The 72,089-nt window shown below is 44.9% G+C and overlaps 1 protein-coding gene across 1 annotated transcript; it reads right to left on the bottom strand.

Annotated features, from left to right (window-relative positions):
• Nucleotides 1-31,640: 31,640 nt before the first annotated feature.
• LOC125552110 (ankyrin repeat-containing protein ITN1-like) lies at nucleotides 31,641-34,974 on the bottom strand. Its single transcript, XM_048715588.1, has 4 exons — nucleotides 34,705-34,974; nucleotides 33,791-34,615; nucleotides 32,971-33,380; nucleotides 31,641-32,889 (listed from the first exon to the last, which is right to left on the bottom strand). Exons 1-4 carry the CDS (start codon nucleotides 34,724-34,726, stop codon nucleotides 32,059-32,061), a joined length of 2,088 nt encoding a protein of 695 aa, XP_048571545.1. The 5' UTR covers nucleotides 34,727-34,974; the 3' UTR covers nucleotides 31,641-32,058.
• Nucleotides 34,975-72,089: the final 37,115 nt, after the last annotated feature.

Below are 72,089 nucleotides of genomic sequence, written 5' to 3'. Positions count from 1 at the left end.
ACTAGCGAGCAATAATAATAAATCTCGGATGACAACACTTTTTCAAGACAATCATGATATCATATGACAAGATGGTATCTCTCTAGCCCTTTTTGAGACCGCAAAACATAAATGCAGAGCACCCCTGAAGATCAAGGACTAGACATTGTAATTCATGGCAAAAGATATCCAGTCACAGTCATACTCAATATAGGTTAATAGCAAAGCATACAAATGACAGTGGTGCTCTCTTGCTGGTGCTTTTTATACGATGATGATGACTTAGCAATAAAAGTAAATAGATATGCCCTTCATAGAGGGAAGCATGGATTTACAGAGGTGTCAGAGCTCGAGTTTTTGAAGAGATGAATATAATTTTGAGCGGTACGCTTTCATTGTCAACATAACAACCAAGAGATCTTGCTATCTTCCATACTAGATACATTATAGGTGGTTCCCAAACAGAATGGTAAAGTTTATACTCCCCCGTGATGACCCACAAGTGTAGGGGATCTATCGTATCCTTTTCGATAAGTAAGAGTGTCGAAACCAATGAGGAGCAAAAGGAGATGATAAGCGGTTTTCAGCAAGGTAAAATTTAAAAGATGCTTGGTATATAATTTGCAATGCTCAGAATAGATCCACTAGGAAGCAATCCACTTCCGTTCTTCTTCACAATTTTTATGTAGGCATCACCCCTTGGAATAGATATATTCTTGATACCATTACCGGAGGGAATTTCTTGGGTATCCATACTTTTGATTCTTATAATTCTATGATGGATTTGTTTGGGCCACCACCTCTCTTGGTTAATGGAACTATTTTAACTTTGGAACTTGTGATGGAAAGGCTTGAAATTATTGAAAATAAAGTTGCCACTATAGAGTTGATTGAGAATTTGGATAAAAATATTCACAACCAGATTTCCCAATATGGATCTAAGGTAGGAGTTACTCTGAATTTTTTTAAAGAAAAAGAACCCATAGTTAACGAAAAGATAGATCAAGATTCCACAAGAATTGATAAACTTGAGGATATTATTACCAACTTAGGGTCTGCCTTTTCTTCCGTGAAAAATACTCCAAATCCTCCTACTACTAGAGTTGCCAAGTTTATGTATGTGCCTAAAAATAAAAAGGGTGAATCTTCTAGTAAGGAAAATGCGGATCTCAAAGCAATAAAGTGTTCATCCCAACTTCTTCGCTATCATTAAGGAACCTTATGCTACGAATGAATTAATCGATTTCTTGCCTAGAAGTTTGATCATTAATAAAAAGAAGGAAAATCCTAAGGGTTATAAGTGTTTTATTGAAGAATTGCCTCCCAAAGATGACAATACCTAGATTTATTCCTGTTTTTATGCCTAGCTAGGGGCGTTAAATGATAGCGCTTGTTCGGAGGCAACCCAATTTTATTTTTGTTTCTTGTTTTTGTTCCTGTTTAGTAATAAATAATTCATCTAGCTTCTGTTTAGATGTGGTTTTATGCTTTTAATTAGTGTTTGTGCCAAGTAGAACCTTTGGGAAGACTTGGGGGAAGTTTTTGCGATCTTGCTGTAAAAAACAGAAACTTTAGCGCTCATGAGATTTGCTGCCATTTTTTACTGGAGAGTGTGATTAGGTTGATTCTTTTTTTCAGATGATTAATAGAAAAATTCCTCACGTCCACCAATTTATTTCAGAATTTTTGGGGTTACATAAGTATTCGAAACCTACATATTACTACAGACTGTTCTGTTTTTGACAGATTCTGTTTTTCGTGTGTTTTTTGCTTATTTTGATGAATCTATGGCTGGTATCGGGGGGGTATGAACCATAGAGAAGTTGGAATACAGTATTTTTAACACCAATATAAATAAATAATGAGTTCATTACTGTACCTTGAAGTGGTGGTTTGTTTATGCTTGGGGATGCCCCGGAAGGCATCCCCTCTTTCGTCTTCGTCCATCGGTAACTTTACTTGAGGCTATATTTTTATTCACCACATGATATGTGTTTTGCTTGGAGCGTCTTGTATGATTTGAGTCTTTGCTTTTTAGTTTACCACAATCATACTTTATGTACACACCGTTTGGAGAGACACACATGAATCGGAATTTATTAGAATACTCTATGTGCTTCACTTATATCTTTTGAGCTAGAAAATTTTGCTCTAGTGCTTCACTTATATCTTTAGGAGCACGGTGGTGGTTTTATTTTATAGAATTATTGATCTCTCATGCTTCACTGATATCATTTTGAGAGTCTTTTAGAACAGCATGGTAATTTGCTTTGGCCATAAAATTAGTCCTAATATGATAGACATCCATGATGGGTATAATAAAAACTATCATAAAAAGTGCATTGAATACTATGAGAAGTTTGATACTTGATGATTGTTTTGAGATATGAAGATGGTGATATTAGAGTCATGCTAGTTGAGTAGTTATGAATTTGATAAAGACTTGTTCTAAAGTTTGTGATTCCCGTAGCATGCACGTATGGTGAACTGTTATGTGAAGAAGTCGGAGCATGGTTTATTTATTGATTTTCTTCCTTATGAGTGGCGGTCGGGGACGAGCGATGGTATTTTACTACCAATCTACCCCCCTAGGAGCATGTGCGTAGTACTTTGTTTCGATAACTAATAGATTTTTGCAATAAGTATGTGAGTTCTTTATGACTAATGTTGAGTCCATGGATTATACGCACTCTCACCCTTCCACCATTGCTAGCCTCTCTAGTACCGCACAACTTTCGCCGGTACCATACACCCACCATATACCTTCCTCAAAACAGACACCATACCTACCTATTATGGCATTTCCATGGCCATTCCGAGATATATTGCCATGCAACTTACCACCGCTCCATTTGTTATGACACGCTTCATCATTGTCATATTGCTTTGCATGATCATGTAGTTGACATCGTATTTGTGGCAAAGCCACCATTCATAATTCTTTCATACATGTCACTCATGAGTCATTGCACATCCCGGTACACCACCAGAGGCATTCACATAGAGTCATATTTTGTTCTAAGTATCGAGTTGTAATTTTTCAAGTTGTAAGTAAATAAAAGTGTGATGATCATCATTATTAGAGCATTGTCCCAAGTGAGGAAAGGATGATGGACACTATGATTCGCCCACAAATCGGGATGAGACTCCGGACGGGAAAAAAGAAGAAAAAAATGAAAAAAATGAGAAAAAAAGATAGATGGGACAATGTTACTATCCTTTTACCAAACTTGTGCTTCAAAGTAGCACCATGATCTTCATGATAGAGAGTCTCCTATGTTGTCACTTTCATATACTAGTGGGAATTTTACATTATAGAACTTGGCTTGTATATTCCAATGATGAGCTTCCTCAAAATGCCCTAGGTCTTCGTGAGCAAGCAAGTTGGATGCACACCCACTTAGTTCTTTTGTTGAGCTTTCATACACTTATAGCTCTAGTGCATCCATTGCATGGCAATCCCTACTCACAAACATTGTTATCTATTGATAGACATATCCATAGCCCGTTGATACGCCTAGTTGATGTGAGACTATCTTCTCCTTTTTGTCTTCTCCACAACCACCATTCTATTCCACCTATAGTGCTATGTCCATGGCTCACGCTCATGTATTGCGTGAAGATTGAAAAAGTTTGAGAACATAAAAAGTATGAAACAATTGCTTGGCTTGTCATCGGGGTTGTGCATGATTTAAATATTTTGTGTGGTGAAGATGAAGCATAGCCAGACTATATGATTTTGTAGGGATAACTTTCTTTGGCCATGTTATTTTGAGAAGACATGATTGCTTTGTTAGTAAGCTTGAAGTATCATTATTTCTATGTCAATATTGAACTTTTGTCTTGAATCTTTCGGATCTGAACATTCATGCCACAATAAAGAAAATTACATTAAGAATTATGCTAGGTAGCATTCCACATCAAAAATTCTGTTTTTATCATTTACCTACTCGGGGACGAGCAGGAATTAAGCTTGGGGATGCTTGATACGTATCCAATGTATCTATATTTTTTGATTGTTCCATGTTATTATATTATCTATTCGGATGTTTAATGGGCTTTAATATACCTTTTTATATTATTTTTAGGACTAACCTACTAACCAAAGGCCTAGTGCGAATTGCTGTTTTTTTGCCTATTTCAGTGTTTCGAGGAAAAGGAATATCAAACGGAATCCAAACGGAATGAAACCTTCGGGGGAGTAATTTTTGGAACAAACGTGATCCAGGAGACTTGGAGTGGCCATCAAGAAAGAAGCGAGGAGGCCACGAGGCAGGGGGTGCGCCCCCACCCTCGTGGGCCCCTCGCAGCTCCACCAACATACTTCTTCCTCCTATATATACCCATATACCCTGAAAACATCCAGGAGCACCACGAAACCCTATTTCCACCGCCGCAACCTTCTGCTACCTGAGATCCCATCTTGGGGCCTTTTCTGGTGCTCCGCCGGAGGGGGAATCGATCATGGAGGGCTTCTACATCAACACCATAGCCTCTCCGATGATGTATGAGTAGTTTACCATAGACCTTCGGGTCCATAGTTATTAGCTATATGGCTTCTTCTCTCTCTTTGGATCTCAAGACAAAGTTCTCCTAGATTCTCTTGGAGATCTATTCGATGTAATTCTTTTTGCGGTGTGTTTGTCGAGATCCGATGAATTATAGGTTTATGATCAAGATTATCTATGAACAATATTCGATTCTTCTCTGAATTCTTTTATGCATGATTTAATATCTTTGCAAGTCTCTTCGAATTATCAGTTTGGTTTGGCCTACTAGATTGATCTTTCTTGCAATGGGAGAAGTGCTTAGCTTTGGGTTCAATCTTGCGGTGTCCTTTCCCAATGATAGCAGGGGAAGCAAGGCATGTATTGTATTGTTGTCATCGAGGATAAAAACATGGGGTTTATATCATATTGCTTGAGTTTATCCCTCTACATCATGTCATCTTGCCTAATGCTTTACTCTGTTCTTATGAACTTAATACTCTAGATGCATGCTAGATTGTGGTCATTGTGTGGAGTAATAGTAGTAGATGCAGAATCGCGGACGTGATGCCTATATACATGATCATGCCTAGATATTCTCATAACTATGCGCTTTTCTATCAATTTCTCGACAGTAATTTGTTCACCCACCGTAGAATTTGCTATCTTGAGAGAAGCCACTAGTGAAACCTATGGCCCCTAGGTCTATTCTGCATTATATTATTCTCCCGTCAACAAGCAATTTCTATTGCCGTTTATTTTGCAATCTTTATTTTCCAATCTATACCACAAAAATACCAAAAATATTTATCTTATTATCTCTATCAGATCTCACTTTTATAAGTGACAGTGAAGGGATTGACAACCCCTTTATCATGTTGGTTGCGAGGTTCTTGTTTGTTTATGCAGCTACGTTTGACTTGCGTGTAGTCTCCTACTGGATTGATACCTTGGTTCTCAAAACTGAGGGAAATACTTACGCTACTTTGTTGCATCACCCTTTCCTCTTTAAGGGAAAACCAACGCAAGCTCAAGAGGTAGCAGTTAGCTGCATTTAGATGAGAGTACAATTAAGATTTAATTCCTAATCTGTTACATTCACAAGGTGAAAGTGCAACTAATCCTAGGGTTTTGGTAATTCATAACAAACATATAGCTCATTGAGCTAATGCTATTCCAAGATGATTATTTCAGGAAAGCTCAATGATTGGCATGGCATGGATGTGAAAGTGGAACCCTCAAAATGCTAAGGACAAAGGATTGGCTCAAGCTCAAAAGCTCAAGACTCTTCATTTCATATTTTAGTGATCCAAGATCACATTGAGTCTTTAGGAAAAGCCAATACTATCAAGGAGGGATGAGGTGTTGCTTAATGAGCCTCTTGCTTCATGTGCTTAATGATATGCTCCAAAACCCTCAACTACTTTCCCATATCCACATATGACCTAAACCCTAAGCCAAAACTCGGTCCTACCGATTCTTTCTATCCGGCGCCACCGAGTTTCACTTGTCATAAGCCACTGCCAAACCCTAGCAATTCGGTTCTACCGATAGGGATCTCGGTCTCACCGAGATGGGATTGCAAACTCTCTGTTTCCCTTTCGTAACTTTTCGGTCTCACCGAAAGAGCGAATCGGTCCCACCGAGATTGCAATGTAAACTTCTGTTTCCTTTTGTAACTTTTCGGTCTCACCGAAAGAGCAAATCGGTCCCACCGAGTTTACCTGACCAACTCTCTGGTTAGCTTATTACCAAATCGGTCTCACCGAGTTTGTGTAATCGGTCTCACCGAGATTACGTTATGCCTAACCCTAACCATATCGGTCCTACCGAGTTGCATGTCAGTCCCACCGAAAATCTCTAACGGTCACTAGGTTTACCTTTTCGGTCCGACCGAGTTTGTTGATTCGGTCCCACCGAGATTGGAAAACTGTGTGTAACGGTTGGATTTTGTGTGGAGGCTATATATACCCCTCCACCTCCTCTTCATTTGGAGAGAGCCATCAGAACACACTACACAATTCCAACTCATATGTTCTGAGAGAGAACCACCTACTCATGTGTTGAGACCAAGATATTCCATTCCACCATATGAATCTTGATCTCTAGCCTTCCCCAAGTTGCTTTCCACTCAAATATTCTTTCCAACAAATCCAAATCCTGAGAGAGAGTTGAGTGTTGGGGAGACTATCATTTGAAGCACAAGAGCAAGGAGTTCATCATCAACACACCATTTGTTACTTCTTGGAGAGTGGTGTCTCCTAGATTGGCTAGGTGTCACTTGGGAGCCTCCGACAAGATTGTGGAGTTGAACCAAGGAGTTTGTAAGGGCAAGGAGATCGCCTACTTCATGAAGATCTACCGCTAGTGAGGCAAGTCCTTCGTGGGCGATGGCCATGGTGGGATAGACAAGGTTGCTTCTTCGTGGACCCTTCGTGGGTGGAGCCCTCCGTGGACTCGCGCAACCGTTACCCTTCGTGGGTTGAAGTCTCCATCAACGTGGATGTAGGATAGCACCACCTATCCGAACCACGGGAAAAACATCCGTGTCTCCAATTGCGTTTGAATTCTCCAAACCCTTCCCTTTACATTCTTGCAAGTTGCATGCTTTACTTTCCGCTGCCAATATACTCTTTGCATGCTTGCTTGAATTGTGTGATGATTGCTTGACTTGTCCTACAATAGCTAAAATCTGCCAAGAACTAAAATTGGGAAAAGGTTAAGTTTTTATTTGGTCAAGTAGTCTAATCACCCCCCCCCCTCTAGACATACTTTCGATCCTACAAGTGGTATCAGAGCTTTGGTCTCCATTTGCTTTGATCTCCATAGCTTTTGGTGGTCATAGCCTTGGTTTCACAACCTAGGAGAGTATGGCGTCTAGCGAGGGAAATTATCACCGTAGAGGTCCTTACTTTGATGGTACTAATTTTGCTAGTTGGAAGCATAAAATGAAAATGCATATTCTTGGACATAACCCCGCCGTTTGGGCTATTGTGTGTGTTGGTTTGCAAGGTGACTTCTTTGATGGGAGAGAACCAAACCGTGAAGCTACCGCGGATGAAGTTGAAGATGTTGCAATACAATGCTCAAGCTTGTGATATTCTCTTCAACGGATTGTGCCCCGAAGAATTCAACAAATCAGCCGTCTTGAGAATGCAAAGGAAATTTGGGACACTTTGATTGATATGCACGAAGGTACCGACTCCGTCAAGGAATCCAAGTTGGATGTGCTTCAAAGTCAACTTGACAAGTTCAAAATGAAGGATGGTGAAGGTGTCGCTGAAATGTACTCTAGGCTTGCTCTCATCACAAATGAGATTGCCGGCTTAGGAAGTGAAGAGATGGACCGATAGATTCATCATCAAGAAGATTCTAAGAGCCTTGGATGGAAAATATGATACCGTGTGCACATTGATCCAAATGATGCCCAATTACAAAGATCTCAAGCCAACGGAGGTGATTGGAAGAATTGTTGCTCATGAGATGTCACTTAAGGATAAAAGAGGAACTTCACAACAAATCAAGTGGTGCCTACAAAGCCTCATGTGAAGCCCCTACATCATCAAGTGAGAAACAAAACTTCAATGAAGAATTGAGCTTAATGGTGAAGAACTTCAACAAGTTCTACAAGAGTAGAAGCAAAGATAGAAGCTTCAAGTCAAGGTCCTACAATGACAAAAGATCTTCTAGTCGAGAGCGAAACTGCTACAGTTGTGGAAGACCCGGACACTATTCCAATGAGTGTACGACTCCCTACAAGAGAAGAGAAGATTCTCCAAAAAGAAGAAGCAAAGAATCACCACCAAGAGAGAGAAGGAGTAGAGATGATCGTTATGAACGAAGATACTCACGGAGAAGCAAGGATTCGGAAAGGAAGGAAAAATCATCAAGGAGCTACACAAAACGAAGACATCAAGCTCATGTTGGTGAATGGGTATCCGGCTCCGACTCCGACAGCCACTCCGAGAGAAGTTATCACTCCGACTCCGAAGATACTCAAGATGAAGGTGTTGCCGGTCTAGCACTTGTGTCAACCAACTCCTACGACATATTTGACTCACCAAATGAAGGAATTGGAAGATGCTTCATGGCCAAAGGTCCTAAGGTAACACACCCCGAGTATGTTGATTTCAATAGTGATGAAGATGACTTGTTAAGTGATGATTTGCTTGTTGACAACTCTAGTGATGAATACTATGATGGAACGTTAATTAATCATGCTAATCAAGATAAAATGAATGACAATGATAAGGAGAAGATTGAGGCTCTAACTAAAGAACTAAACACTCTTAAGTTAGCTCATGAAACTATCTTCGAAGATCATCGAGAACTTTTAAGAGCTCATGAGAAATTACGCTTTGAAAAGCTCAATCTTGAGCAAGAGCATGAGTTCTTAAAAGCAATCAATGATGATCTCCGCAAGAAAAGTTCTTCTTACATTGCCAAGCGTTTACTCTTATCCACTTACATGCCTCAAGTCAAGTCTAGTAACAAGAACAAGAAAGATTCTTCCTCCAGCAGTAACAATGATCATGCTAAATCCAATATTGTTGCTTCTAGTAGTTCTCTTGATTCCACTAATGATTCTCTTAGCCAAGTTACACTTGAGCAAGAAAATAGCTTCTTGAAGGGAATTATAGAGAAAGGAGTGTACAAAAGCCTTGCCGGGAGTAAGCAATTCGAGGAAATTGTGCGCAAGCAAGGAATGCACCGGAAGAATCAAGGTGTTGGTTTTGAACGAAAGTTCAATGCCAATGGAGTTGAGTGGGAAGAAGATCAATACCCCAAGACAAAGTTTGTTCCTCAACAAGAGAAGTATGATACTTCTTTCAAGGGGACACAAGCTCAAGATGATCTTCCACCACAAGACTACAAGCAAAAAGGCAAGGACAAGCTTCAAGAGGAAATTGATGCATTTGAAGAAGCTCCTAAGACCTTAGTCAAGTGGATTCCCAAGACTACTTCAAGTTCCACTTCATCAAGTACGACTACAACTCCAAGGATTCCCATCAAGATGGTCTGGATACAAAAGAAGAAGAACTAGAGAGTTCTTGAGGGTGACTCCACCAACATACTTCACTCTTATCATTTTGGCAAGAACAAGTGCAATCAACTTCCACATCTTGCACTAGTTCAAGGAGTCACAAACCCTCTTGTTGGTAAGACAAGGGACAAGGTAACCTAAAAGTTTTCATGGACATCATCTTGTGTGTGCATCACTCTATGTCTATGGATATCCTTGTTTGTTCCTTGTGGGACTAACCCATGTAGGTATTGAAAGTGTAATTCACTCAAATGGATAGCTCCAAGTGATCTACATCAACATTGAGCATCCACATCTTCAACATCTACATGAAGTCATCATCGACAAAACCCGAGGTTAGTTCATCCCTCTAAGGGGGGGATATCACATCTAGGGGAGCTTTACTCTAAGACTTGAGCTAAAGCAACTCTAAAGATGTGAACACAACAATGCTTTATGTAAAAGTGGTAACCCCACTTGAGCTTAAACGATGAGTATGACCTATGATCAAGTGTTCTCACTTGACTCCTAAGTCAATATACTCATATATAGATGTCCTTGTCATCGCAAATTGCTTGATAGATGCTAGAATTGGTTGTGCATGCCTTGTCACATATTTCATTTGCCATCTTATTGTGTGAGCATGCTGGTTGCATATTTTACTCATTCGAGGACATCCACTTGTTGTTTTGATTGTTTGGTTTTATTTCCTTTTGCCAAGTGGATGGACAAGAATGCCTAAGAACCTCCTCTAGCTATCTATGCTTTTCTCGTCTCAAACTCTATTCATGCTACATCACAAAATTTGATCAAGTCAGATTCGAACCACTCTGTGTGAGGAGTGCTCGGAGTCCCCGATTCGTCATAGACTTAAACTTCCAAAACCTCTTTATGATTCTCGGTCTGACCGATACCCCACTTTCGGTCCTACCGAGTTCATTAAGTTGATCTAGGTTTTCGATCTCGGTGCAACCGATTTGAACCATTCGGTCACACTGAGTTGCAATAACTGTATACAGTTTGGCATCTCGGTGCCACCGAGTTGTTCCACTCGGTCACACCGACAGGGTCGGGCTATATATAGTCACGGGCAAAAATTTGGAAATTTCTCCGAACCCCTTCGCCCGCGCGATAGCCTGCTCTGCCAACTTGGTCTCCGGATCGTCTCCTCGCCGCCAGCCGCCTCCAGTCGCTGGTCTCCGTCGCCGTCAACGGAAATTCAACCCCGCCGTTGCCGCCGTAGCGAGTCTCCGCCGAACTAGGGTATGGACTCGATCTTTGTGCTGTTCCCCAATCCGATTCTTAGCACATTGTGATCATCATGATTCTTGCCACGTTTGTTAAACTTCTATCCAGTCAATGAACTCGTAGATTAGGTTTAATTCGAAAATTTTAGGGTTAGGTTTCCGCCGAAACCATCTCGGACCCACCGAGTTGAAAAACTCGGTCCCACCGATTTGGCTTATGCCATTGCACAAGTGAGACTCGGTCTGACCAAGAATTACTTATCGGTGTGACCGATTTTGGAACTCTGTGAAACCCTAGCAGTCTCGGTGCCACCGAACTGTGACTCGGTCTGACCGAGTTCACTAGTTTAGGTGCCAAAACTGCTTCGGTATCACCGAGTTTAGAAATCGGTAGATCCGAGATGCTTTCAGTGGGAAACTAAAACTAAGTTTTTGAATTATTCTTTTGCAAAAATCTCTGCATTTTGTGATGCTTATCCACTCTATCTCATCTATAACCTATTCACAGGGTCAGCAGTCAGAGTTTGCATCATGTCAGACCAAAGTGATAGCCAGAACTTGTCAGAGCAGCAAGTGCAGATGAGTGAGGGCACTAGTCCCTCAAGTTCCTCAAATGATGGCAGCAGGAGCACCCCTAGCAATCTGCCTAAAGCTGCCACAAGACAGAGAAAGAAGAGAACCTTAGACTCAGAAGATGAGGATTATGTGGCAGAAGAGGAAGCAACTTCCAAGAGAGTTGAGCCAGCACAGGGCATAAAACCAGGGATGAAGATCAAAAGGCCAACAGGCAGGCAGCCTATGTCAAAGGCCAGAGCTTCAACTGAGAAGCCCACTCCCATTGAGCCAGTTGCTGCTGAAGGCCAAAAGAGGAAAGAAAGGGTGAAGAAAACTGTAGCCAGAGTGCTTGGCAAGGCTTCCATCATGGAAGATGAGGAGGAAGAAAAAGAGGTAGCTGCACCAGCACCTAAGGCACCCAAGCTGATGGGTGATGCCATAAGAACAGGGGCAGCTGCTTCCAAGGCCAAGCCAGCTCCAAAGCCAAAGCCAAAGAGGAACACAAGAAGCATCCCAGCTACTGAGAAGAATAAGGCCGCAGTGCCTGAAGCTGCAGAAGAACAAGAAGAGAATGTTCTTAGAAAGCTCAAGCCCAAGATCCCAGACCACAACGATGCTCATCCTGTGGCTGAGGATATGAAACTCAGGAGAGATTCAGGGCTCCGGAAGTGGAGAGAAGCAGACCCGTATGCTTCAAGGAGAAGGACTGCAGTTGACTACAGGTTTCACACCAAGGAGCAGCAAGACTTTTATGAGACAGTGCTGCTAGACAAGAAGCCAATTGTCTGTGATATGAGATGGGTTGATTGGGAATACATCAAGGACAACGAAGAGTACTACCCTGGAGTGCAGGACAGCTTCAAGGCATGTGGAGTAGAGGACTTTGTTGGGCAGAAGCTCACAAAGTGGAACGAGGAACTCATCATGCAGTTCTACTCGACAGCCCATTTCTATCCAGATGGCAGGATTGTATGGATGTCAGAGGGTACGAGGTACCAGTCTACAGTTGCTGAATGGGCTCAGCTGATTAATGCCCCAGAAGAGCATGACGATGACTTGGACATTTATGCCAAGAAGAAGATGGACCACAATTCAATGTCAAACATGTACAAGGAGATTCCAAATGAAGCACTTGATACATTCAAGTTTGGCTCAGTACACTATCTTCTGTCAGGGCTGCCAACCATCAACTGGATTCTTAGGCACACCCTATTGCCCAAGTCTGAAGATCACAAGATGATCAGGGGCCACGCGATCAACTTGCTTCATATCTTTGACGTGCCACAGAAATTCAAAGTCATGAGCCTTATGATTGAAACAATCAAGAGGACAGCAGCAGACCAGAAGAGGAGTTGTGGATATGCCCCACAGATTCAGGAGCTCATCAACTCTAAGATGGGCACGGGCATATACTTATTGGACAAGGAACACCTGCCCATCCGTCCAGACTTTGAAGATAATCAAGTGGTCATGACTAAGAATGAGCCATCATCTGCCCAAGCACAAGCCAAGAAGGAGAAGGCGAGGAAGGAGAAAGCTGCCAAGATGCCTACTCAAGAGGAGGCATCTGAATATTTCCTGAAAACCAAACAAGAGCAGCTTGGTTACTTGATTGCATCCTCCCTGCAGATTGAGCAAGGACTAGCCACCCTAACTCAGAACCAGGCAAGCTTAGAGAGGATCATGGAACAAAAGTTCTATGACTTGGATGTCAAAGTGACAGAGATTCAGACTGCAGTGGAGCAGCTCCAGGATGACATGCAGGAGAGGAGAGGCAAGACTACAACTGATGCCTTTGCCAGAGTGCCACGAGGTCCGAGGTCGTCTGCAGTGCCAGTTGCTGACCCCAGAGCCACCACGTCTGCACCAGCTACAGCCTCAGTTCCACCAGCTCCAGCGTCCACTTCAGCCTCGACTCCGACCACGTCTACAGAAGGCTTCGTCCTTGGAGTGCTCCGGGCTCCACCAACACCTGAAGATCAAGCCTGAGTGTCGACTTAGCACTCTGCATTTTCTAGGAACTTTTTGGTAACTTGTTGCCAAAGGGGGAGAAAATGTATAGATCATAGGCTTCGAGAGAGAGTGTTGCTTTTATTCTCTCTTGTTTTATTTGGTGGTTTTTCGAACTTTGTTTGCTTTTGTGTGAGATACTATGTCATTGCTCGTGAGACATTGATGATCATGTGTTTGATCATAAGCTACACTTAATGTTTGCTTAATATTATCATCTTATCTATCTTATGTGATCATTCACTATTCTTGGTGATGAGTGCATGTATTTCATTCTTATCATTTTAAGCGCTCCACCAAGATGTATGCGACATGGAAGAGTAACCCATGACTCTAACTCTTTGTGCATTTGCAGTCCAAAGCAAATTTTAAATATGCAAAAATTTAGGGGGAGCTCTTACTTGTCACATACTTCTCAAAGCGACGATATATTTCATGCTTATTATCATTTGTCGAAGCTTTGATCTATATGTTGTCATCAATTACCAAAAAGGGGGAGATTGAAAGTGCAACTATCCCTAGGTGGTTTTGGTAATTCATAACAACATATAGCTCATTGAGCTAATGCTATTCCAAGATAACTATTTCAGGAAAGCTCAATGATTGGCATGGCATGGATGTGAAATTGGAACCCTCAAAATGCTAAGGACAAAGGATTGGCTCAAGCTCAAAAGCTCAAGACTCTTCATTTTATATTTTAGTGATCCAAGATCACATTGAGTCTTTAGTAAAAGCCAATACTATCAAGGAGGGATGAGGTGTTGCTTAATGAGCCTCTTGCTTCATGTGCTTAGTGATATACTCCAAAACCCTCAACTACTTTCCCATATCCACATATGACCTAAACCCTAAGCCAAACTCGGTCCTACCAATTCTTTCTATCCGGCGCCACCGAGTTTCACTTGTCATAAGCCACTGCCAATCCCTAGCAATTCGGTTCTACCGATAGGGATCTCGGTCTCACCGAGATGGGATTGCAAACTCTCTGTTTCCCTTTCGTAACTTTTCGGTCTCACCGAAAGAGCGAATCGGTCCCAACGAGATTGCAATGTAAACTCTCTGTTTCCTTTTTGTAACTTTTCGGTCTCACCGAAAGAGCAAATCGGTCCCACCGAGTTTACCTGACCAACTCTCTGGTTAGCTTATTACCAAACTCGGTCTCACCGAGTTTGTGTAATCGGTCTCACCGAGATTACGTTATGCCTAAACCCTAAACCATATTGGTCCTACCGAGTTGCATGTCAGTCCCACCGAAAATCTCTAACGATCACTAGGTTTACCTTTTCGGTCTGACCGAGTTTGTTGATTCGGTCCCACCGAGATTGGAAAACTGTGTGTAACGGTTGGATTTTGTGTGGAGGCTATATATACCCCTCCACCTCCTCTTCATTTTTGGAGAGAGCCATCAGAACACATACACAATTCCAACTCATATGTTCTGAGAGAGAACCACCTACTCATGTGTTGAGACCAAGATATTCCATTCCTACCATATGAATCTTGATCTCTAGCCTTCCCCAAGTTGCTTTCCACTCAAATATTCTTTCCACAAAATCCAAATCCTATGAGAGAGAGTTGAGTGTTGGGGAGACTATCATTTGAAGCACAAGAGCAAGGAGTTCATCATCAACACACCATTTGTTACTTCTTGGAGAGTGGTGTCTCCTAGATTGGCTAGGTGTCACTTGGGAGCCTCCGACAAGATTGTGGAGTTGAACCAAGGAGTTTGTAAGGGCAAGGAGATCGCCTACTTAGTGAAGATCTACCGCTAGTGAGGCAAGTCCTTCGTGGGCGATGGCCATGGTGGGATAGACAAGGTTGCTACTTCGTGGACCCTTCGTGGGTGGAGCCCTCCGTGGACTCGCGCGACCGTTACCCTTCGTGGGTTGAAGTCTCCATCAACGTGGATGTAGGATAGCACCACCTATCCGAACCACGGGAAAAACATCCGTGTCTCCAATTGCGTTTGAATTCTCGAAACCCTTCCCTTTACATTCTTGCAAGTTGCATGCTTTACTTTCCGCTGCCAATATACTCTTTGCATGCTTGCTTGAATTGTGTGATGATTGCTTGACTTGTCCTACAATAGCTAAAATCTGCCAAGAACTAAAATTGGGAAAAGGTTAAGTTTTTATTTGGTCAAGTAGTCTAATCACCCCCCCTCTAGACATACTTTCGATCCTACACAAGGCTTCAAGATCAAGTTTTCAAGATGTGCACCACGCCTATATAACAGGCTCGCTCCGGACGTGTATGGTGGTTGTATGTTTCTACCGTTTAGACAACATGTGTATCGACTAGTAAGTGACCCTCAAACATTCTAAATACTTCAAGAACTTATTTTTGCGTTCGTTATTATTTACTTTATGTAAATTTTCTGCGTGAAAGTTGCAATTGGCTTGAGGTCTGTCATGTTCGACGGGTTGCGCGCTGGTTACGTCTACTTCGACAGGAGGTTTCTCGTGTCGAGGATTCTCCATTGGTCATCGTTACCCTTGCTTCGTGTTACGCATACTTCTCGTGTGATTGGGAATATTTACTATCGATGGATATCGGAAGTTATTGCATTGTAAAAGATCGGGTCAAATCATCAGCACTTTTGAGGTCATGCCCTCGTCAAATACGGCTGGTGCCAAACGTGGTGTTTGTCGGGACTACTTCGAAGAGAATGAGATGGAGCAAGTAAATCAAATTGATAACAATATAAAGAGGGCATGAAAGGAATGCTTGTTACCTCTTTATTATTCGTTAGAACAATAACTTTTATTGCAAATTTGATTGTGCCTCGCGGCCAAGTGGGAGAGCTTAGTGAGGGCCAAAGGGGGCCATGCACCCCCCACCCTTAAACTAAATTTATTTGTTTACATAAGCACATAATATTTAACATTATTGGACTAAATATAACATAATACACTTGATTAACCCCCTCAACTCTATTTAAGACTCATTATACCCCTCTTAAATCGCGTTGAAGCTCCGCCAACGAGGAAGTGTGTTTTTGCACACATAATTAACATTGAGATGTCTTGATTGATCCATTTTTTGTATATCAAATTGAGATGTCAAATTGATTGATCCATTTTCTGTATCCTATTGCTAAGTATTTGTGATTAAGTAGGCACTAAGTTTTATTATCAATTGGACAGTGAGCATTTGTGTCACTGGTATGTGGAATGTGAGAAAAAGAAACATTGTTCAGTTGATGATTGTGATATAAACATGTGATATCCGTATGCAAGACAATGGAGTTCATAATTGAGTCCTAAATTATAGTCCAAGGGTATTACAGACTATTCACCTGACATATGAGGAAAGCCTTTAGTCCAAAACAAGTTGGGGTAGGCTAGCGGTGAAACCCATAAGATCTCGCAACCAACTCATGGCTCTAGCACATGGATAGCAAGCTTCCACGCACCCCTGTCCATAGCTAGCTCTTTGGTGATACTCAAATCCTTCAGGTCTCTCTTAACGGACTCCTCCCATGTCAAACTCAGTCTACCCCGCCCTCTCTTGACATTCTCCGCACGCTTTAGCCATTCGCTATGCACTGGAGCTTCTGGAGGCCTGCGCTGAATATGCCCAAACCATCTCAGATGATGTTGGACAAGCTTCTCTTCAATTGGTGCTACCCCAACTCTATCTCATATATCATCATTCCGAACTCGATCCTTCCTCGTGTGGCCACACATCCATCTCAACATATGCATCTCCGCCACACCTAACTGTTGAACATGTCACCTTTTTGTCGGCCAACACTCAGCGCCATACAACATTGCGGGTCGAACCGACATCCTATAGAACTTGCCTTTTAGCTTTTGTGGCACTCTCTTGTCACAGAGAATGGCACAAGCTTGGTGCCACTTCATCCATCCAGCTTTGATTCTATGGTTCACATCTTCATCAATACCCCCATCCTCCTGCAGCATTAACCCCAAATACCGAAAGGTGTCCTTCTGGGGTACCACCTGGCCATCAAGGCTAACCTCCTCCTCCTCACACCTAGTAGTACTGAAACCGCACATCATGTACTCAGTTTTAGTTCTACTAAGCCTAAACCCTTTTGATTCCAAGGTTTGTCTCCATAACTAAACTTTCTATTTACCCCCGCCCGACTATCGTCAACTAGCACCACATCATCCGCAAAGAGCATACACCATGGGATATCTCCTTGTATATCCCTTGTGACCTCATCCATCACCAATGCAAAAAATATAAGGGCTCAAAGCTGACCCCTGATGCAGTCTTATCTTAATGGGAAGTCATCAGTGTCGACATCACTTGTTCGAACACTTGTCACAACATTATCATACATGTCCTTGATGAGGGTAATGTACTTTGTTGGGACTTTGTGTGCCTCCAAGGCCCACCACATGACATTCCGCGGTATCTTATCATAGGCCTTCTCCAAGTCAACGAACACCATATGCAAGTCCTTCTTTTGCTCCCTATATCTCTCCATAAGTTGTCATACCAAGAAAATGGCTTCCATGGTCGACCTCCCAGGCATGAAACCAAACTGATTTTTGGTCACGCTTGTCATTCTTCTTAAGCGGTGCTCAATGACTCTCTCCCATAGCTTCATTGTATGGCTCATCAGCTTAATTCCATGATAATTAGTACAACTCTGAACATCCCCCTTGTTCTTGAAGATTGGTACTAATATACTCCATCTCCATTCTTCTGGCATCTTGTTTGCCCGAAAAATGAGGTTGAAAAGCTTGGTTAGCCATACTATCGCTATGTCCCCGAGACCTTTCCACACCTCAATGGGGATACAATCAGGGCCCATCGCCTTGCCTCCTTTCATCCTTTTTAAAGCCTCCTTGACCTCAGACTCCTGGATTCGCTGCACAAAACACATGCTGGTCTCATCAAAGGAGTCATCCAGTCCAATGGTAGAACTCTCATTCTCCCTATTGAACAACTTGTCAAAGTACTCCCGCCATCTATGCTTAATCTCCTTGTCCTTCACCAAGAGTTGGCCTGCTTCGTCCTTGATGCATTTGACTTGGCCAATATCCCTCGTCTTCCTCTCTCAGATCTTAGCCATCTCATAGATTTCCCTTTCACCTTCCTTCGTGCCTAACCGTTGGTAGAGGTCCTCATATGCCTGACCCCTTGCTTCACCAACAGCTCGCTTTGCAGCCTTCTTCGCCATCTTGTACTTCTCTATGTTGTCTGGACTCCTATCCAGGTATAGGCGTCTGAAGCAATCTTTCTTCTCTTTAATCGCCTTTTGGACATCATCATTCCACCACCAGGTATCCTTATCTTCGCTTCTCCTTCCCCTGGACACTCCAAACTCCTTTGAGGCCACCTTACGAATGCAATCCGCCATCTTCATCCACACATTGTCTGCATCCCCTCCTTCCTCCCAAGGGCCCTCCTTAATGACCCTCTCCTTGAACGCCTGAGCTACCTCCCCCTTGAGCTTCCACCACTTTGTTCTAGCAACTTTGGCACACTTATCCCGCTGGACACAAATCCGAAAGCGGAAGTCAGTAACCACCAGCTTATGCTGGGGTACAACACTCTCTTCGGGTATCACCTTATAGTCTAGGCACACACACCTATCTTCTCTTCTCGAGAGGATGAAATCAATCTGGCTAGAGTGTTGGTCACTACTAAAAGTCACCATATGTGATTCTCTCTTTCTAAAGAGGGTGTTAGCTACAATCATATTGTAGGCTAGAGCAAAGCTTAAGACATATTCTCCTTCTTGATTCCTGATGGCATAGCCAAAGCCCCCATGCGCCCCTTCAAAACTTGTGTTAGATGTGAAGGAAATATGCCGTAGAGGCAATAATAAATTTGTTATTTATATTTCCTTATATCAAGATAAATGTTTATTATTCATGCTAGAATTGCATTAACCGGAAACTTAGTACATGTATGAATACATAGACAAACAGAGTGTCCCTAGTATGCCTCTACTTGACAAGCTCGTTACTCAAAGATGGTTAAGTTTCCTAGCCATGGAAATGTGTTGTCATTTGATGAACGGGATCACATCATTAGAGAATGGTGTGATGGACTAGACCCATCTGTTAGCTTAGCACTATGATCGTTTAGTTTATTGTTATTGCTTTCTTCATGACTTATACATGTTCCTATGACTATGAGATTATGCAACTCCCAAATACCGGAGGAACACCTTGTGTGCTATCAAATGTCACAACATAACTGGGTGATTATAAAGATACTCTGCAGGTGTCTCCGATGGTGTTTGTTGAGTTGGCATAGATCGAGATTGGGATTTCTCACTTCATGTATCGGAGAGGTATCTCTGGGCCCTCTCGGTAATGTACATCACTATGAGACTTGTAAGAAATGTGACTAATGAGTTAGTCACGGGATGATGCATTACGGAACGAGTAAAAGAGACTTGCCGGTAACGAGATTGAACTAGGTATGATGATACCGACGATTGAATCTCGGGCAAGTAACATACCGATGACAAAGGGAACAACGTATGTTGTTATGCGGTTTGACCGATAAAGATCTTCGTAGAATATGTAGGAACCAATATGAGCATCCAGGTTCCGCTATTGGTTATTGACCGGAGATGTGTCTCGTTCATGTCTACATAGTTGTCGAACCCGTAGGGTCCACACGCTTAACGTTCGATGACGATATGTATTATGAGGTATGTGATTTGATGTACTGAAGGTCGTTCAGAGTCCCGGATGTGATCACGGACATGACAAGGAGTCTTGAAATGGTCAAGAAATTAAGATTCATATATTGGAAGGCTACATTCGGACACCGGAATGGTTCGGGTCGTTTTGGATAAGTTTCGGACTACTGGGGGTTACCGGAACCCCCCCCCCCTGGAAAGTTATTGGGCCTTATGGGACTAGTGGTGGAAGAGAGGAGGCAGGCCAAGAGGTGGTGCACTCCCCCCCTAGCCCAAACCGAATTGGATTAGGGCTAGGGGGCTGGGCCCCCCTTTCCTTCTCTTCTTCCTCTCCTTCCTTCTTCTCCTACTTGGACTAGGAAAGGGGGAAACCTACTCCTACTAGGAGTAGGAATCCCCCCTTGGGCGCGCCCCTTGAGGCCGACCCTCCTCCTCCTCCCCTCCTTTATATACGGGGGAGGGGGCACCCCATAGACACACAAGTTGATCTTTAGCCATGTGTGGTGCCCCCTCCACAGTTTTCCAGCTCGGTCATATTGTCGTAGTGCTTAGGCGAAGCCCTGCGTCGGTAACTTCATCATCACCGTCAACACACCGTCATGCTGACGGAACTCAACTCGGCCTCAGCTGGATCAAGAGTACGAGGGACGTCACCAAGCTGAACGTGTGCATATCGCAGAGGTGCCATGCGTTCGGTACTTGATCGGTTGGATCTTGAAGACGTTCGACTTCATCAACCGCATTACTAAATGCTTCCGCTTTCGGTCTATGAGGGTACGTAGACACACTCTCCCCTCTCGTTGCTATGCATCTCCTAGATAGATCTTGCGTGATCGTAGGAATTTTTTTTTTGAAATACTGCGTTCCCCAACAGTGGTATCAGAGCCAGGTTTATGCGTAAATGTTATATGCACGAGTAGAACACAAAGAGTTATGGGCGATAATAGTCATACTGCTTACAAGCATGTCATACTTTGATTCAGCGGTATTGTTGGATGAAGCGGCCCAGACCGACATTACATGACCACGTTCATGAGACTGGTTCTACCGACGTGCATCGCACACAGGTGGCTAGTGGGTGTCTGTTTCTCCAGCTTTAGTTGAATCGAGTATGACTACGCCTGGTCCTTGTTGAAGGTTAAAACAACACACTTGACAAAAAATCGTTGTGGTTTTGATGCGTAGGTAAGAACGGTTCTTGCTAGAAGCCCGTAGTAGCCACGTAAAACTTGCAACAACAAAGTAGAGGACGTCTAACTTGTTTTTGCAGGGCATGTTGTGATGTGATATGGTCAAGACGTGATTATATAAATTGTTGTATGAGATGATAATGTTTTGTAACAGTTATCGGCAACTAGCAGGAGCCATATGGTTGTCTCTTTATTGTATGAAATGCAGTCGCCATGTAATTTCTTTAGTTTATCACTAAGCGGTAGCGATAGTCGTAGAAGCAATAGTTCGCGAGACGACAACGATGCTACGATGAAGATCAAGGTGTCAAGCCGGTGACGATGGTGATTATGACGGTGCTTTGGAGATGGAGATCAAAGGCACAAGATGATGATGGCCATATCATATCACTTATATTGATTGCATGTGATGTTTATCCTTTATGCATCTTATTTGCTTAGTATGGTGATACGTCTCCAACGTATCTATAATTTTTGATTGTTCCATGCTATTATATTGTCAACCTTGGATGTTTTATATGCATTTATATGCTATTTTATATGATTTTTGGGACTAACCTATTAACTCAGAGCCCAGTGCCAGTTTCTGTTTTTACCTTGTTTTAGAGTATCGCAGAAAAGGAAAATCAAACAGAGTCCAATTGACCTGAAACTTCACGGAACTTATTTTTGGAAGGAAAGCAACCCGGGAGACTTGGAGTCCACGTAAGGGAAGCAACGAGGAAGCCACGAGGCAGGGGGGAGCGCCCACCCCCCTGGGCGCGCCCTCCACCCTCGTGGGCCCCTCGTGGCTCCCCTGATGTATTTCTTCTGCCTATATATCTCCATATACCCTAAAACGGCCGGGGAGCACAATAGATCGGGAGTTCCGCCGCCAGAAGCCTCCGTAGCCACCGAAAGCCAATCTAGACCCGTTCCGGCACCCTGCCGGAGGGGGAATCCCTCTCCGGTGGCCAACTTCATCATCCCAGTGCTCTCCATGATGAGGAGGGAGTAGTTCTCCCTCGGGGCTGACGGTATGTACCAGTAGCTATGTGTTTGATCTCTCTCTCTCTCATGTTCTTGAGGTGATACGATCTTGATGTATCGCGAGCTTTTCTATTATAGTTGGATCTTATGTTTCTTCTCCCCGTCTACTCTCTTGTAATGGATTGAGTTTCCCCTTTGAAGTTATCTTATCGGATTGAGTATTTAAAGATTTGAGAACACTTGATGTATGTCTTGCCGTGCGTATCTGTGGTGACAATGGGATATCACGTGATTCACTTGATGTATGTTTTGGTGATCAACTTGCGGGTTTCGCCCATGAACCTATGCATAGGGGTTGGCACACGTTTTCGTCGTGATTCTCCGGTAGAAACTTTGGGGCACTCTTTGAGGTTCTATGTGTTTGTTGAATAGATGAATCTGAGATTGTGTGATGCATATCGTATAATCATACCCACGGATACTTGAGGTGACATTGGAGTATCTAGGTGACATTAGGGTTTTGGTTGATTTGTGTCTTAAGGTGTTATTCTAGTACGAACTCTAGGGCTGTTTGTAACACTTATAGGAATAGCCCAACAGATTGATTGGAAAGAATAACTTTGAGGTGGTTTCTTACCCTACCATAATCTCTTCGTTTGTTCTCCGCTATTAGTGACTTTGGAGTGACTCTTTGTTGCATGTTGAGGGATAGTTATGTGATCCAATTATGTTATTATTGTTGAGAGGACTTGCACTAGTGAAAGTATGAACCCTAGGCCTTGTTTCAACACATTGCAATACCGTTTACGCTCACTTTTATCATTCGTTACCTTGCTGTTTTTATATTTTAAGATTACAAAAACTATTATCTACTATCCATATACCACTTGTATCACCATCTCTTCACCGAACTAGTGCACCTATATAATTTACCATTGTATTGGGTGTGTTGGGGACACAAGAGACTCTTTGTTATTTGGTTGCAGGGTTGCTTGAGAGAGACCATCTTCATCCTACACCTCCTACGGATTGATAAACCTTAGGTCATCCACTTGAGGGAAATTTGCTACTGTCCTACAAACCTCTGCACTTGGAGGCCCAACAACGTCTACAAGAAGAAGGTTGTGTAGTAGACATCATATGGTTGTAGAATTATAAGATGATCTCTCACTAAATTTCAAGGTATAAGTGTTCTCCTTGAGTATAGACCGTTGCTACAGTTCACCGTGCCAAGACACCACGTGATGATCGGGTGTGATAAGCTCTACGTTCACATACAACGGGTGCAAGCCAGTTTTGCACAAGCAGAATACTCCAGTTAAACTTGACGAGCCTACCATATGCAGATATGGCCTCGAAACACTGGAGACCGAAAGGTCGAACGTGAATCGTATAGTAGATATGATCAACATAGAGATGTTCACCATTGAAGACTACTCCATCTCACATGATGATCGGACATGGTTTAGTTGATATGGATCACGTGATCATTTAGATGGCTCGAGGGATGTCTATCTAAGTGGGAGTTCTTAAGTAATATGATTAATTGAACTTAATTTATCATGAACTTAGTACCTGATAGTATTTTGCATGTCTATGTTGTTGTAGATAAATGGCTCATGCTACTGTTCCATTGAATTTTCATGTGTTTCTAGAGAAAGCTAAGTTGAAAGATGATGGTAGCAACTACATGGACCGGGTCCGTAACTTGAGGATTATCCTCATTGCTGCATAGGAGAATTACGTCCTGGAAGCACCGCTAGGTGTTAGGCCTATTTCAGATGCTGCTGATAACGTTAAGAACGTCTGGCAGAGCAAAGCTGATGACTACTCGATAGTTCAGTGTGCCATGCTTTATGGCTTAGAATTGGGACTTCAATGACGTTTTGAACGTCATGGAGCATATGAGATGTTCCAGGAGTTGAAGTTAGTATTTCAAGCAAATGCCCGGATTGGGTACCACAGCTGCAAGATGGAGGAGAATAGTTCTATCAGTGAACATATACTCAGAATGTCTGGGTACCACAACCACTTGACTCAACTGGGAGTTAATCTTCCTGATGATAGTGTCATTGACAAAGTTCTTCAATCATTGCCACCAAGCTACAAAAGCTTCATGATGAACTATAATATGCAAGGGATGGATAAGACAATTCCCGAGCTCTTCGCAATGCTAAAAGTTGCGGAGGTAGAAATCAAGAAGGAGCATCAAGTGTTGTTGGTTAACAAGACCACTAGTTTCAAGAAAAAGGGTAAAGGGAAGAAGGGGGACTTCAAGAAGAACAACAAGCAAGTTGCTGCTCAAGTGAAGAAGCCCAAGTCTGTACCTAAGCCTGAGACTGAGTGCTTCTACTGCAAAGGGACTTGTCACTGGAAGCGGAACTGCCCCAAGTATTTGGCGGATAAGAAGGATGGCAAAGTGAAAAGTATATTTGATATACATGTTATTGATGTGTACCTGACTAATGCTCGCAGTAGCGCCTGGGTATTTGATACTGGTTTTGTTGCTCATATTTGCAACTCAAAACAGGGGCTACGAATTAAACGAAGATTGGGTAAGGACGAGGTGACGATGCGCGTGGGAAATGGTTCCAAAGTAGATGTGATCGCGGTGAGCATGCTACCTTTACATCTACCTTCGGGATTAGTATTAGACCTAAATAATTGTTATTTGGTGCCAGCATTAAGCATGAACATTATATCTGGATCTTGTTTGATGCGAGACGGTTATTCATTTAAATCAGAGAATAATGGTTGTTCTATTTATATGAGTAATATCTTTTATGGTCATGCACCCTTGATGAGTGGTTTATTTTTATTGAATCTCGATAGTAGTGATACACATATTCATAGTATTGAAGCCAAAAAGATATAAGTTTAATAATGATAGTGCAACTTAATTGTGGCACTGTCGTTTAGGTCATATTGGTGTAAAGCGCATGAAGAAACTCCATGCTGATGGGCTTTTGGAATCACTTGATTATGAATCACTTGATGCTTGCGAACCATGCCTCATGGGCAATATGACTAAGACTCCATTCTCCGGAACAATGGAATGAGCAACAAACTTATTGGAAATAATACATACTGATGTATGCGGTCTGATGAGTGTTGATGCTCGTGGCGAATATCGTTATTTTCTAACCTTCACAGATGATTTGAGCATATATGGGTATGTCTACTTAATGAAACACAAGTCTGAAACATTTGAAAAGTTCAAAGAATTTCAGAGTGAAGTGGAGAATCATCGTACCAAGAAAATAAAGTTTCTGCGATCTGATCGTGGAGGCAAATATTTGATTTACGAGTTTTGCCTTCATTTAAAACAATGTGGAATAGTTTCACAACTCACGCCACCTGGAACACCATAGCGTAATGGTGTGTCCGAATATCGTAACCGTACTATATTGGATATGGTGCGATCTATGATGTCTCTTACCAATTTACCACAATCATTTTGGGGTTGTGCATTAGAGACAGTTGCATTCACGTTAAATAGGGCACCATCTAAATCCGTTGAGACGACACCATATGAACTGTGGTTTGGCAAGAAACCTAAGATGTCGTTTCTTAAAGTTTGGGGCTGCGATGCTTATGAGAAAAAAGCTTCAACCTGATAAGCTCGAACCCAAATTGGAGAAATGCATCTTCATAGGATACCCAAAAGAAACTGTTGGGTACACCTTCTATCGCTGATCCGAAGGCAAGATATTCATTGCTAAAAATGGATCCTTTCTAGAGATGGAGTTTCTCTCGAAAGAAGTGAGTGGGAGGAAAGTATAACTTGATGAGGTAGTTGTACCATCTCCCAAATTGGAAAATGGTTCATCACAGAAATCAGTTCCAGTGATGCCTAAACCAATCAGTGAGGAAGCTAATGATAATGATCATGAAACTTCTGATCAAGTTACTACCGAACCTCGTAGGTCAACCAGAGCAAGATCCGCACCAGAGTGGTGTGGTAATCCTGTTTTGGAGGTCATGTTACTTGACCATGACGAACCTACAAACTATGAGGAAGCGATGATGAGCCCAGATTTCGCGAAATGGCTTGAGGCCATGAAATCTGAGATGGGATCCATGTATGAGAACAAAGTGTGGACTTTGGTGGACTTGCCCGATGATTGGCGAGCCATAGAGAATAAATGGATCTTCAAGAGGAAGACGGACGCTGATGCTAGTGTTACTATCTACAAAGCTCGAATTGTCGAAAAAGGTTTTCGACAAGTTCAAGGTGTTGAATACGATGAGATTTTCTCACTCGTATCGATGCTTAAGTATGTCTGAATTATGTTAGCAATTGTCACATTTTATGAAATTTGGTAAATGGATGTCAAAACTGCAATCCTTAATGGATATCTTAAAGAAGAGTTGTATATGATGCATCCGGAAGGTTTTGTCGATCCAAAAGGTGCTAACAAAGTGTGCAAGCTCCGGCAATCCATTTATGGACTGGTGCAAGCATCTCAGAGTTGGAATATACGCTTTGATAATGTGATCAAAGCATATGGTTTTATATAGACTTTTGGAGAAGCTTGTATTTACAAGAAAGTGAGTGGGAGCTCTGTAGCATTTCTGATATTATATGTAGATGACATATTGTTAATCGGAAATGATACTGGATTTCTGAATAGCATAAAAGGATACTTGAATAATAATTTTTCAATGAAAGACCTCGGTGAAGCTGCTTATATATTGGGCATCAAGATCTATAGAGATAGATCAAGACGCTTAATTGGACTTTCACAAAGCACAAACCTTGATAAAGTTTTGAAGAAGTTCAAAATGGATCAAGCAAAGAAAGGGTTCTTGCCTGTGTTACAAGGTATGAAGTTGAGTCAGACTCAATGCCCGACCACTGCAGAAGATAGAGAGAAAATGAAAGTCATTCCCTATGCTTCAGCCATAGGTTCTGTCATGTATGCAATGTTGTGTACCAGACCTGATGTGTGCCTTGCTATTAGTTTAGCAGGGAGGTACCAAAGTAATCCAGGAGTGGATCACTGGACAGCGGTCAAGAACATCCTGAAATACCTAAAAGGACTAAGGATATGTTTCTCGTTTATGGAGGTGACAAAGAGCTCGTCGTAAATGGTTACGTTGATGCAAGCTTTGACACTAATTCGGATGACTCTAAGTCACAAACCGGATACGTATTTTCATTAAATGATGGAGCTGACAGTTGGTGCAGTTCTAAGCAGAGCGTCGTGGCGGGATCTACGTGTGAAACGGAATACATAGCTGCTTCAGAAGCAACAAATGAAGGAGTCTGGATGGAGTTCATATCCGATCTAGGTGTAATACCTAGTGCATCGGGTCCAATGAAAATCTTTTGTGACAATACTGGTGCAATTGCCTTGGCAAAGGAATCGAGATTTCACAAAAGAACCAAACACATCAAAAGACGCTTCAATTCCATCCGCGATCAAGTCAAGGAGGGAGACATAGAAATTTGCAAAATACATACGGCTCTGAATGTGACAGATCCATTGACTAAGCTTCTCTCACAATCAAAACATGATCACACCTTAGTAATCTTTGGGTGTTAATCACATAGTGATGTGAACTAGATTATTGACTCTAGTAAAACCCTTTGGGTATTGGTCACATGGCGATGTGAACTATTGGTGTTAAATCACATGGCGATGTGAACTAGATTATTGACTCTAGTACAAGTGGGAGACTGAAGGAAATATGCCCTAGAGGCAATAATAAAGTTGATATTTATATTTCCTTATATCATGATAAATGTTTATTATTCATGCTAGAATTGTATTAACCGAAAACTTAGTACATGTGTGAATACATAGACAAATAGAGTGTCACTAGTATGCCTCTACTTGACTAGCTCGTTGAATCAATGATGGTTAGTTTCCTGACCATAGACATGAGTTGTCATTTGATTAACGGGATCACATCATTAGAAAATGCTGTGATGGACTAGACCCATCGGTTAGCTTAGCACTATGATCGTTTAGTTTATTGCTATTGCTTTCTTCATGACATATACATGTTCCTATGACTATGAGATTATGCAACTCCCGAATACCGGAGGAACACCTTGTGTGCTATCAAACGTCACGACGTAACTGGGTGATTATAAAGATGCTCTACAGGTGTCTCCGATGGTGTTTGTTGAGTTGGCATAGATCGAGATTAGGATTTGTCACTCCGTGTATCGGAGAGGTATCTCTGGGCCCTCTCGGTAATGCACATCACTATGAGCCTTGCAAGCAATGTGACTAATGAGTTAGTCATGAGATGATGCATTACGGAACTAGTAAAGAGACTTGCCGATAACGAGATTGAACTAGGTATGATGATACCGATGATCGAATCTCGGGCAAGTAACATACCGATGACAAAGGGAACAACGTATGTTGTTATGCGGTTTGATTGATAAAGATCTTCATAGAATATGTAGGAACAAATATGAGCATCCATGTTCCACTATTGGTTATTGACCGGAGATGTGTCTCGATCATGTCTACATAGTTCTCGAACCTGTAGGGTCCGCACGCTTAACGTTCGATGACGATATGTATTATGAGTTATGTGATTTGATGTACCGAAGGTTGTTCAGAGTCCCGGATGTGATCACAGACATGACAAGGAGTCTCGAAATGGTCGAGACATAAAGATTCATATATTGAAAGGCTACATTCGGACACCGGAATGGTTCGGATCGTTTCGGATAAGTTTCGGAATATCGTGGGTTACTGGAACCCCCCCCCCCCCCCCCCCCCGGGAAGTTATTGGGCCTTATGGGCCTAGTGGTGGAAGAGAGGAGGTAGTCCAAGAGGTGGCGCGCCTCCCTAGCCCAAACTGAATTCGACTAGGGCTAGCCCCCCCCCCCCATTTCCTTCTCTTCTTCCTCTCCTTCCTTCTACTCCTACTTGGACTAGGAAAGGGGGAAACCTACTCCTACTAGGAGTAGGAATCCCCCCTTGGGCGCGCCCCTTGAGGCCGACCCTCCTCCTCCTCCCCTCCTTTATATACGGGGAGGGGGCACCCCATAGACACACAAGTTGATCTTTAGCTGTGTGCGGTGCCCCCCTCCACAGTATTCCACCTCGGTTATATTGTCGTAGTGCTTAGGCGAAGCCCTGCGTCGGTAACTTCATCATTACCGTCAACACGCCATCGTGCTGACGGAACTCACCCTCGGCCTCAGCTGGATCAAGAGTACGAGGGTCGTCACCGAGCTGAACGTGTCCAGATCGCGGAGGTGCCGCGCGTTCGGTACTTGATCTGTTGGATCGTGAAGACGTTCGCCTACATCAACCGCGTTACTAAACGCTTCCGCTTTCGGTCTACGAGAGTACATAGACACACTCTCCTGTCTCGTTGCTATGCATCTCCTAGATAGATCTTGCGTGATCGTAGGATTTTTTTTTTTTTGAAATAGTGCATTCTCCAACAAGATGTACCCACGTGGCCATTGAGATCTCCTCCTATGAAGAGCTTCTCACCAATCGGTGCACTCCTAACCATGTCTTTCAGGCCTTCCCAGAACTCTCTCTTGGTGTTTTCATTGTGGCCTACTTGCGGGGCATATGTGTTGATAACATTGAGAACCAAGTCCTCAACTACCAGCTTGACCAGGATAACCCGGTCCCCACGTCTCTTGATGTCTACCACTCCATACTTGAGGCTCTTGTTGATCAAGATGCCTACGCCATTTCTGTTTGCAGCCGTCCCCGTGTACCACAATTTGAAGCCGGTATCTTCCATCTCCTTCGCCTTCTGTCCTCTCCATTTGGTTTCTTGGACGCAAAGGATATCAACACCTCTCCTCACCGCTGCATCAACTAGCTCCCGAAGCTTCCCTGTTAGAGACCCTACGTTCCAGCTACCTAAGCGAATCCTCCTAGGCTCGGCTAGCTTCCTTACCCTTCGCACTTGTCGAGTCAAATGCGAAGACCCTCGCTCATTTTCCACTACATCCGGACGCCGATGTAGCGCGCCACTAAGGATGCGACGACCCGATCCTCGCTCACTTGCCACCGTATCCGGATCAAGATACAGCGCGCCACCTGGGGGGTGACGGCCCGGCCCTTGCCCATTTTCCACCACACCCGAGTTCCGATGTGGTGCGTCGTTGAGAGGGTTACACCCCAACGAAAATCTTTTGGGTTTCATCTCCATAAGAGTGGCTGAGTTTTTACGTTGGCTCGCCAAGCCTATCACAACCCACCTCCTTTACCCGGGCTTGGGACCGGCTATGCTGAGACAGCATAGGTGGAGTTCACCTGACATATGAGGAAATAAGCTAAATTGCAGGAACTGAAAAGAACTGAATAGCTTAATTTCATGGGCTTATTTCCACAACAGTTTATTTGTGACTTATTTTTAGAGCAGCTTATTTCCACAGAGGCACTCAAAAGAACTGGCCCTTAATCTTGGCCAGTGGACTATGGTGCTTTTTTAATCTGAACTTTTTTTTGCAAGTTTCAAAAACCAGAGTAAATAAATACATGGTGAACACAACACTATGAATCTATGGGTTTTTCATTGAAAAGTCGTTCCATTTATGAGTTGCACAAAATAATATAAACATTCATGCAAAAATACAATTACAATGATTCATAATAGCAAACATTAGTGTTGTTGCTTTTATCTTTTGCTTCTTTTTATCCCGATAACACGTCAAATTGGCGTGCCATATATTTGTAGAAGGCCACAAGAAGCTGAAGTTTTCTTTCGTTGTAAAATTTAGCGGAGCTAAACTTTGCAAGGGCATCTCCAAATGTGGAGGCCGGGAGAACAACTTTTCCATGAACTAAAGAAAAGAGCGCAAGGGTTTTATACTCTCCAAGACGCGGCCTATACCCTTTTATATGTGATCTTTGCAAGATCCGTATATGCGTAAAGCCCCAAACAAAGTGAAATCTTCGGCTGGATCGGTGGTGGCGCACCACCGTACCAGCCTCCTCCTCCTTGAGCTCCCATCCGCCCCCATGAACTTAAGCACGAAGTAAAGAAAAGAAAGACCAGACCACAACAAGTGTAAAGCAAAGGCCTCCTCTCTTTAGCCTCCAAAAAATCCTTCGATGCTTTTGTCGCTGCGGGCTTTCTTCTTCTGAGCCTTTCTGAAATGTACGGTGTGTGGCAGCCACTGAAGGAGTTTCAACTTTCAATGCAGCAACTTAAGTGACCCTTCAACTTGCCGAGCTGATCAAAGTTAATCATGTGGTGGCAGGGACTGACTTGAGCAGACGACCGCGACCCCAGATCACAAGTCAAATGAGCTGAGGCGCCACGGTTATCTGCTCGCAGGAAAACCACCTAATATTGCCTCCGTGACGTTTCTCCACCCACCGGCCCGCAAGCATGCGGTTTCACTCTCACGCACGACTCGCCAGGTCAAGCTTTCCTACCCCACGTCTTGATCGCCCCGTCTCTATTGCAGGCGACTTGTTCGTGTTACACTGTTATCACTACCACTCCAGGTTTGTCCTGTCCTGTGGAAGAGATCATGGAAAATCTTGGCAGTTCTCACGTGCCGTGAAAAAGAGAGCAGCAAGGAGGCAATCGCCAGACTTCACTAGAAGCTTCTAGAACCTTCTCAGCTATCAGATGAAATACAAGGTACAGAGTGCTAAGTACACATACCGACCATTCTGCTACCACAGCATATTAACAAAAGGTACAGAAAAAGGCTGAGAGAAATTTTATGAAGGCCAGCCAGCCAGCCATGCATAGGGAGCACAGCACAGGCTGCATGCATATTCTGATGATCACAATCTATCTGTAGAAGATGTATACAACACGACCGTCGCGTCCTGGCTCCTCCTGCCGATCCAGGAACACCAGCTTATTGGAATGTATACGGTAAAACCCTTGGCACCTGGAGGGTGAAAGCTGTTCATATTGAGTGCCATCCCACCTTTCTTTTTACATCCGTGTCGTGTGGCGCCGCCGAAAACACTGAGGATCCATAGAAGACCGGAGATCACCCTCATATGGCGTATATCCGGTCTATCTCGGAATCCGACTCCGAGTTGTGGTTCCATGAGTTTGAGCCGCTCCGCCTTGTTGACTTCACCTTCTTCCTAATCGACCGCGTGCGCTTGGACTTCACCACATAGTATGTCATCGTGCCGAGCACACTGGCCATGATCACCCCGCCGATGAGGGTCACCAGCAGCGCCGCCCACTTGAAGTGCCGACCCACCACTATGTAAGAGGAGGATATGAATGCCACCGTGGTGCATACAGAAGCCAGCCACATCAACTTGTTGATCACCTCCACAACTCGCCTCTCTGCTTTGGTCTCGCCCCTAACAAGTGTTATCTGGACCACCACTACTGCTAATGATGTGAACAAGGCGATGGCATTGAAGATGAAGAACACCTTGAAGGATACCGCATGCACAACAATTGCTACACCATGGTTGTCGTTGCCGCCTGGCACCGTGAATATCGCAGCAAATGCAACTGTGGCGAAGAGCACAGCCACAACTGTGACAGAGTTTGTTGCATTGTTGATGCCCTCCCTGTGGAGCTTCCTCAGCTCCTTTGCTATGCCATGCACATTTTTGTTGGTTTTTCTGGCTTGCTCAAGTTGAGTGTGTACGTCCTTCTTGATCTCAGTCACTGTTTTTCTCAGCTCATCCCGAGGCTGGTTCAGATCATTTGCTCTCACTGCACCAGCACGGGATAAACAATCCTTTATATCCGCAGACTCCTCTGATAATGGAAGACCCTCTGCTATGTCAAATGCAGTCTTGCGATCCCTAGTCAGTGCATTCACGTTCATGTCCGGAAGAAGCAGAAGCTCATTCACAATCTGCAACAGACACCAGTTTGTGAGACACGAGAAGAAAATTATTGCGTTTTGCGCACAAGATTTAACATGGCAGAAGAATACCTCTGATCTTTTCTTCCTGGTGGCAACATGCAAAGCTAAGTTGCCATTTTTGTCAGGTAGCATAACTATGGCCGGATCAGCATTCACGAGTGCTCTAACAACTGCAGCGCTTGTTCCTTTAACCGCCATATGCAAAGCGGTCTGTCCTTTCTTATCAGTCTTCCGAGCAAGCTGAGCTTCACTGACTAGCAAAGACTTAACTATTTCAACATGCCCCTGACGGGCAGCGAAATGCAATGCATTCTTTCCGTTTGCCTTTGATAGTTCAACCAACCCAGAAACTCGCTCCAGCAAAAGGTTCACTACCTCGAGGTGGCCTCTAATCGCCGCAGTTATCAGAGGAGTCACATTTGATTGGCCAAACGTCTTCCCAAGGGATGGATCATGGTCCAGGAGTACCTTCACAATATCTACAAGCAGTGTTAGATGTCCATCTTTCTTCATATAAATACCACAGAAATATGGAGTAAAGATGAAACAGCATGAATGTTGGACTAATACTTGTTCATTAATTAGCTTGTGTAGGCAATGACACACCGCAGTTATCATACAGAGCAGGTCAATTTCAGCACTGCAAAACTAACAACAATAGGATCCATGGAGATTGATCAAAGAGTAGATTAAAAACACATAAAACCTTGGCTAGACCCATAAAACCATGGCGATCAATTAACTTAGGAATCCATAAAACCCTTTCTTCATGCAAACTATGAGATTCTAGTCTAGACACAAACAAGGTCCAAAGCTCCCGTGTTCCCATGTAAAGAAAGATATGAACAATCAGAAGTGGTTTAGTATTGAAGTGTTTGTGAGTGCTCACCTCGGTGGCCTTCCTTTGCAGCGACATGCAGAGCATCGAATCCTGATTTGTTCTTCCTCGCAAGGCTCTCCTTGTCAGAGTGATTGAGCAGCTCGAGGACGACGTCGATGAACCCTTTCTCAGCTGCGATGAGCAGCGCGGTCTCCCCGACCTCGTTGGGCTCGTTGAGCACGGCGGCGCGGATCTCCGCCACCTCGCTGTCGAACTCCTCGCCGGTGCCGGTCATCTGCGCGTCGATTTCGACGATGATCTGGCGCACGGCGTCGAGGTCCCCGCGCTGCGCGGCGAGGTGGAGCTCCGTGTCGTTGTGCCGGCCCGTGACCTGCTTGACGTACTTCTTCCGGCCCGCCTGGTCCATCCGCTTTCCGGAGTTGGAGAGCACCAGCACGGGCGGCGCCGCGGCCCCGGCCTTGGGCGACGGGGACGGGGACGCGAGCGACTGCTCCAGCCGCTTGCTGGAGCCGGACATGACGAGCGCCGGGCCCTTCGCGGGCGTCGGGGACGAGGACGACGCCGGCGAGTGGTCGAGGCGGTTGCTGGAGCGGGACATGGCCAGCACCGGGCGGCCGGGCGGCTGGTCGAGGCGGTTGCTGGAGCGGGACATGACCAGCGCCGGGCGCGAGGGCGAGGGCGACTGGTCGAGGCGCTTCCCGGAGCTGGACATGACTAGCGCGGGGCGCCTGACCGCCCGCGACGGCGACGGCGACTGGTCGAGGCGCTTCCCGGAGAGGCAGGACTCGAGCGCCCGGCGGCCTGGGGCGACGGGCGAGACCCCTCCTCCCTCCGACCCCGGCGACGCCAACCCAATCTCCAAATCCCCCTCCCCTGCGCCCACCCAACACAGCACAAGTAAGGATCACCACAGAAGGGCCCGATCAGACCAAGCCAAACCAAAGGGATCAGTGGAGCAATACCTCTGTCGGAATCGACGGCCATGGCGGCGGCGGCGGCGTCGTCGCCGGGGACGGGGTCAAGAGGAGTCGGCGCGCAGGGGGCGGGCGGGCGGCATGGGGCAGCGGAACGGGAGGTGGGGAGGCGAATCAAATCGCGAGGGGGACGGGAGCGAGGAGAGGGGCGCGTCGCGGTCTTTTGGCTGTGTGAGATGATGATGATGGAACGAAATCAATCGGAGAAGCGGCTCGGCCTCCGTTTGCTTTCAGTCTCCCCCGTCTGGTGTGTGGGTGTGTGGGTTTGTTTATGTGGATGGCTGGCGCCGGTTTGGTGCGCAGCGCCACCTGCCTGGCCTGACTGGCCATAGCATTTGCATATGGGGGGCTTTTGTCGCTTTCCGTCACGAATTATTATCTCCTTCTGCGTTGCACAAGACCCTGTCGCCCCCAATAACTGAAAACTAGTATTGCAGCTATGAAAAGAAAACTGTATGAGCAGATGCTCTTATTTGCAATTTTGTTTTTAGAAAAGATAAAAAGCTCTAGTATGATTTATGCGATTGCATGGAGAAGATGCACACGGGAACCAATGATTAAATCCACTAATCTTCTCCGCGCGCTAGAAATCGCACCCATCACGAATTTTAATTCAAAACCGGTAAAGCACCTGCTTGATTTCCCTTCTCTACACCCAAATGTAGATTCCATTAAAAACCGGTTATGTTATGATATAGAGTGTTGCTCATGAAACGTAGCCGCCACTGGTGAGAGCAATGCCCCGACTCCGTGTCACTGGGTTCCTTTACCTCACCGGCTACTCTGACGACCGCGCCATGGAAGAGAACCTCATGACTTTGTTTCCATCTACATTTCATAGTCTGGTATCTTAGTTGGGCCTTCGGTTGTAAAAAAAAGGCATTGCCTCTTATGTAGCGATGGCGATAATGTATAAGTATTCTTCGGATTTCCCACATAAGTTGTGGTTATCTTCGTTATTGGATTTGGGAGACAGTGTTTACATCGTCCCTGGTCCTTCTGAGATGCACGGGCATGAGCAAAATTATTTGAGAAAGCAGAGCTCATAACTCTAAACTAATCCTATAATTAAATTAGAATACTAACACCCAAATCAAAACTCATGCCTCGACCACTATGCAAGGGCGCTTCATGTATCTTCGTATTGATCTCAAGTTAATGGTCAACTTCTTTCTGTTATTTCCAGCACAAGTGTTGTGGGCATGCAGTGGCTTCGACTAGGCAAGACCGACCCTTGGGGATTGGCGTGTGTTCCCTTAACCGTTTTTATGGGAGACGAGTTTATAACCTCCTTTTGTCCCTTGAATGTTTTCCTAATGCGGTAGATCGCTCTTTGGTGGTTCGTGTTCCCTCTCTGTCGCAATGGTGTTCTCTTTGACGGCATTGCGAAGGTGGTGGAAGGGTTATTCATGAGATTTTTTTCGATAATGGAGTGTTATTTGGAAATGGTTTGGCTCTGGGTTTTCGATCTACACAAGGCTTATATGATGGTGGCTTCATCTCCGAGGCGTTGCTCCAACTAGACATTAGCATGAAGACCTCGTCCGTAGGATACAGTGGCATGCCGGCTCCAATGATGGAGCTGCAGCGGTAGCGCGGCTGTGGCTCGTGCTGGGGTCTAAATTTGTCTATCTCTCTAGTAACCTGACTTGTTTTGAGGATAACTTGTATCAATTAAAGTTTTTAATATAAATTCGAAGGCTTATTCGCAAAATATGGTCTGGCAACAACATACTTGTAAACTGGACATACTCATGATAAAAATTACAAACTCATAAGGACACAACAAACCACAAAGTTTTGTGAAGCCGGTATAACACAGCTGCACAAGTCAAGGAGTAGTCACCTTGTTTATGATTAGTTACTTCTAGTCACTACTTCTGTTGTTTATTGTTTTGGCAAAAGACCATATATTAAGTACCATGAACCCTTCAAAAAACACCATTATAGAAAACTGAATATATACATCGAAATCACCGACGGTGTCGAAGTCTTCTTCCTCCTGCATCCACCGAAGGCGTGTTGTGAGCAAATCCCGTTGCCACCTGCCTTGGTCTTACGAGAGCAAACTTGTTTAAACCAAGGAGCTTCTAGAAGCAGTGACCAAAAAGTCACCGGTGTAGACCAGAAGACGTTGGAGGCCACAATCTGTGTAGAAAATCATCACCTCAGAGAAGAAAATGCCGGAGAGGGCATGCAGAGTGCACTAATTCTGGCAGACGGAGTTGGGGAACACAAATCTTACACAATCCTCAATGTGTCCAAGGCTGGCCAACCTTCTTTGGTTGTAACTAGAGACGGAGAATCAAGACACTTAACCAAGTTGTCCGCTCCACGGTACGGCACGACCAAGACAAACTTGCAGACAAAATGCCAAACCGAGAGAACCAAATCCGAGATCACACCGTTAAGCCTCCTGAGGATGCGAAGAAACTGTATGAGCAGATACTCTTATTTGCAATTTTGTTTTTAGAAAAGATAAAAAGTTGTAGTATGATTTATGCGATTGCATGGAGAAGATGCACACGGGAACCAATGATTAAATCCACTAATCTTCTCCACGCGCTAGAAATCGCACCCATCATGAATTTAATTCAAAACCGGTAAAGCACCCATTTGATTGCCCTTCTCTACACCTAAATGTGGGCTCCATTAAAAACCGGTTATGTTATGATATAGATTGTGTGTGTGTTTTTGCGAGGAATGATATAGAGTGTTGCTCGTGATATACACAGGTGCTTCTCTATGCCCAAAATGTGGGCTTCCGAGATGTACACTGCTTCAACCTGGCGCTATTAGCTAAACAAGCATGGCGTCTTCTTGATAATCCTGAATCTTTATGTGCCACCATCTTGAGAGCTAAATATTTTAAATCCACTAATCTTGTGCACGCGCTAGAAATCGCACCAATCATGAATTTAAATTCAAAACCAGTAAAGCACCCGCTTGATTGCCCTTCTCTACACCTAAATGTAGATTCCATTAAAAATCAGTTATGTTATGATATAGAGTGTTGCTCATGAAACGTAGCCGCCACAGCTGAGGGCAACGCCCCGGACTCCGTGTCACCGGGTTCCTTCACCTCACCGGCTACTCTGATAACAGCGACATGGAAGAGAACCTCATGACTTTGTTTCCATCTGCATTTCATAGTCTGGTATCTTAGTTGGGCCTTCGGTTGTAAAAAAGGCATTGCCTCTCGTGGTAGCGATGACGATAATGTATAAGTATTCTTCGGATTTCCCACATAAGTTGTGGTTATCTCGGTTTTTGTTATTGGATTTGGGAAACAGTGTCTACGTCGTCCCTGGTTCTTCTGATATACACGGGCATGAGTGAAATTATTTGGGAAAGCAGAACTCATAACTCTGAACCAATCCTATAATTAAATTAGAATACTAACACCCAAATCAAAACTCATGCCTCTACCACTATGCATGGGCGCTTCATGTATCTTCGTATTGGTCTCAAGTTAATGGTCAACTTCTTTTTGTTCTTTGCAGCTCTAGTGTTGTGGGCATGCAGACCGGCCCTTGGGGATCGGGGTGTGTTCACTCAACCGTTTTTATGGGAGACGAGTTTATCGCCTTCTTTCGTCCCTTGAATGTTTTCCTAATGCGGTAGATCACTCTTTGGTGGTTCGTGCTCCCTCTCTGTTGCAATGGTGTTCTCTCTGACATTGCGAAGGTAGTGGAAGTGTTATTCATGAGATTTTTTCGATAATGGAGTGTTATTTGGAAGATAGTTTGGCTCTGGGTTTCGATCTACACAAGGCTTATACGATGATGGCTTCTTCTCCGGGGCATTGCTCCAGCTGGACCTTAGCATGAAGACTTCTCGACTGTAGGATACAAAGTCATGCCGGCTCCAGCGATGGAGCTGCTGCGGCAGGACGCCTATGGCTCGTGTTGGGGATTGAATTTGTCTATCTCTCTAGGAACCTAGCTTGTTTTGGGGATAACTTGTATCAGTTAAAGCTTTTAATATAAATTCAAAGGCTTATTAACAAAATATGGCCTGCCAACAACATACTTGTAAATTGGACCTACTACTCATGATAAAAATTACAAACTCATAAGGACACGACAGTCCCACAAAGTTTTGTGAAGCCAGTATAACACAACTGCACAAGCCAAGGAGTAGTCACCTTGTGTTATGATTAGCTGCTTCTAGTCACTACTTATGTTGTTTATTTTTCTGGCAAAAGACCATATATTAAGTACCATAAACCCTTCAAAAAACACCATTATAGAAAACTGAACATATACATCAAAATCATTGAGGGTGTCGGAGTCTTCTTCCTCCTACATCCACTGAAGGCGTGTTGTGAGCAAAGCTCGCTGCCACCTTTGAGCCTTGGTTTTACTAGACCAAACTTGTTTAAACCAAGGAGCCTGTAGAAGTAGTGACTGAAAAGTCATCGATGTAGACCAGTAAACGATGGAGGCCGCAATCTGTGTAGAAAATCATCGCGCTAGAGAAGAAAATCCTGGAGAGGGCATGTAGAGTGCACTAATTCTGGCAGACGGAGTTGGGGAACACAAATCTTACACACTCCTCGGCGAGGCCAAGGCTGGCCAACCTTCTTCGGTTCGACCTGGAGACAGAGAATCAAGACACGTAACCAAGTTGTTCACTCCATAGTACAACGTGACCGAGACAAACCTGCAGAAAAATGGCAAACCGAGAGGACCAAATTCGCGATCACACCATCTTCCACAAGCCTCCTAAGGATACGAAGAAACTACATTGGAACGAGGGCGAGGCGGAAAGACTTTATTCCATGCCGACATTGACATCATCATCATCATGTCACCATTGAATTGATTTTGTATTCCTAACCCTACCACCACCGGATCAAAGCCTTGGGGTCCCCACCCTACCATCATCGAAGTGACAGGCGAAGGGAGAGGGAACCCTCAAATACGGTGGAGGGTAGCAGGATAGATCGATGGATGTCGCTTGTCGCCTAGTTCATGGAGCAGGAGCATAGACTATATGTATCTACCTAAGTCGAATCGACTTGATTGTCATTCTTAACAAAAAAAGCTAAAGCATATGATAGGCCGGCCACTTTGAAAAAAACTTGTGCGGAACAATGATATTAAAATTCCAGCTCACTGGGAATGCATGGGTTCGCTGGGAATGGCTCAATAGGATGCAAGCCAAGTGACCTTGGTAGGGTATTTCCATGGTGCTGGATGAAGCATCTTGCAGGATGTTCAACATCGTGTCCCTAGATAAAAATGGGATGTGGTCCAGAAGTGTAGTTCTAGACAAATAGATGGATCAATGGTCTTGTCATGGTGGATCTCTGTAACACCCCGGGTGTAACCTACCTTATTTGTATTCCCACTCTTGTCGTTTCCGGCACTAAGTTATGTTATTCCCTCGTTGTCGGGTTTTGTCTCAGTGTTGTTTTGTCTTTGTCATGCATCTCACATCATGTCATCATGTGCATTGCATTTTCATACGTGTTCGTCTCATGCATTCGAGCATTTTCTTGTCCATTTTGCATTCCTGCGCTCCTATGTCCTCCGGTGTCCCTTTCTACCTCTTTTTCGTGTGTGGGTGTTAAACGTTTTCGGATTGGACCGAGACTTGTCATGTGGCCTTGGTTTACTACTGGTAGACCGCCTGTCAAGTTTCGTACCATTTGGACTTCGTTTGATACTCCAACGGTTAACCGAGGGACCGAAAAGGCCTCGTGTGTGTTGCAGCCAAACACCCCTCCAAAGTGGCCCAAAACCCACCTAAACCTCCTCCATCATCTAGATCGTTCGATCATGATCGCGTGGCCGAAAACCGCACCTCACTTGGAGTCTCCTAGCTCCCTCTACCTCTATAAATAGGTCCCTCCCCGAAAATCCCGGATCTCCTCTTTCAAAACCCTAAAAACCGCTCGCGCCGCCGCCGGACGTGTTCGTTTCCGGCCGGACACGTCGCGCCGCCGCCCCGCACCAGTGGCAGGCTGCCATGTAGCACCGCAGCGGTCACCTCTGCCGCCAGCCCGCAAGGCCCGTGGCCAGCCCTCTCGCCGCCCGACCGGGCCGAGCCACCCCAGCGTGCGCCTCCATCTTCTTCCCCGCGGCCGACGCCACTTCGCCCCGGCCGGCCGCCACGTTCCTCGTCGACCGGAGGAGAGTTCTGACTCCGGCGAGCTCCCCTCGCCGCCCGAGCCAGCGACGACCCCCGCCGTCAACCTCCATCGCCTCAGCGCCGCCTTGGTCCGGCGAGCTCCACCACCAGATCCGGCCTCCTCCCTCATCTCCCGCGACGAACTCCGGCAGCTACAGTGTTTTTCGGCGACCTCGGTTTCCGCGCCCGATCTGGATCCAGATCATGTCATCATGTGCATTGCATTTGCATAAGTTATGTTATTCCCTCATTGTCGGGTTTTGTCTCAGTGTTGTTTTGTCTTTGTCATGCATCTCACATCATGTCATCATGTGCATTGCATTTGCATACGTGTTCGTCTCATGCATTCAAGCATTTTCCCCGTTGTCCGTTTTGCATTCCGGCGCTCCTATGTCCTCCGGTGTCCCTTTCTACCTCTTTTTCGTGTGCGGATGTTAAACGTTTTCGGATTGGACTGAGACTTGTCATGCGGCCTTGGTTTACTACCGGTAGACCACCTATCAAGTTTTGTACCATTTGGACTTCGTTTGATACTCCAACGGTTAACCGAGGGACCGAAAAGGCCTCGTGTGTGTTACAGCCCAACACCCCTCCAAAGTGGCCCAAAACCCACCTAAACCTCCTCCATCATCTAGATCGTTTGATCACGATCGCGTGGTCGAAAACCGCACATCATTTGGAGTCTCCTAACTCCCTCTACCTCTATAAATAGGTCCCTCCCCGAAAATCCCGGATCTCCTCTTTCAAAACCCTAAAAACCGCTCGCGCCGCCGCCGGACGTGTCTGTTTCCGGCCGGACACGTCACGCCGCCGCCCCGCACCAGTGGCAGGCTGCCACGTGGCACCGCACAGGTCACCTCCGCTGCCAGCCCGCAAGGCCCGTGGCCGGCCCTCCCGCCGCCCGACCGGGCCGAGCCACCCCAGCGCGCGCCGCCATCTTCTTCCCCGCACCCGACGCCACTTCGCCCCGGCCGGCCGCCGCGTTCCTCGTCGGCCGGAGGAGAGCTCCGACTCCGGTGAGCTCCCCTCGCCGCCCGAGCCAGCGACGAACCCCGCCGTCGACCTCCATTGCCTCAGCGCCGCCCCGCGGCCTCGGTACGGAGAGCTCCACCACCGGATCTGGCCTCCTCCCTCATCCCCCGCGACGAACTCCGGCAGCTACAGTGTTTTCCGGCGACCTCGATTTCTGCGCCCGATCTGGATCTAGATCCAGATCCACCTCGGTTGACTTTTTCTCCCGAAAACCCTAGTTTTATGCATGCTTTGACGCATCATAACTTCCTCACCGTGGCTCCGATTCGTGCGTGTAGCATATGAAAATGTTCGTCTCGACGAGTACATCATTTCATCTCATTACATCATTCTCATTTGAGTTCAGCTTGATGCCCGAAATGCTGTTGGAAGATGGCTATGTGATGATAGTTTCAGATCTGTTTCAGCAAATGCACTTTTGTCATTTTTGCCATGATTAATGTATGCATGCTATGATCCTGAGCTCTACATGTGTTTTGAAGTATGTCATGTTATCTTATAGGGGTGTATGCCATCTATTTCTGTGATCCTTGTGGTGACTAGCACAAGCATGCAAAGTAGCTTACTCAATGATGCTGATTTCAGGGACTTAGAAATATTCTAAGTCTCTGCCCTGTCATTATTTTTATGCCATATGTTGATGTTGTTTCCTAGTGACCCGTGCCTCTTTTGAGCATGATCAGTAAGGATGTTTTGTAGATAATGCTGTGCTCTATCCATCCATGACTTTGTTTGCAATTATGAAGCACCCTAGCTTGAGTCAACCGAGCTCTACTTTTGCTATAAAATGTTCCTGGCAGATTGTTAACATGTTTAGCAATTTTGCCGAGCTTGTTGTTGTTGATCCATGTATGCTATGTTATTGTTCTTGCCATGTCTAGCTTCTATGCTATGTCTACTTGCTGGGTGTATGCTTAGTTTATCATGCAATTCCTCGTAGTGAGTGCATCGAGCTCGTAAACATGCCTACTCGTTATCTGTTTTGCCATGCTCCAGTTTTTCACTAAGTCTAATCTGTTATCGATAATTGTTATGTTCATGTGGTTGCAATTGTATTTTCTGATCCCTTTTGGATTATGGTCAGTAAGGGACTTTTGTTGTATGCCTTGAGTAGCTTCATACCATGCCTTGATTTGTCATGATATGTTCCTGTGGCATGTAGTTATCGTGCTCTAAACATTGCTTGCTGATGTTAAATTCCTGACTTGTTGATAATTTCACTAAGTCTGAAACCTGTTATCTTTTTCTCTTTTGCCATGCTTGTTTGAACCTGTTATTGAGTGAATTAGCTATAGCTCAGTGTTCATATTTTGTCAAGCATCATGAGTGGATCCCTGCCATGTATTTTGTTGCCATGTTTGAGTGTAGTAGTTTATTTATCTTGATGCATTTAGGTGGTCTCGTGCTGATTATCGCAGATCGGTGCCATATTTGTTTTGCTTCCCATTTCCAAACGGTGCATCCAATTCCGGTGATCTTTATATCGATTTCGACCGAAATCAACTTCTCTTTCCAGTGGCACTCTTGGATTTCCATGTTGAGGCCAGGTTCAATCATTCCTTTGCAAATCATGCATATGCATCACATATCGCATCCCGCATATCATACCATGTTTGCATCGTGTTGCTTGAGCATTACACGTGGTTGATTGTGTTCCTTTTTGCTTGTTGTTCTTGCTTGGGTAGAGCCGGGAGACGAGTACGTGATCGAGGAGCCCGTTGAGTACGCTTACGAGGATCAAGACAACTCTGAGAACTTTGCAGGCAAGATGACCATACCCTCGAAATCACTTCTATCTTTGCTTGCTAGATGCTCGCTCTTTTGCTATGCCTATGCTAAGATACCTACCACTTGATTATCATGCCTCCCAAATTGCCATGTCAAATATCTAACCCACCATGTCCTAGCAAACCGTTGTTTGGCTATGTTACCGCTTTGCTCAGCCCCTCTTATAGTGTTGCTAGTTGCAGGTGAAGATTGGAGTTTGTTCCTTGTTGGAACATGTTTATTGTTGGAATATCATCATATTATCTTGTTTATCTTAATGCACCTATATACTTGGTAAAGGGTGGAAGGCTCGGCCTTATGCCTGGTGTTTTGTTCCTCTCTTGACGCCCTAGTTTCCGTCATGTCGGTGTTATGTTCCCGGATTTTTGCGTTCCTTACACGGTTGGGTTATAATGGGAACCCCTTGACAGTTTGCCTTGAATAAAACTCCTCCAGCAATGCCCAACATTGGTTTTACCATTCGCCACCTAGCCTCTTTTTCCCTTGGGTTTCCGGAGCCCGAGGGTCATCTTTATTTAAACCCCCCTGGACTAGTGCTCCTCTGAGTGTTGGTCCGACCGAGTAGACTACGGGGCCACCTCGGGGCAACTTGAGGGTTGGTTTTACTCGTAGGACGTCTCATCTGAGTGTGCCCTGAGAACGAGATATGTGCAACTCCTATCGGGATTTGTCGGCACATTCAGGCGGTGTTGCTGGACTTGTTTTACCTTTGTCGATATGTCTTGTAACCGGGATGCGAGTCTAATCGGATTATCTTGGGAGAAGGAATATCCTTCGTTGACCGTGAGAGCTTGTAATGGGCTAAGTTGGGACTCCCCTGCAGGGATTTGAACTTTCGAAAGCCGTGCCCGCGATTATGGACAGTTGGAATTTGTTAATGTCCGGTTATAGAAAACCTGAAACTTAACTTAATTAAAATGCATCAACCGCGTGTGTAACCGTGATGGTCTCTTCTCGGCGGAGTCCGGGAAGTGAACACGGTGTTGGAGTAATGTTTGACGTAGGTTGTCCTAGGATCACTTCTTGATCATAGTTCATCGACCGTGCCTTTGCCTTCTCTTCTCATTCTCATTTGTGTATGTTAGCCACCAAATATGCTAGTCGCTTGCTGCAGCTCCACCTCATACTTCTACCCTTCCTATAAGCTTAAATAGTCTTGATCGCGAGGGTGTGAGATTGCTGAGTCCCCGTGACTCACAGATTACTTCCAAAACCAGATGCAGGGACCGATGAAACCATTCCAGGAGATTCAACTAAGCTCAAGTGGGAGTTCGATGAGGACTCAGGACGATACTACGTGTCTTTCCCAGATGATCAGTAGTGGTGCCCAGTTGGGGCGATCAGGGACTATGTTGCATTTGGGGTTTATCTTTATTTTGGTTCCGTAGTCGGACCTTGAGTGTATTTGGATGAATGTAATGTTATTTATGTATTTGTGTGACGTGGCGAGTGTAAGCCAACTATGTATCTCTTTCCATTATGTATTACATGGGTTGTTGTGAAGATTACCTCACTTGCGACATTGCTTTCAATGCGGTTATGCCTCTAAGTCGTGCTTCGACACGTGGGAGATATAGCCGCATCGAGGGCGTTACAAGTTGGTATCAGAGCCTTACCCGACCTTAGGAGCCCCCTGCTTGATCGAATCGTTGGCGTTGTTGAGTCTAGAAAAATGTTTTGAGTCATTTAGGAATTATATATATCGGAGAGTAGGACTTCTTTTTACTCCTCAGTCCCTTCGTCGCTCTGGTGAGGCATCCTGACGTAGAGTTTTGACTCTTCTCTTCTCAAATTTCACTAAAAAAATTTAGGATCACGGGGGTATCTTGGAATCGTTCCGATGGTTTTGTGATGAGAACATTGTTCTTGGTGCCTCCTGACATTTAGGGGTTGTGGCAGTGTCCCGGGGAGTTGAGCTCCGAGGTGTTGTCGTCACAATTTTATCGTTGAGATTCTGGAATACCTGAGTTTTGCTGACATCGAAAATCTCTTTTATGCAGTTGTTGGTGAGATAACCTCGACGCCACCTAGTACTAGGGCGGGAGTTCGGGAGTATTGCCATAACTTGTATAACTGATGCTTTTCGAAGGTTGATGTAAATGATTTCCGAAGGTTTCTTGGTTATGTGTTGAAGGATGGATACAACTGGATGTAGGATTTGCTAGCTTTGGGTGAGATATTATGCTTCCCCTGTATCCCCAACACCTGATTGCATAAGCGGAAAGGTTCGGGAGTTTCATAGGTGGGAATTCATGTAGCTCTAGTATTTCTTCCGTGGATATTTGGTTTGTGATTGGGTAATCCTTACCAGGTATTTGTTCATGTCCGTACCTTGTTGTTTTATTCTTCTACCTCTATCTAAGTGGCTTCTCAATTTATGGAAATGTGACCATTTCAATTGGAATGCATTTGTTCATTTTGTTCGGATGTGAAGACTATATGTTGCAATTTCAATCCATTTGATTCAGCTTCAATATTTGTCTGTCAAGATGCTAACGGATGTCACCCTCTTCAGGATGGATCCTCCAACGCGCACGGCTCCGAATCCTGATCCGCCACCACCACCTCCACCTCCAGAGGCATGGCAAGCTGTGATGGCCGCTACCAATGCAAACACACAGCTGATCATGCAACTCTTGCAAGAGCGCAACCAAGGGAATCATGGCCATGGCAACAATCAGAATCAGTTTGCTACACTCAACCAGTTCCTCGCTAATCAGCAAAAGACCTTCAGCAACTGTGTCGAGGCCTCAGACGCTGATGATTGGCTCATGTATATCTGCAAGCATTTCGAGTGCAGCAACGTCAGGCCTGAGGACTTTGTCAAGTTTGCCTCCTTCCAACTCAAAGACCAAGCTGCAGAATGGTTTCAGCAATACAAAGATTCCAGAGGAGGCCGTGTGATTACCTGGGATGATTTCCGTCAAGACTTCAAAGCTCATCACATTCCTCAGAGTGTTGTTGAAAGCAAGCGTGAGGAATTCCGCAACCTGAAGCAAGGCAGCTCGTCTGTTTACCAGTATAACATTCTGTTCCAGAGGCTCGCTTGTTTCGCTAAGCAAGACGTCCCTGACGAGAAGAGCATGATATATCAGTTCAGGGGTGGCCTCAGAGAAGATCTCCAACTAGCTCTTGTCCTTTTTGAGCCGAAGAAGTACGATGAGTTCTACAATATGGCAATGAAGCAAGAGACTGCTCAACTCAAGTGCGATGCTTCCAAGAAGCGAGTTAGGGATGCAACTCCTTCTTCCTCAACTCAAGTGGCTTCTAAGCAACAAAAGTATTGGCTGCCTCCTCCTCTGTTCCGTCAGCCTTATCAGCAGAAGATCAAAGGTGGCAATGGATCTTTCCACCCATCCAACCCTGGCTTTCAGAACAAGACTTCGTCTCATGCTCCAAGATCAAGTGCTCTGTATCACCGTCCGCTCTCGGAGGTCACGTGCAACAAGTGTCAGCAGAAGGGTCACTATGCCAACAAATGCTTCATTCAGAGGCGTCTTCCTCCTCCTCCTCGTCCTGTGAGATCTACCAGTACCACAGTGGTCAAGAATAATCCCAAGCACGCCAAGGTCAACTTGTTGAACGCAGCTCAGGCAGAGGACTCGTCAGATGTGATTATGGGTAACCTTCCTGTTAACGATGTTCCTGCAAAAGTACTTTTTGATACTGGTGCATCGCATTCTTTCTTGTCATTCCCATTTGCATCGAAGCACAATGTTGACACTGAGGTTATGCCCAAAGTAATGCAAGTTGTTTCTCCCGGCAAGCTTTTGACTTCTAGTTTGGTTGCTCCCGATGTCTCTATCATGTTGGGCGACTATAAGTTTCTGTCCTCTCCAGTGGTTCTTGGTAACTCGGATATTGATCTTATTCTCGGAATGGATTGGATTTCTAAGCACAAGGCTCACCTTGATTGTGCTGCCAGGCAGATTCAATTGACTCATTCATCTAAGAATGTAATTGTCTTTGCCGCAAGGGATGATACCATCCGTCTGTTTTCTCTCAATGAGAAGGGCGAGCTGGACGCCATCTCTCAAATTCCAGTCATTTGCGAATATCAAGATGTCTTTCCAGAAGAGCTTCCAGGAATGCCTCCGCACCGGCCAGTTGAATTTGTCATCGATCTTGAGCCTGGCACGGAACTTGTTTGCAAACGTCCTTACAAGCTTGGACCTGAAGAGTTGAAGGAGCTGAAGAAGCAACTCGATATTCAAGAGCGAATGGGTCTCATCCGACCTAGTTCTTCTCCGTGGGGTTGTGGAGTTCTTTTTGTGAAGAATAAGGATGGAACGGACCGACTCTGTGTCGACTACCGTCCATTGAACAAGAAGACTATAAAGAACAAGTACCCACTTCTCAACATCAATGAGCTGTTTGAACAACTCAAAGGTGCTCAAGTATTCTCCAAGCTTAATCTCCGTATGGGCTATCATCATATTCTCATTCGTGAACAAGATATCCCCAAGACAGCATTCAGAACAAGCTATGGTTCATATGAATACACTATCATGTCTTTTGGCCTCGTCAACGCTCCGCCAACATTCTCTCGCATGATGAATTTCATCTTCAACGCCTACACAAATGACTTCGTCTTGGTCTACCTCGATGACATTTTGGTCTTTTCTAAGAACAAGGAGGATCATGCCAAGCACTTGCGTTTGGTGCTCGATAAACTCAGAGAACATCAGTTCTACGCGAAGTTTTCAAAGTGCGAGTTTTGGCTCGATGAGGTTCTCTACCTTGGGCATATCATTTCTGCCAAGGGCATAGCGGTGAATACTGAGAAGGTGTCTGCAATTGTGAATTGGGAACCGCCTCAGAATGTGAAGCAACTCCGCAACTTCCTTGGGCTCGCAAGCTATTGTTGAAGGTTCGTTGAGAACTTCTCTAAGATCGCGAAGCCTCTTTCCAACCTTCTCCAGAAGCATGCGAAGTACGTCTGGTCGCCTGATTGTGACATCGCTTTCAACACCCTGAAAGAGAAGTTAGTCACTGCTCCAATTCTGACTCCTCCTGATGAATCCAAACCGTTCGAGGTTTTCTGTGATGCTTCCCTTCAAGGTCTTGGTGCAGTGTTGATGCAAGAGAAGAAAGTTGTGGCTTATACCTCTCGCCAGTTGAAGCCCAATGAAAAGAACTACCCCACTCATGACCTCGAGTTGGCGGTAGTTGTCCATGCTCTTTTAACTTGGATACATCTCTTATTGGGACGAAAAGTGGACATCTTCACTGATCATAAGAGTCTCAAGTACATCTTCACTCAGCCTAATCTCAACCTCAGGCAGACTCGTTGGGTCGAAATGATTCAAGAGTATAATCCGAGTATCGAATATACTCCAGGCAAGGCCAATGTTATTGCTGACGCATTGAGCAGGAAGGCTTACTGCAACAGTCTGATTCTCAAGCCTTACCAACCCGAGCTTTGTGAAGCTTTCCATAATCTCAATCTTCAAGTTGTTCCTCAAGGTTTCCTTGCCAACCTTCAAGTCTCTCCTACTTTGGAAGATCAGATTCGCGAGGCTCAAATTCTTGATGCTATGGTGAAGAAGGTGAAGATTGGGATTGCCAAGAGTCAACCCAAGTACAAGTGCTATCGTCTTGATGACATGGATACTCTATTCTTCAAGGATGACATTGTTGTGCCTAAAGGTGACCTTCGTAAAGTCATTATGAACGAAGCTCACAATTCACTATTCTCTATCCACCCTAGAAGTACAAAGATGTACCATGACCTCAAGCAGTCGTATTGGTGGACTCGAATGAAGCGCGAGATTGCTCAGTTCGTGAATGAATGTGATGTCTGCAGAAGAGTGAAAGCAGAACACCAACGACCAGCTGGTCTCCTCCAACCTCTTGCCATTCCAGAATAGAAGTTTGACCATATTGAGATGGACTTCGTGACTGGATTTCCAAAGTCCAAGCGGGGCAATGATGATATCTTCGTTGTCATCGACAAACTCATTAAAGTGGCTCATTTTCTTCCTATCAAAGAATCTATCACAGCAGCTCAGTTGGCAGAGCTATATACCTCCAGGATTGTCTCTTTGCACGGCATTCCGCAGTTGATATCTTCAGATCGTGGCAGCATCTTTACCTCTAAGTTTTGGGATTCTTTTCAGAAGGCCATGGGCACCAACATTCGCTTCAGCGCAGCTTTTCATCCTCAAACTAGTGGTCAAGTCGATCGAGTAAATCAAATTCTTGAAGATATGCTTAGGGCTTGCGTCATTTCTTTCGGTATTAAGTGGGAAGATTGTCTTCCATATGCCGAGTTCTCCTACAACAACAGCTTCCAAGCGAGTTCGGGCAAGGCCCTGTTCGAGATTCTCTATGGCAAGAAGTGTCGTACTCCTCTTAACTGGCCAGAGACTGGTGAACGCCAACTTCTTGGTAATGACTTGATCACAGAGGCAGAAGAGATGTGCAAAGTCAATCGTGATAATCTCAAAGCCGCGCAATCGTGCTAGAAGAGTTACTATGATAGCAAGCATCGTGACTTGCCTTTCGAGATCGGAGACCATGTCTACCTCCGTGTCTCTCCAATGAAAGGTACTCGTCGCTTCGGTATCAAAGGGAAGCTTGCCCCGAGATACGTGGGTCCTTCCAAGATCATCAGCAAGACAGGCGATCTCGCCTATCAACTTGAGCTTCCCTCCAACTTTGCAAATGTGCACGACGTGTTTCATGTCTCTCAGCTCCGCAAGTGTTTCAAGACTCCTGACCGCACCGTCAACTTCGAAGACATTGATCTCCAAGAAGAATTGTCTTATCGTGAGCACCCAGTTGCTATTCTTGAAGAAACTTAGCACAAGACTCGCAACAAGTCCATCAAATTCCAGAAAGTCAAGTGGTCACATCATTCTGACCATGAAGCCACCTGGGAACGCGAGGATCACCTCCGTTCTGAGTACCCAGAGTTTTTCTAGTCCTAAATCTCGGGACGAGATCCTTTCGTAGTGGTGGAGTGTTGTAACACCCCGGGTGTAACCTACCTTATTTGTATTCCAACTCTTGCCATTTTCGGCACTAAGTTATGTTATTCCCTCATTGTCGGGTTTTGTCTCAGTGTTGTTTTGTCTTTGTCATGCATCTCACATCATGTCATCATGTGCATTGCATTTGCATACGTGTTCGTCTCATGCATTCAAGCATTTTCCCCGTTGTCCGTTTTGCATTCCGGTGCTCCTATGTCCTCCGGTGTCCCTTTCTACCTCTTTTTCGTGTGCGGATGTTAAACGTTTTCGGATTGGACTGAGACTTGTCATGCGGCCTTGGTTTACTACCGGTAGACCGCCTATCAAGTTTCGTACCATTTGGACTTCGTTTGATACTCCAACGGTTAACCGAGGGACCGAAAAGGCCTCGTGTGTGTTACAGCCCAACACCCCTCCAAAGTGGCCCAAAACCCACCTAAACCTCCTCCATCATCTAGATCGTTCGATCACGATCGCGTGGTCGAAAACCGCACATCATTTGGAGTCTCCTAACTCCCTCTACCTCTATAAATAGGTCCCTCCCCGAAAATCCCGGATCTCCTCTTTCAAAACCCTAAAAACCGCTCGCGCCGCCGCCGAATGTGTCTGTTTCCGGCCGGACACGTCGCGCCGCCGCCCCGCACCAGTGGCAGGCTGCCACGTGGCACCGCACAGGTCACCTCCGCTGCCAGCCCGCAAGGCCCGTGGCCGGCCCTCCCGCCGCCCGACCGGGCCGAGCCACCCCAGCGCGCGCCGCCATCTTCTTCCCCGCACCCGACGCCACTTCGCCCCGGCCGGCCGCCGCGTTCCTCGTCGGCCGGAGGAGAGCTCCGACTCCGGTGAGCTCCCCTCGCCGCCCGAGCCAGCGACGACCCCCGCCGTCGACCTCCATCGCCTCAGTGCCGCCCCGCCGCCTCGGTACGGAGAGCTCCACCACCGGATCCGGCCTCCTCCCTCATCCCCCGCGACGAACTCCGGCAGCTACAGTGTTTTCCGGCGACCTCGATTTCTGCGCCCGATCTGGATCTAGATCCAGATCCACCTCGGTTGACTTTTTCTCCCGGAAACCCTAGTTTTATGCATGCTTTGACGCATCATAACTTCCTCACCGTGGCTCCGATTCGTGCGTGTAGCATATGAAAATGTTCGTCTCGACGAGTACATCATTTCGTCTCATTACATCATTCTCATTTGAGTTTAGCTTGATGCCCGAAATGCTGTTGGAAGATGGCTATGTGATGATAGTTTCAGATCTGTTTCAGCAAATGCACTTTTGTCATTTTTGCCATGATTAATGTGTGCATGCTATGATCCTGAGCTCTACATGTGTTTTGAAGTATGCCATGTTATCTTTACAGGGGTGTATGCCATGTATTTTTGTGATCCTTGTGGTGACTAGCACAAGCATGCAAAGTAGCTTACTCAATGATGCTGATTTCAGGGACTTAGAAATATTCTAAGTCTCTGCCCTGTCATTATTTTTATGCCATATGTTGATGTTGTTTCCTAGTGATCCATGCCTCTTTTGAGCATGATCAGTAAGGATGTTTTGTAGATAATGTTGTGCTCTATCAATCCATGTCTTTGTTTGTAATTATGGAGCACCCTAGCTTGAGTCAATCGAGCTCTACTTTTGCTATAAAATGTTCATGGCAGATTGTTAACATGTTCAGCAATTTTGCCTTGCTTGTTGTTGTTGATCCATGCATGCTATGTTGTTGTTCTTGCCATGCCTAGTTTCTATGCTATGTCTACTTGCTGGATGTATGCTTAGTTTATCATGCAATTCCTCGTAGTGAGTGCATCGAGCTCGTAAACATGCCTACTCGTTATCTGTTTTGCCATACTCCAGTTTTTCACTAAGTCTGAATCTGTTATCGATAATTGCTATGTTCATGTGGTTGCAATTGTATTTTCTGATCCCTTTTGGATTATGGTCAGTAAGGGACTTTTGTTGTATGCTTTGAGTAGCTTCATACCATGCCTTGCTTTTCCATGATATGTTCCTGTAGCATGTAGTTATCGTGCTCTAAACATTGCTTCCTGATGTTAAATTCCTGACTTGTTGATAATTTCACTAAGTCTGAAACCTGTTATCTTTTGCTCTTTTGCCATGCTTGTTTGACCTGTTATTGAGTGAATTAGCCGTAGCCCAGTGTTCATCTTTTGTCAAGCATCATGAGTGTATCCCTGCCATGTATTTTGTTGCCATATTTGAGTGCATTAGCTTATTTATCTTGATGCATTTAGGTGGTCTCATGCTGATTATCGCACATCGGTGCCATATTTGTTTTGCTTGCCATTTCCAAAACGTGCATCCGATTCCGGTGATCTTTATATCGATTTCGACCGAAATCAACTTATCTTTCCAGTGGCACTTTTGGATTTCCAAGTTGATGTCAGGTTCAATCATTCCTTTGCAAATCATGCATATGCATCACATATCGCATCCCGCATATCACACCATGTTTGCATCATGTTGCTTGAGCATTGCACGTGGTCGATTGTGTTCCTTTTTGGTTGTTGTTCTTGCTTGGGTAGAGCCGGGAGACGAGTACGTGATCGAGGAGCCCGTTGAGTACGCTTACGAGGATCAAGACAACTCTGAGAACTTTGGAGGCAAGATGACCATACCCTCGAAATCACTTCTATCTTTGCTTGCTAGATGCTCGCTCTTTTGCTATGCCTATGCTAAGATACCTACCACTTGATTATCATGCCTCCCAAATTGCCATGTCAAATATCTAACCCACCATGTCCTAGCAAACCGTTGTTTGGCTATGTTACCGCTTTGCTCAGCCCCTCTTATAGTGTTGCTAGTTGCAGGTGAAGATTGGAGTTTGTTCCTTGTTGGAACATGTTTATTGTTGGAATATCATCATATTATCTTGTTTATCTTAATGCACCTATATACTTGGTAAAGGGTGGAAGGCTCGGCCTTATGCCTGGTGTTTTGTTCCTCTCTTGACGCCCTAGTTTCCGTCATGTCGGTGTTATGTTCCCGGATTTTTGCGTTCCTTACACGGTTGGGTTATAATGGGAACCCCTTGACAGTTTGCCTTGAATAAAACTCCTCCAGCAATGCCCAACATTGGTTTTACCTTTCGCCACCTAGCCTCTTTTTCCCTTGGGTTTCCGGGGCCCGAGGGTCATCTTTATTTAAACCCCCCCCCCCCTGGGTCAGTGCTCCTCTGAGTGTTGGTCTGACCGAGTAGACTGCGGGGCCACCTCGGGGCAACTTGAGGGTTGGTTTTACTCGTAGGATGTCTCATCTGAGTGTGCCCTGAGAACGAGATATGTGCAACTCCTATCGGGATTTGTCGGCACATTCGGGCGGTGTTGCTGGACTTGTTTTACCTTTGTCGAGATGTCTTGTAACCGGGATGCCGAGTCTGATCGGATTATCTTGGGAGAAGGAATATCCTTCATTGACCGTCAGAGCTTGTGATGGGCTAAGTTGGGACTCCCCTGCAGGGATTTGAACTTTCGAAAGCCGTGCCCGCGGTTATGGGCAGATGGGAATTTGTTAATGTCCGGTTGTAGAAAACCTAAAACTTAACTTAACTAAAATACATCAACCGCGTGTGTAACCGTGATGGTCTCTTCTCGGCGGAGTCCGGGAAGTGAACACGGTGTTGGAGTAATGTTTGACGTAGGTTGTTCTAGGATCACTTCTTGATCATAGTTCATCGACCGTGCCTTTGCCTTCTCTTCTCGCTCTCATTTGTGTATGTTAGCCACCAAATATGCTAGTCGCTTGCTGCAGCTCCACCTCATACTTCTACCCTTCCTATAAGCTTAAATAGTCTTGATCGCGAGGGTGTGAGATTGCTGAGTCCCCGCGACTCACAGATTACTTCCAAAACCAGATGCAGGGACCGATGAAACCATTCCAAGAGATTCAACTAAGCTCAAGTGGGAGTTCGATGAGGACTCAGGACGATACTACGTGTCTTTCCCAGATGATCAGTAGTGGTGCCCAGTTGGGGCGATCGGGGACTATGTTGCATTTGGGGTTTATCTTTATTTTGGTTCCGTAGTCGGACCTTGAGTGTATTTGGATGAATGTAATGTTATTTATGTATTTGTGTGACGTGGCGAGTGTAAGCCAACTATGTATCTCTTTCCATTATGTATTACATGGGTTGTTGTGAAGATTACCTCACTTGCGACATTGCTTTCAATGCGGTTATGCCTTTAAGTCGTGCTTCGACACGTGGGAGACATAGCCGCATCGAGGGCGTTACAATCTCACACCTTTGGTGGTGGCTAAGGTTGGGGAGCATGCGAGGAAAGTTTGTGTCATCCAATAGGGGCTCTGCAATCATAGGTGATGTACGGAAGTTGTGGATAGTTTTCTAGGCAGGAGAGAAAGAGAGCAATATGACAAACCATGGCATGCCATCGGAGCTACGTCTAGAGATGAGGAAGGGTCTGGTGCTTGTACCTGGCCTTGGTTGGCATCCGGAATGTACCCTGCGAGATTAGTTTACCGTTCGTTTTGTTAGGGTTGTGTTCGCTTCTCCGATGCTAGAGGAATATGTAAGTGCTCGGCACCATTAAAATGCAAAAAAATCATGTGGTTGGCCATGCAATATTTATTGTCAACATCGGATAGGAGATTGTGGCATGGCTTACAAGACAATGTCTCGTGTTGTTTTGTTTGTCATTGGGAAGAGGAAAATGCGACCACATCTTGATGCAGTGTGTGGTTTCTAGAGAGTTTTGGCATTGTTGCTTTGGGGCTCTCAACACCAATGTCACCCGCCCTACATCGTCAAATTGTTTGGAGACTTTGTGGGTACTCGAAAAGGTGTCAGTTTCCAAAGAAGGATCATAGGGATTTCGATTCCTTGGTTACTCTCATTTGCTGGCTTCTTTGGAAGCAAAAAGATGCTAGGGTGTTTGATAATCCATGTGTGCGGCGTACGACATTCGAATTGATTGACTTAATTTTTCGGATGAGTGAAAACAAGTTGGTGTTGGAGGAGTAAATTGTTTTGTGAGAAATTAGTTTGAGTTATGTTGGGCGGGTGACGACGTTTTGCTCATCTTCGCATGCTTGCTAAACGTCTCTTGTAAATGTTCAAATTCCTTTTTCTTCTATAAAGTTATGATACACCTCTGCATGCTCTCATAGAAAAGAAATTCCAGCTCACTACACATGTATTTATGTGGCGAGGTTCTTTTCGGTGTGTTGAGTTTGCAGCTATCATGCTCGACCCCTCTCGAGCTCGATCAACATATTACCAAACAAAATTATTTTTGATTATGTATTGCATTTTCTTTCGTCCCAAGAAAGAAAGAAAAGTACCCAGGCGTTTAGGGTTTCCCCGCCTCCCATCGGTGATGCCGTCGATCTACCTCGTCTCATGTGGCCTTAGGGTCATGGAGACGTGGTGCATCATGGCCCTTGCCGGTAGGAGGGATCCTGCTTTGGTTTTGTGTTTTTTTAGTTTATTTAGGATTTATGTCCTGGTCACAAAGGCGAGGCGGTGGCGTCTCTTTGAAGATGGAATGAGGTTTTCCTCGTCTAGCCCCCATCCGGTGGTGCGTCTCGCATCGGCTTGTGAAGGTGTGTCTCCGGCAGAACTAATGGGATTCAGTCGGTGTTTGTCTTCGGTGGATTTTCGTGGATCTGATCTTCGTCTACGTTCATTTGTCTTCAAGTTAGATTCTTTTGGTCCACAATTCTCTTCATCCGCAGCGGTAGTTGTTCTGGTGCGTTCGTCCTTTGGAGCCGTAGCATATGGCGACTTTCCGACTGTCTACTACAATAAATTTTGCCCTGCTTCAGTGAGGAAAGGGCGATGACAGCGGCACGCGCCTTCCACTCGCTCTAGTGTACTTTGTACCATATTCTCCTAGAATTAATTGGCGATACACCTGCTTCGTTCTTATAAAAAAAGTTAGAATATTATGCTTCCAAAAGACTGAAACAAAATAAGGATCAACACTGTACGTGCAAAACGTTGTCTAAAAGGAAAATGTTAATTGCAAAGATAGCAGCAGTGCGCGAGGGAATCCTCGTGGGTGAAAGATGGAATAATCACTGGGGCCCTGAATTCACTACGGTCTACAGAACACACATGCATTTTACATGGCGAATGGGTGCAATGGGCCAACGCGCATACTACATGTGCCCCCTCCCTGTCCCCCCTTTTATAATGAAAACTGCAGACGTCTCTCTCTTCTGGACGCATCTCTTCTTGGCGCAGCGTACATAGTATTCTGCAACCCCGTGCGTCCTTCTTCCCAAGTAGTAAGTAAATGCAGCAGTTAAGTGTGGTGATGACCCACGTATTTTAAGGTCCAGAAGCATTGCACCATCCATGACCATAGCTCCACATGTGCGGCTGTCGCCAGGAGTCCCTGACCCTGACGACCACGGACGGGGTCAGGTTATGCTTATCTTGACTTGCCGGTTGGTGAGGTCGGCGTGAGTCCACTGCCACTCTCCGCCCGCAGCCACAGGTGGCCGCCACCCCTGCGTTGAGCCGCGAAACATTAACATTGGACGGTGGTAATTTTGACTGTCTTGTGTACTAGCTGCACTTCACTGTGCTGTGAGCCAAGAACGCATCGCTCGAATAAACCTGGGCATTCATCGGCCGGGGCCGAGTTTTGAACTGGGCTAGCAATTTCCTATTTAGCGCTGCAGGGCGTCTAGGTGTTTTTTGCAAGGTAAGTGTCTGGGACGGTGCGCCGGCCGAGGCGCTCGGCCGGTCGCTTCCTTTTTTCACGCGCGGGACAATGCCGGCACGCGCGCGCTTAGTTGACCTAAACGTTTTTTTTTTTTGCTTCTTCTTCCTTCCGCCTTCGTCTAACCCCATCTCATTCCTTCATTGTAGCGCATGGAGCAGCTCGTCGTCGGTCATGGATATAGGTTGCAGCTCCGCTCGCCTTCCCACCTTCTTTTTCTTCCTTCTCCCTCTTTTCTCTTTTCCTCCTCCTCTCTTCCCTTTTTTGTTGCAACCGGCGACAGGCAAAACGCCGGGTGGACCGAGGTGCTCGTGCTATAACCATGGCCACGGGGAGGAGCTGCAACCGCGGTACTGGGAGAGTCGCAAACGGCGTTTCCCCATGCTACAATCATGGACACAAAAAGCTACATCCACTAGATAAAAAAGCTTCAACCAGACAACAAAAAATAGGAAAAGTTACAACCGTTGACATAAAATGCTACAACCTTCAATGAAAAAAGCTTCAGCCGAAACGACACAAAAAGCCTTGCCCAAGCGCTGCTAAAAAGAAAATAGCTACAACCATTGATAAAAAAGCTTCAACTATAGTTGGAAAAAGCTCCAACCATTGAGAGAGAAAGCTACAACTAGACACCATGCAAATTAGAAAAGTTGCAACTGCTAACAGAAATACTTCAATTGTAACGGCATTTTGCTACGACCGTGTGACATTTTCAATGCCGTTTGTAGCTTTTGCAATGGCCGGTTGTAGCTTTTTCGTTTGTCGTTTATGGCTTACGGCTTCACAGTTGAAGCTTTTTTCATTGTCGGATGAAGCCTTTTTCGTCGCCAGATGAAGCTTTTTTTGTCACTGGTTGTAACTTTTCTTTGGTCGTTCATAGTTTTCCGTCATACGATTTGAAACTTTTTCCCAAAGCTGGTTGAAGCTTTTTTCGTCACCGATTGTAGCTTTTTTCGTCGTAGGTTGCAGCACTGGGCATCTCCCTGGGCGCTCGAATTTTTTGTTGCAAGCGGGGGATGAGCGCCGGCGAGCACGCCGGTGAGCTCCGATCGTCACCATCGGAGCTATAACGGGTGCCACGGGAAGCTACAATCGCATGAGTGGGTTGTTGCATGGGCGAAGCCGGTGACGAGGACGGCCGCCGAGGGCTAGGACCGGCGACCAGGGCGGCCGGCGAAGATGGGCGGCAAGGGCGGCGATCAGAGACGGGGAGGGCAGGTGAGGAGGTGGCGGCGAGGGGGGAAACGCATGCGGCCGGTGAGACGGGGTTCCTTTTTTCGTCTGCGCTCGCGAGAGGAAGAAGACGACCTGATTTGGATAAAGATTCAACGGATCGGGACGCGCGGATCTGATGGCTAGGGTTGGACCGGCCGAAGCATTCGGCCGGTGCGCCGACGCCTAGCATCGCCCTTTTTGCAAACAGGCGCCTATAGCGCACTCCTTATGAGCCGGCCCATGTTAGCGTTTGCTTTTATCTCTTTAAAGTCGAAATCACCAGTTGAGGAGCATTTGTTGTAAAGATCACTCCAATCTTTTCATGTTGCGACAAGTGGTGCACTGCATGTGCGCCACTTGTTGCAACCTAGGAGTTTTTCTTTTTTTTCGTAGATCCGTTAAACGTTTTATCTCTTAAACCGTGCGTCTAAATCTCGAACCGCTTTCACCGTTGGATTCTTTGTGTCGAGATCTTTAAAACTAGATCCCATGTTGATAGGTTTCGACAAACTTTTTTTCATGAAAAAAACCGAATGAAAAAAACAAACCGAAAGCACGGATTTTTTTCCTTTTCGAAAGAGGCACGTCCGTACCTCTTACGAAATCACAACCCTACTTCTCGCGGAAGCAAAATCGTGACTACTACGACAGGAAAAAAGAAGGGAAAACACGTTTTTTTCGTTTCCGGGGAGGCACGGCCGTGACTCTCGTGAAAACAAAACCGTGACTCTCGCGAAAGGGAAAAAAAATAAAAAACACGTTTTTTTCGTTTCCAAGAGGCACGGCCATGACTCTCGTGAAAGCACAACCGTGCCTCTCGCGGAAGCAAAACCGTAACTCTCGCCAAAGGAAAAAAACAAAAACACATTTTCTTCGTTTTCGAGGAGGCACGCCCGTGACTCTCGCTAAAGCACAACCGTGCCTTCTTGCGGAAGCAAAACCGTGACTCTCGCGAAAGGAAAAAACAAAAAACACATTTTTCCGTTTCCGAGAGGCACGGCCATGACTCTCGTGAAAGCACAACCGTGCCTCTCGCGGAAGCAAAACCGTAACTCCCGCAAAAGGTCAAAAAAACAAAAAACACGTTTTTTCGTTTTCGAGAGGCACGGTCATGACTCTCGCTAAAGCACAACCATGCCTTCTCGCGGAAGCAAAACCGTGACTCTCACAAAAGGAAAAAAGAAGAAAATATTTTTTTCGTTTCCGAGAGGCACGGTCGTGACTCTCGCGAAAGCAAAACCGTACCTCTCGTAGAAACATAACCGTGATTCTCGCGAAAGGAAAAAAACGAGTTTTTTCGTCCAATATTTTTACCAAAAAACTAAGGAAGACTGGTGAAAAACCAAAACGTCAGAAAAACCCAGGAAAAACCGTTTAAAAGCCGAAAACGTGTGTGAAAAAATAAAAATAAAAAATAAAATCCGGAGGAAACACCGAGAGCGCGACACGTAGCAAATGGTTGAGAGCGCGTCAAGTGACACTGATCGTCGCGAGGCTCCCGAAGGAGCGCTCGTTAACTAGATGTGCAGCGACGAATGAAACCAGAGACATTTACGTTCGCAGCCCATCACGCGAACCCTAGGGCCACCGCAAGCTTATCCATGGTAACTTCTCGCGTTATTTTTACTCTTTCTCCAGTTCGCATTTCTTTTTCTTTTCTCTTTTTTATGTTCTTCTTTATTGTTCCATTTATTTCTTCTTCTTAAATGCACAAGCGTAAATCAATGAACTTTTTTCTTCAGAATCAACTAATGTTTTCCCAAATATCGATGAACTTTTTCCAAATCGATGAACTTTTCTCTAAATTTGTGCACTTTTTTAAAACTTTTTATGACCTTTTTTCAAAAATCCATGAACTTATTTTTTAAATTTGATGATTTTTTCCAAATTCAATTATCTTTTTTGAAAATCCATGGACCTTTTTCAATTTTGATGAACTTTTTTCAAGATCCATGAACTTTTTATTCTAATTCAATGAACTATTTTCAATACATGAATATTTTTCAAATTTGATGAACTTTTGTTTCAAAATTGATGAACTTTTTTTCAAGTTTGTGAACTTTTCTTGAAAATTGACGAACTTTTTTCGAAATCTATGAACCTTTACAAATTCAAGATTTTTCTGGTCAAATAATTCAAATATATACAGTACAGTTCTGTGCAATAAAATAGTGCGGCGACATTGTTATTATGTGATTGACGTTGTTAATTGAAAGGATCGATACAGTCGACTAGATGGGGGTGAATAGGAGACTATAAAGTTTAATCTTTCTTGTCAATTTTAAGGTTTAGCGGATAAATAAGGTTCACTAGATATGCAACTAGGTGAACACAACCTATATGACAAGCAAGCTTAAAGCAAGATATGCCAGGACACAATATAATTAACAACCTATATGAGTTGAGAAAGTGGAAACAACTTGAGCCGCGGTCAACTTGTGATAATCCGGACGTTGATGTATCATCATTACCATGGTATGTTCCGTGAGGACCATAGTATCTATGAACTTATCCTTGACGAAGTCATCATTTGCCCAAATGCATTCAAAGGTTCTCAAGTTGAGCACAAAGGGACTTTAACTTTCGGTAAACCTCTTCCGCGGACTCACCCTCATTCCTCACAAAGAGTCTGACTTCTTGCTTGAGCAAAGCCAATCGAGATCTTTGAATTGCTTCATCTCCTTCGAGAGCCTCCTCAAGGCAATCCCAAATTTCCTTGGCGGTCTTAAGGACAGCAATGGAGTCACTATAGTCTTCAGTCACCGCGGTGCGCAACATATTGTGGGCGATTGCATTGAGTTGATCATCAACTGCTTCTCTTGGAGTGAGATTCATTGGGTCCTTGGGGTTGAATCCATTGACCACAGTTCACCACAGTTGAGTTGAAGCATTGTGCATGTAAGACTCCATATCTAGCTTTCACTTAGCACACGCATTAACTTTCAAAGGGGGCGGAGGCCCAATAAGATTAATGCGAGGATGCTGCAAGGGTTGTGGTGAGTAAAAGGGTTCAACAGGATGCTGCAAGGGGGCGGAGGCCCAACATGATGAATTCCTAAAATTGACTAGAAATGGAAAAGGGTATTTGACAGTGTTTAGACATGTTTAACAAGCCGTACCAATTACTTAAAACACCCATCGAGCGACGCTTAAGCAGATACGCACATAGTCCGCATTAGCTCGACCCATCTTTGTGTCCAGGGCCTGGGATGTGACGTTGATGGCGCACTTTTGAGGTAGTCCCACTCTTCAGGATGTCGGCCAAGTAACGATAAATGGGCTTTGACCCCACGGAATGCTCTGTTTGGGCACTCATCAGGACATCATCCAAGTAACGGTAAATGGGTTTTGATCCAACAGAATGCTCCGTTTGGGCATTTGCGAGGATAGAAAAAATAAGGAAAGTTAAGGTTGTGGGGCAAAACTAAATAGAACTAAGGAACCAAGGCACGAAAATAGAAATCCCATTAAAAAATGATATGAGATTTGTAGCGCGCCTCACGCACCAAATTATCTTGCATGCAAAAAAAATCAGAGTTTTTGAATCTTTTATTATTTTTTGTTAATTTTATCTTCACCAAGTGCAGATGAGTCTAGACTCAAAAATGGATATACATGATGATATGACGAATTTAGTGTTGGGGGACGTAGTAATTCAAAAAAATCCTATGATCACGCAAGATCTAACTAGGAGATGCATAGCAACGAGAGGGGAGAGTGTGTCCACGTACCCTCGTAGACTGAAAGCGGAAGCATTTAGTAACGCGGTTGATGTAGTCGAACGTCTTCGCGATCCAACTGATCCAAGCACCGAACGTACGGAACCTCCGTGTTCAGCACACGTTCAACACGATGATATCCCTCGAGCTCTTGATCCAGTTAAGGACGGGGGAGAGTTCTGTCAGCACGACGGCGTGGCAACGGTGATGATGAAGTTACCGGGCAGGGCTTCACCTAAGCACTACGGCGATATGACCGAGGTGTTGAATTGTGGAGGGGGCACTGCACACGGCTAAGAGATTGTGTGTTGTCTCTTTGGGGTGCCCCCCGCCTCCGTATATAAAGGGGGGAGGAGGAGGTGGCCGACCAAGGTGGGCGCGCCATGGGCGGAGTCCTACTTGGACTCCTAGTCCAAGTAGGATTCGCCCCCCCTCCTTCCTTCCATCGGAGAGGGAAAGGGGAAGGGAGAGAGAGGGAGAAGAAAAGAGGGGGTCGCCCCCTCCCCTAGTCCAATTTGGTTTGGGAAAGGTGGGGGGGGGGTGGGGGGCTCCTCACATGGCCTTTCTCCTCTCCTCCAATATGGCCCAATAGGCCCAATACTTCCCCTGGGGGTTCCGGTAACCTCTCGGTACTTCGGTAAAATATCCGAATCACTTGGAACCATTCCGATGTCTGAATATAAGCTTCCCATATATGAATCTTTACCTCTCAACCATTTCGAGACTCCTCGTCATGTCCGTGATCTCATCCGGGACTCCGGACAAACTTCAGTCATCAAATCACATAACTCATAATACAAATCGTCATCGAACGTTAAGCGTGCAGACCCTACGGGTTCGAGAACTATGTATACATAACCGAGACACATCTCTGGTCAATAACCAATAGCAGAACCTGGATGCTCATATTGGCTCCTACATATTCTACGAAGATCTTTATCGGTCAAACCGCATAACAACATACGTTATTCCATTTGTCATCGGTATGTTACTTGCCCGAGATTCGATCGTCGGTATCATCATACCTAGTTCAATCTCGTTACCGGCAAGTCTCTTTACTCGTTTCGAAATGCATCATCCCTAACTAACTCTTTAGTCACATTGCTTGCAAGTCTTATAGTGATGTGCATTACCGAGAGGGCCCAAAGATACCTCTGCGATACTAATACGTCCATTTTGCATCATGCTTTTATATCGATATTTATTGAACTATGGGATGTTATTACACATTATGTCACAATACTTATGTCTATTCTCTCTTACTTTACAAGGTTTACACGAAGAGGGAGAATGCCGGCAGCTGGAATTCTCGGCTGGAAAAGGAGCAAATATTAGAGACCTATTCTGCACAACTCCAAAAGTCTTGAAACTCCACGGAAGTCAAGTTTGGAATGTATAAAAAATATTGGGAGAAGAAAGCACCGGAGGGGGGCCACCCACCATCCACGAGGGTGGGGGCGCGCCCTACCCCCTGGGCGCGCCCCCCTGTCTCGTGGGCCCCGTGGCAGGCCTCCGGTGCCCATCTTTGGCTATATGAAGTCTTTCGCCCTGGAAAAAAGCAGAAGCAAGCTTTCGGGACGAAACACCGCCGCCACGAGGCAGAACCTTGGCGGAACCAATCTAGGGCTCCGGCGGAGCTGTTTTGCCGGGGAAGCATCCCTCCGGGAGGGGGAAATCATCACCATTGATCCTCTCATCGGGACGGGATGAATCTCCATCAACATCTTCACCAGCACCATCTCATCTCAAACCCTAGTTCATCTCTTGTATCCAATCTTTGTCTCAAAACCTCAGATTGGTACCTATAGGTTGCCAGTAGTGTTGATTATGTTGGGGAACGTAGTAATTTCAAAAAAATTCCTACGCACATGCAAGATCATGGTGATGCATAGCAACAAGAGGGGAGAGTGTTGTCCACGTGCCCTCGTAGACCGAAAGTGGAAGTGTTAGCACAACGCGGTTGATGTAGTCGTACGTCTTCACGGCCCGACCGATCAAGCACCGAAACTACGGCACCTCCGAGTTCTAGCACACGTTCAGCTCGATAATGATCCCCGGACTCCGATCCAGCAGAATGTCGGGGAAGAGTTCCGTTAGCACGACGGCGTTGTGATGATCTTGATGTTCTACCGTCGCAGGGCTTCGCCTAAGCATTGCTACAATATTATCGAGGATTATGGTGGAGGGGGGCACCGCACACGGCTAAGAGATCAATGATCAAATGTTGTGTCTATGGGGTGCCCCTGCCCCCGTATATAAAGGAGCAAGGGGGAGGAGGTGCGGCCAGGCAAGGGGCGCGCCAGGAGGAGTCCTACTCCCACCGGGAGTAGGACTCCCCCCCCCTTTTCCATGTTGGACTAGGACTTGGGGGGAAGGAAAGAGAGAGGAGAAAGGAAAGGGGGGCGCCGCCCCCCTCCTTGTCTAATTCGAACTTGGGGGGAGGGGCGCGCGACTGCCCCTTGGCCTCCTCTCTACTTCCTCCACTAGGCCCATTAAGGCCCATTAGGTTACCAGGGGGTTCCGGTAACCTCCCGGTACTCCAGTAAAATGCCGATTTCACCCGAAACACTTCCGATGTCCAAACATAGGCTTCCAATATATCAATCTTCATGTCTCGACCATTTCGAGACTCCTCGCCATGTCCATGATCACATCCGGGACTCCGAACAACCTTCGGTACATCAAAACATATAAACTCATAATGAAACTGTCATCGTAACGTTAAGCGTGCGGACCCTACGAGTTCGAGAACAATGTAGACATGACCGAGACACGTCTCCGGTCAATAACCAATAGCGGAACCTGGATGCTCATATTGGCTCCTACATATTCTACGAAGATCTTTCTCGGTCAGACCGCATAACAACATACGTTGTTCCCTTTGTCATCGGTATGTTACTTGCTCGAGATTCGATCGTCGGTATCTTAATACCTAGTTCAATCTCGTTACCGGCAAGTCTCTTTACTCGTTCTATAATACATCATCCCGCAACTAACTCATTAGTTGCAATGCTTGCAAGGCTTAAGTGATGTGCATTACCAAGAGGGCCCAGAGATACCTCTCTGACAATCGGAGTGACAAATCCTAATCTCGAAATACGCCAAGCCAACATGTACCTTTGGAGACACCTGTAGAGCACCTTTATAATCACCCAGTTACGTTGTGACGTTTGGTAGCACACAAAGTGTTCTTCTGGTAAACGGGAGTTTCATAATCTCATAGTCATAGGAACATGTATAAGTCATGAAGAAAGCAATAGCAACATACTAAACGATCAAGTGCTAAGCTAACGGAATGGGTCAAGTCAATCACATCATTCTCCTAATGATGTGATCCCGTTAATCAAATGAAAACTCATGTCTATGGCTAGGAAACATAACCATCTTTGATCAATGAGCTAGTCAAGTAGAGGCATACTAGTGACACTCTGTTTGTCTATGTATTCACACAAGTATTAAGTTTCCGGTTAATACAATTCTAGCATGAATAATAAACATTTATCATGATATAAGGAAATAAATAATAACTTTATTATTGCCTCTAGGGCATATTTCCTTCAGTCTCCCACTTGCACTAGAGTCAATAATCTAGATTACACAATAATGATTCTAACACCCATGGAGCCTTGGTGCTGATCATGTTTTGCTCGTGGAAGAGGCTTAGTCAGCGGGTCTGCAACATTCAGATCTGTATGTATCTTGCAAATTTCTATGTCTCCCACTTGGACTAAACCCCGAATGGAATTGAAGCGTCTCTTGATGTGCTTGGTTCTCTTGTGAAATCTGGATTCCTTTGCCAAGGCAATTGCACCAGTATTGTCACAAAAGATTTTCATTGGACCCGATGCACTAGGTATGGCACCTAGATCGGATATGAACTCCTTCATCCAGACTCCTTCATTTGCTGCTTCCGAAGCAGCTATGTACTCCGGTTCACATGTAGATCCCGCCACAACGCTTTGTTTAGAACTGCACCAACTGACAGCTCCACCGTTTAATGTAAACACGTATCCGGTTTGCGATTTAGAATCGTCCAGATCAGTGTCAAAGCTTGCATCAACGTAACCATTTACGATGAGCTCTTTGTCACCTCCATATACGAGAAACATATCCTTAGTCCTTTTTAGGTACTTCAGGATGTTCTTGACCGCTGTCCAGTGATCCACTCCTGGATTACTTTGGTACCTACCTCCTAGACTTATAGCAAGGCACACATCAGGTCTGGTACACAGCATTGCATACATGATAGAGCCTATGGCTGAAGCATAGGGAACATCTTTCATTTTCTCTCTATCTTCTGCGGTGGTCGGACATTGAGTCTTACTCAACTTCGCACCTTGTAACATAGGCAAGAACCCTTTCTTTGCTTGATCCATTTTGAACTTCTTCAACACTTTGTCAAGGTATGTGCTTTGTGAAAGTCCAATTAAGCGTCTTGATCTATCTCTATAGATCTTAATGCCCAATATGTAAGCAGCTTCACCGAGGTCTTTCATTGAAAAACTCTTATTCAAGTATCCCTTTATGCTATCCAGAAACTCTATATCATTTCCAATCAGCAATATGTCATCCACATATAATATCAGAAATGCTACAGAGCTCCCACTCACTTTCTTGTAAATACAGGCTTCTCCAAAAGTCTGTACAAAACCAAATGCTTTGATCACACTATCAAAGCATTTATTCCAACTCCGAGAGGCTTGCACCAGTTCATAAATGGATCGCTGGAGCTTGCACACTTTGTTAGCTCCCTTTGGATCGACAAAACCTTCCGGTTGTATCATATACAACTCTTCTTCCAGAAATCCATTCAGGAATGCAGTTTTGACATCCATCTGCCAAATTTCATAATCATAAAATGCAGCAATTGCTAACATGATTCGGACAGACTTAAGCATCGCTACGGGTGAGAAGGTCTCATCGTAGTCAATCCATTGAACTTGTCAAAAACCTTTCGCAACAAGTCGAGCTTTGTAGACAGTAATATTACCGTCAGTGTCAGTCTTCTTCTTGAAGATCCATTTATTCTCAATTGCTTGCCTATCAACGGGCAAGTCAACCAAAGTCCACACTTTGTTCTCATACATGGATCCCATCTCAGATTTCATGTCTTCTAGCCATTTTGCGGAATCTAGGCTCACCATCGCTTCTTCATAGTTCGTAGGTTCATCATGATCTAGTAGCATGACTTCCAGAACAGGATTACCGTACCACTCTGGTGCGGATCTTACTCTGGTTGATCTACGAGGTTCGATAGTAACTTGATCTGAAGTTTTATGATCATTATCATTAGCTTCCTCACTAATTGGTGTAGGTGTCACAGAATCTGGTTTCTGTGATGTACTACTTTCCAATAAGGGAGCACGTACAGTTACCTCATCAAGTTCTACTTTCCTCCCACTCACTTCTTTCAAGAGAAACTCCTTCTCTAGAAAGGATCCATTCTTAGCAACGAATGTCTTGCCTTCGGATTTGTGATAGAAGGTGTACCCAACAGTCTCCTTTGGGTATCCTATGAAGACACATTTCTCCGATTTGGGTTCGAGCTTATCAGGTTGAAGCTTTTTCACATAAGCATCGCAGCCCCAAACTTTCAGAAACGACAACTTTGGTTTCTTGCCAAACCACAGTTCATAAGGCGTCGTCTCAACGGATTTTGATGGTGCCCTATTTAACGTGAATGCGGCCGTCTCTAAAGCATAACCCCAAAACGATAGCGGTAAATCTGTAAGAGACATCATAGATCACACCATATCTAGTAAAGTACGATTACGACGTTCGGACACACGATTACGCTGTGGTGTTTCGCGTGGCGTGAGTTGCGAAACTATTCCGCATAGTTTCAAATGTAGACCAAACTCGTAACTCAAATATTCTCCTCCACGATCAGATCGTAGAAACTTTATTTTCTTGTTACGATGATTTTAAACTTCACTCTGAAATTCTTTGAACCTTTCAAATGTTTCAAACTTATGCTTCATTAAGTAGATATACCCATATCTGCTTAAATCATCTGTGAAGGTGAGAAAATATCGATATCCGCCACGAGCCTCAACATTCATCGGACCACATACATCCGTATGTATGATTTCCAACAAATCTGTTGCTCTCTCCATAGTACCAGAGAACGACGTTTTAGTCATCTGGCCCATGAGGCACGGTTCGCAAGTACCAAGTGATTCATAATCAAGTGGTTCCAAAAGTCCATCAGTATGGAGTTTCTTCATGCGCTTTATACCGATATGACCTAAACGGCAGTGCCACAAATAAGTTGCACTATCATTATCAACTCTGCATCTTTTGGTTTCAACATTATGAATATGTGTATCAATACTATCGAAATTCATCAAAAATAGACCACTCTTCAAGGGTGCATGACCATAAAAGGTATTACTCATATAAATAGAACAACCATTATTCTCTGATTTAAATGAATAACCGTCTCGCATCAAACAAGATCCAGATATAATGTTCATGCTCAACGCTGGCACCAAATAACAATTATTTAGGTCTAATACTAATCCCGAAGGTAGATGTAGAGGTAGCATGCCGACCGCGATCACATCGACTTTGGAACCATTTCCTACGCGCATCGTCACCTCGTACTTCGCCAGTGTTCACTTAATCCGTAGTCCCTGTTTCGAGTTGCAAATGTTAGCAACGGAACCAGTATCAAATACCCAAGTGCTACTGCGAGCTCTAGTAAGGTACACATCAATAACATGTATATCACATATACCTTTGTTTACCTTGCCATCCTTGCAGTAGAAGCACTCAGTTTCAGGCTTAGGTCCAGATTTGGCTTTCTTCTCCTGAGCAGCAACTTGCTTGCTGTTCTTCTTGAAGTTCCCCTTGTTCTTCCCTTTGCCCTTTTTCTTGAAACTAGTGGTCTTGTTGACCATCAACACTTGATGCTCCTTCTTGATTTCTACCTCCGCAGCCTTTAGCATTGCGAAGAGCTCAGGAATTGTCTTGTTCATCCCTTGCATATTATAGTTCATCACGAAGCTCTTGTAGCTTGGTGGCAGTGATTGGAGAATTCTGTCAATGACGCTATCATCCGGAAGATTAACACCCAGTTGAATCAAGTGATTATTATACCCAGACATTTTGAGTATATGCTCACTGACAGAACTGTTCTCCTCCATCTTGCAGCTATAAAACTTATTGGAGACTTCATATCTCTCAATCTGGGCATTTGCTTGAAATATTAACTTCAACTCCTGGAACATCTCATATGCTCCATGACGTTCAAAACGTCGTTGAAGACCCGGTTCTAAGCCGTAAAGCATGGCACACTGAACTATTGAGTAGTCATCAGCTTTGCTCTGCCAGACGTTCATAACATCTGGTGTTGCTCCAGCAGCAGGCCTGGCACCCAGCGGTGCTTACAGTACGTAATTCTTCTGTGCAGCAATGAGGATAATCCTCAAGTTACGGACCCAGTCCGTGTAATTGCTACCATCATCTTTCAACTTTGCTTTCTCAAGGAACGCATTAGAATTCAACGGAACAACAGCACGGGCCATCTATCTACAATCAAACATAAACAAGTAAGATACTATCAGGTACTAAGTTCATGATAAATTTAAGTTCAATTAATCATATTACTAAAGAACTTCCACCTAGAAAGACATCCCTCTAATCCTCTAAGTGATCACGTGATCCAAATCAACTAAACCATAACCGATCATCACATGAAATGGAGTAGTTTTCAATGGTGAACATCACTATGTTGATCATATCTACTATATGATTCACGCTCGACCTTTCGGTCTCAGTGTTCCGAGGCCATATCTGGATATGCTAGGCTCGTCAAGTTTAACCTGAGTATTCTGCGTGTGCAAAACTAGCTTGCACCCGTTGTAGATGGACGTAGAGCTTATCACACCCGATCATCACGTGGTGTCTGGGCACGACGAACTTTGGCAACGGTGCATACTCATGGAGAACACTTTTATCTTGAAATTTAATGAGATATCATCTTATAATGCTACCGTCAATCAAAGCAAGATAAGATGCATAAAAGATAAACATCACATGCAATCAATATAAGTGATATGATATGGCCATCATCATCTTGTGCTTGTGATCTCCATCTCCGAAGCACCGTTATGATCACCATCATCACCGGCGTGACACCTTGATCTCCATCGTAGCATCGTTGTCGTCTCACCAATCTTATGCTTCTACGACTATCGCTACCGCTTAGTGATAAAGTAAAGCATTACAGGGCGATTGCATTGCATACAATAAAGCGACAACCATATGACTCCTGCCAGTTGCCGATAACTTGGTTACAAAACATGATCATCTCATACAATAAAATTTAGCATCATGTCTTGACCATATCACATCACAACATGCCCTACAAAAACAAGTTAGACGTCCTCTACTTTGTTGTTGCAAGTTTTACGTGGCTGCTATGGGCTCCTAGCAAGAATAGTTCTCACCTACGCATCAAAACCACAATGATTTTTCGTCAAGCGTGTTGTTTTAACCTTCAACAAGGACCGGGCGTAGTCAAACTCGATTCAACTAAAGTTGGAGAAACAGACACCCGCTAGCCACCTGTGTGCGAAGCACATCGGTAGAACCAGTCTCATGAACACGGTCATGTAATGTCGGTCCGGGCCGCTTCATCCAACAATACCGCTTAATCAAAGTAAGAGGTTGCTGGTAAGCAGTATGACTATTATCACCCACAACTCATTGTGTTCTACTCGTGCATATAAGATCTACGCATAGACCTGGCTCTGATACCACTGTTGGGGAACGTAGTATTACAAAAAAATTCCTACGATCACGCAATATATATCTAGGAGAAGCACAACAACGAGCAGGGAGAGTGTGTCCACGTACCCTCGTAGACCGAAAGCGGAAGCGTTTAGTAACGCGGTTGATGTAGTCGAACGTCTTCGCGATCCAACTGATCCAAGTACCGAACGCACGACACCTCCGTGTTCAGCAACACGTTCAACTCGATGACGTCCCTCGAGCTCTTTGATCCAGTTGAGGCCGAGGGAGAGTTCCGTCAGCACGACGGCATGGTGACGATGATGATGAAGTTACTCGCGTAGGGCTTCCCCTAAGCACTACAACGATATGACCGAGGTGTGTAACTATGGAGGGGGGCACCGCACATGGCTAAGAGAAACGTGTGTGTCCTTTGGGGTGCCCCCCTCCCACGTATATAAAGGGGGGAGGAGGAGGAGGCCGGCCTAGAGGGGGCGCGCGCCATGGGGAGTCCAACTAGGATTCCCAATCCTAGTTGGAGTCCCCTTCCATCCAAGAGAGGGAGAAGGAGGGAAGGAGGAAGAGGGGAGAAGGGAAGAGGGGGCGCCTCCCCTCTCCTTAGTCCAATTCGAACTATCCATGGGGGGGTGGGCGTGGCCTCCCTTGTGGCCCTCCTCTCCTTTCCACTAGGGCCCATGAAGGCCCATGAACTTCCCGGGTGGGGGTCCAGTAAACCCCAGTACTCTGAAACGACCCGAACCATTCCGGTGTCCGAATGTAACCTTACAATATATGAATCTTTATGTCTCGACCATTTCGAGACTCCTCATCATGTCCGTGATCTCATCTGGGACTCCGAACAAACTTCGGTTCATCAAAACACAAAACTCATAATACAAATCGTCATTGAATGTTAAGTGTGCAGACCCTATGGGTTCGAGAACTATGTAGACATGACCGAGACATATCTCTGGTCAATAACCAATAGCGAAACCTGGATGCTCATATTAGTTCCTACATATTCGACGAAGATTTTTATCGGTCAAACAGCATAACAACATATGTT

The sequence above is a fragment of the Triticum urartu genome, chromosome 4 (genome assembly GCF_003073215.2).
Source record: "Triticum urartu cultivar G1812 chromosome 4, Tu2.1, whole genome shotgun sequence".
Taxonomy (NCBI): Eukaryota; Viridiplantae; Streptophyta; class Magnoliopsida; order Poales; family Poaceae; genus Triticum; species Triticum urartu.
Note: the sequence above shows the minus strand (reverse complement) of the source record. Positions and strands in the feature narration are given on the sequence as shown.

What these genes read in the sequence shown, in the direction of transcription:
- LOC125552110 (XM_048715588.1), bottom strand. Translation starts at nt 34,726, where the DNA reads ATGGCCGTCGATTCCGACAGAG. An exon ending in GGCCGTCGATTCCGACAGAG is followed by an intron (nt 34,616 to 34,704) that starts GTATTGCTCCAC and finishes GGGTGGGCGCAG; the next exon opens with GGGAGGGGGATTTGGAGATT. An exon ending in CCAGGAAGAAAAGATCAGAG is followed by an intron (nt 32,890 to 32,970) that starts GTATTCTTCTGC and finishes TGTCTGTTGCAG; the next exon opens with ATTGTGAATGAGCTTCTGCT.